The sequence below is a fragment of the Equus quagga genome, chromosome 5, assembly GCF_021613505.1.
Source record: "Equus quagga isolate Etosha38 chromosome 5, UCLA_HA_Equagga_1.0, whole genome shotgun sequence".
NCBI classification, from domain to species: domain Eukaryota; kingdom Metazoa; phylum Chordata; class Mammalia; order Perissodactyla; family Equidae; genus Equus; species Equus quagga.
In genome coordinates this window covers 52330446-52402534 of record NC_060271.1, presented here as the reverse complement: position 1 = coordinate 52402534, position 72089 = coordinate 52330446, and the positions used below count along the sequence as shown (strand labels likewise).

The following is a 72089-nucleotide window of genomic DNA, read 5'->3' as shown; positions in this document are numbered from 1 at the left end:
ATTCCTGCCTGATGTCATAAGAATGTGGGTAGACTGCTTTATTGCAGGCGGCCCACTCTGATCCTGAGTAGGGGATGATTAGCGGGTGAAAAAGGACAGCGCAGTCATAGAGTGTGATAAAAACATGGTAATTCTGGTCCATGCACTCCTGCGAATAGGGGAAGTGACGTTTTTCTGAGTTTGAGCAGCCTTCCATTCACCTTATTGACCCTCGAGAGCAAGGAAAAGTCATTAACTCACGGATGCTCCTCACAGAGCACGCAAACTTCAGATATAGTCTAAAAGTCAGAGGCCAAAAAAACACTGGAGCCTAAAACAAGTCATGACCCAAGCCTCACAGCCTCCTTTGGGGAAATCAAGGTGGACAGAGGTGACATGAACTCCCCAGAGCTAGGAAATGATTGTTTTGAGTGTGCTTGAGTTGAAATGGAAGGCCCATCAGGATGTAAGACTGGCAGATGGGGGCAATTGGGCCCAGAGAGAGGTGGTGGAGACAGCTGTTTCAGTCAGAAGCGTCTACGCAAAATAAGAAGCAATGAAATTCCATTTGCAGGTCATTAGTTTTTCGTTTTGTTGCCATGCGCTGTGTGTCCCAGGGAGGTGATGCCAGCAGGCTGCCGGCAGTAGGGCGGCCCTTGCTCTTCCCAAGGAGAGCTGGTCGGGGCCAGGCCTGCCCTTGTTCAACCGCCCTCGTGCCTGAAGGTACCCTCTAAGAGACTGAAGGCCAAGGTTGTGCACACTCTCAGTGTGGTGCTATGTGAGCCACCAATGGAAGGAGCAAGAAGCCACCCAGTGATGTCCTCTGAGCTCAGTCACATCTCCCCCAGCCCAGTGTCCTCTCTGCCCCATGACTCTGCACCCAAACTACCACATTCGACCTGCTTTCCTTTGGGTTAACCATTGCCCTCTCTGGGCAGCACATTTAATGTTCAAGTTCTCTGGACAGGAAAAATTAAAATCAACTATTCTATCTTAATCTGGAGGCCAGGCCGTACCTGGAGAAGGAGGTGGACACTTAGTCTTCGGGAATGGAGAAGAAGTGCTGGAACATTGTCAAAGAGGGTCCTGGAAACTCATTTACTGAAGGTCTTGCATCTCCCAGATGCTGTGCTCTGCACACTCATTCAGTCCTTTCAAAAGCCCTATGATCCCAGGGATTGTCACCCCCAGGTATGGTCACTCCCAGGTATTGTTACAGATGAGACAACTGAGGCTCACGAGGCCCCAGCACACACTCAGCTTATTTCCCAATTCTGCCCCAGCTTGGCTCTCAGCCTACGTAGGGATGAACCTGAGAGCTGGCTTTTCCCAGAGAATGTTCTGTAATTCACTGCATCCAAAATACTCCTCAGGTCTGGCTCCGAGGCTGAGGACTGGATGCGGCAGAGCAGAGGTTAGCAGACTCATGGAGTCCATCAGATCTCACAGGGCAGGTCAGCTTGCTTTGGAACACTGAAAAATCCCTTTTGTAGAAGATGCAAAATGAACCTGATTCCCATAACACACCGTGTGTGGTGTTTAAGCCCCTTTTGCTATCTGAATGTTATTCAAATAAAGGATTATAAGCCATCTTGGCAGCTTACGTTACCATCTCCAAATGCAAAAACAAAAAAACGATCCAGCATTTACAGCAAGGGATTTGTTACGTGATCACAAAGAAGAAAGGCGCTTTTCTTTTTTAATTCAAATAATGAAAACTCAGGTATGGAAAGCACTGAAGAGGACATTCTAGACTAATCCCTTCTTGCCCCACCTCCCGCATGCTCAGAGGGATGAATCCTTTCCAAGACATCACTGACAAGTGGCCTCGAGCTCCTTCAGCCGCGGAACAGGCCTCCCGCCGGAGGCAGCCGGCTCATTTAGTTTGGTGGTCGATTGAGTCTCTGCTCACTCTTTTGGCGGTGAAGGAAGATGCAAAGCTGATAGGTTTGACCCCCTCACCCCTCACTCTGCCCCTGCTCAGGAACGGCTCTGTATAGTCTCCTATGACCGCTGTAACAAATTACACAAAGTTAGTGACTTAACATGAATTTAACATCCTACAGTTCTGGAGGTCAGGAGTCTGGAACACGTTTCCCTGGCCTAGAATGAAGGTGTCAGTAGAGCCATGTTCCTTCTGGAAGCTCAGGGGAGGATCTGTTCCCTTGTCTTTGCCAACTTTTAGAGGCCACCTGCTGTCCTTGGCTCATGGCCCCTTCCTCCATCTTCAACCCAGCATCTTCAAATCTCTCTGACCCTCTCACCTCCCTCCTTCACTTATGAGGCCCTTTGTGATTATGTTGGCCCACCCAGATAATCCAGGATAATCTCCCCATCTCAAAATCCTTAATCACATCTGCCAAGTCCCTTTGCCCTATAAGCTTCCAGGAATTAGGACATGGACATCTTGGGGCTGTTGTTCTGCTTCCCACAGAATCTCAGCCCTGGTTTGAAAAGCAAGCTGAAGGAATGGCATGTAGAACTGCCCCGGGGCTTGAGGAGCTAGAGGATAGATTTGCAGGCATAGAGGAAGCTGATGCACCGCCTCAGTAGCCCAGAAAGAGGCAGGGCCTCAGGGTGGATGCTGGATGGTCCACCTCTCCAGGCGGAAAGGAACCCCAGGCCATGGCTCTCGACCGAATCCCAGAGAGTCCTAATCCCGAATTTGGCATGGGAGCGATATAAACTCCCTTCAAGGGATGTCAGATCTTAGACAATCAAGATATCACCAGGGGTCAACATGGACTGGAGAATATGGGACCTTTCCACAAGTTCCAGGCATGACTCCAAATGGTGCTGAGGTAGCCCCATTATGACTGAAATTGGAATTTCTCTGCATCCTGGCAAATAAGACTTGGGGAGGGTTTCAATAAGACTTAGAAAAATTGAATAATGTGGCATTTCTTCACCTGAGTACGGAATTCGTCAGTCTTAATTGTGCCTCGCTGATGGTTGCACACTATTGAACTGCCCCTGAATGGACAGTAAGAATCAACCTGAGAGTTTTCTTCTACCGACGGGGGTGGAGAGGCTATTCAAGACTCACCTTCAACCTCACCTTCTCTAAACACTGTTCCCAAAACCTCTAGCCAGAGGGACACCTTCCTCTTTCCATGGCATTTACCGACTCTACCTTTCGTTTGGCACTAGGTGTATATGCTCTCGTATTATAATCATCTTTTATGAGCACACACTCAATGTTCCGATCTTCCCAAGCTAACTGTAGACATCTGGAAGGGCAAATCCACAAGCTCTTCATCCTTGGGTCCCCTTCAGGGCCTGATACCACTGCTGGCATGGTAGGTTCTAGAAAGATAGTTATTGACCATGATGATTCCAGTGAAACCCAAGAGAATTGCATCTGGAAAGTGCAGTCACCTATAGTTCAATGGAGACAGGAAGGCACGTGGAGGACTTCTTGATGAAGAAGCTCAATGAAACTGAGATTAATGGACTTGGTCTTCGTGTCTTTGTCTAGTTTATAGCTTTCCTGTCACCCTGGATTTCCCTGTGACGGCTCATCCTAGTGTAGCTGACATTGTTGTCTTTCTGAAAAGCAAAGCTCTTCACTCCTAAAGGCCTCTTAGCTTGGCTTACACAGTATGACTCTTCTTAACCTTCAGCTCTAAATCACTCTCTTTTCCTTCGTTTCCTCCTGAGTTTCTAATAAGCTCTCGGGTGGTGTGATGCTGCTAGTTCAAGGCACACTCTGAGGAGCTAAGGTCAACAAAATAAACAAGAACGGAGTGTATTTTAAGGTCATTTGTTTATATGTAAACCTCTTCCACCCGGATGAGAGATCCCAGAGGCAGAAACTTGGGTTTCTTGAAACACTCAGCCATTGTTTGTGAATGACAGACTGAGTCTCTGGGTCCCTAGTGTTTAGCTCAGTGCCTGAAACACAGCAGGTGCTTGTTAGATGTTTATTAGGTGGATGAATAGATGGTTGTGGTAGGATTTTAGAAACAGCCGCCTTTAAAATAGTCGGGTTAATTTTGTCATCACTTTTCAAATAAAAATACTGGGAGTACCCTTCTTATGTTATAATATAAACCCAACTTCCCATTTAAACAACAATAATAATAAGGCCAATTATTTAACTAAAGAAACTTTGGATATGTTGAGCTTTGTCATTCATTTGAACGAGAAGTAATAATAGCGGCCTTACTTTATTCACTGGAGTTAGAGAATTAGGAAAGAAGAGGACTGTAGGTCTTGCTTTCCAGAACCTTCTGTCTTCCACCAGTGACTTTGTGCTATTGATAGAAACCTGAGGTTGGGCTCTCTGAGGTTGTCAAGGTTTAACTGTCAACAAATGAAGCTGTGGATGACCAGACTGATGTGTATATTTACGTGTCCTTTTCCATCAATGCATATATTACAGTTTTTTAAAAAACAAATGCCAAGCATATGCACTAAAAAATGTATGGAAATTACCCACAGTTTCATTTGACGGCCACATTCTCTTGCCCTAAAATATGCAGATAATCAGATCCTGCTTCTTTCAGTTAGCAATTCCCCCGTCCCTGAATAGAAATTGCTACTGTTGGGAAGAAGGAGCCAAAGTGGTATAGGTACCTCCCTCCTCACCTTTTAGGATGTGTATTAGTCAAGGTCCTTCAGTCAAAATCAATAGAAACTCGCTCTGGCTAACTGGAGCAGAAAAGGAATCTAATGGAAGGACGAGAAGAAGCTGATAATCTGGGAAAAAGCTAAAAGGACATGACCAAGAGCAGATGTGGGGCTCTAGAGTGTGGGAGGCAGGGAGGCATCTCCTGCAGGTGCCACTGGCTGCACGAATCAGCTTCACCCACTTTCCATCCTGCGTCACTCAGCTCAAGAGTCTCATTCCCAGCAAGGAGATCCCTATGGCTCTAGCTTGGGTGGTATGTCCATGCCTTGGTCATAAGAGAACAGGACTGTTGACTGAAACACCATCAAGAAGGCTCATTGTGGAGGAAATTTCTCCAGAGCAGTTTCTCCAGAAAAATGAAGCAATGTTATCAGAAAAAAAAGAAACAGAGGCTGAAACAACAAGTGTTTGCCACAATGGGCAAAACTTAACTTCACCCCTAGTTCCTAGAATAAAGGCAAGACTGAAGGAATACATTTAAAATACAGGCGATCCTCAGTATTTGTGAATTCTGTATTTATGAATTTGGTTACTCACTGAAATTTATTTGCAACCCCCAAATCAATGTTCTCGGTGTTTTTGTGGTCATTCGCGTACATGTGCAGGGGCAGAAGAGACTTGAACTGCCCGCCGCGCGTGTTCCCAGTTGAGGTGGAGCAAGGCAATGCTCTGCCTTCTTTCAGCCCTCATGCTGTATAACGGTGTCCCCTTCCCAGTCTGTCTAGTATCACTAAATTTTTGTATTTTTGTGCTTTTTGTTGTGATTTCACTTTTAAAACGGCCCCATGAGTAGTGCTGAAGCGCTGTCTAGTGTTCCTTAGCACAGGAAGGCTGTCATGTGCCTTACGGAGAAAATGTGTTTGTTAGATGAGCTTCGTTCAGGCCTGAGTTATACTGCTGTTGGCCATGAGTTCAATGTCAATGGATCAACAATAGGTATTAAACAAGGTTTCTTTAAACAGAAACACACATAAAACAAGGCTATGTATTGATCAGTTGACCAGAAGCTCGCAGGAACCTGTTTCCGTGTTTCTCTTAGGAGCAATGGCTCAGTTCTCACTAACTCAGTGTTCACGGTGAGTTTACAGACTATGACTACTGTGCATTAGGACATTAGACTGTATGTTTAGATTCTTGGTCTTTGGGCTTTTAATTTCTGCATTATTTTCCCCTCAGATTTATAGTTATTTCATTTCACTTCAAATCAGCTATTTCCCAACTATTCTTGCATATTCATGAATTGTGCCGTGTCAACATCTTGAGCCTTCTCACCCCAGTGTAGGGAGGGGAAGACAAGATTGGGGAGACAGGCAGAGGCTTCCTGAGAGAAATATCAAGGATCTCCTGTCAGGTTTAAAAGACGACAATCTTTTTCCCATTTAAGGAAAGCAATCAGCTCAGCTCACACAAGTGCTTCATTTCCCTTGCAAATGAGCTTCATTATCAGCTTGTTTTATGACTTCTCTCTTAGCTAGAGGCTCTGTGTCCTAGTAGAAAATTGTCTCAGCCCTGAATTATGTTCTCATCTGTAACCACATTTAGTGATGAAGTTTGACACGAGGTTGTGTGTGAGTGCACGGTTGTGTGTGAGTACATGTGGTCCCGTGAGATTTCTCTCAACTAAATACTTACCCTGGATTTACAGAACACATTCTTTTTACATATTTTATCTTCAATATAAAACCTATTAATGCCAGGCTTATAATCACTAAGAAACATTATCAAGTGACTTGGCTCCAACTAAAATCAAAAAACCAAAGAAGCCCAAAGCTCTGAGTCCCTGTAATTATCTCCTAACGGTATCACGTGACTTGATTATCAATACTCCCATCTGGTGTACACCTTTAGACAAAATCTCTCTTTTGCTTAGAGGAAATTTTCCTGCAATCGTATTGAGAGAAAATTTGCAATATTTTCAAAGTTCAAGCTATCTCATTCTGCACTCAATATAAAAACAGGTAATAAGAATGTGTTAATAATTTACAAAGTAAGAATTAGAAATAATCAATAAACATATGAAACAAAACTGAATTCACCAATAAGGAAGTAACATGCAAATTTAAACAAGTTAGAATTGTTCCCTATTAAATTGATAAACACTGTTTATGAAATAATATTAACCCACTGTTTATAGAAGGGCAAGCAAATAAGCAGACTCAGAAGTCACTGGGTGCTGAGCAACTTTGTGTAATGTACGTCTTCACACATTTCTCCTAAGGAATAGTCATCAGCCATTTGCTTAAAAAATGATGCACAAGGATAGTCAATGAAGCACCGTTTATACGGTGAAAAGCTAGGAGCACACTGTATGTCCAATAATAAGGGAAGAATGAAGAAATTGCAGTCTCTTCCTTAGGATGGAATATTATTATGCATCCATTAAATACTGTGTATTTGAATAATGAGCAACGCTAGTTAAAACCACAGTGACGTATCATTTTATACCCACCAGACTGCTAAAATTCTGAAAGTCTGACCATCTTGGGCATTGGAAAGGACACGAAGCAATATGAATTCTAGGCACTGCTTGTGGAATAAAGCTATTACGACCACTTTGAAGATGACTTTGGCAGTATCTGGCGAGGTGGAAGGTGCATGCACCCAGCAATTCCACTCCAGGTATATTCCCTAAGGAAATTCTCAACTATGTGAAAAAGAAGATGTGGCCAAGCATGGTAACGGTGACAATGTTTATAACAGAAGACACGCTGGACGCAAGGCACATGTCCATCAGCAGGATGTGCACACACGCAGCACCTTCGCACGATGCCGCACCAGGTACCAGTGGGGTGAATGGCCCAGAGTGACACAGTCCAGAGGATGACTCTCCCAAACAAAGTATTATCTCTAGAAAAGAATGGGGGGACAAAAGCAAAATGAAGAAAAATGTATAAAAATAAGACACCATTCATTTCATTTTAAAAACATGAAAAACAATATTATATCTTGCTTAAGAATATGAATATATGAGGGAGCGATACAAAGAAATGTGTGGGATAGTAATCACCAAAATCTGAAAGAAGGTTGCCTCTTAGTGGGGAAAATGAGTGAGAGCAGGAAGCAAGCACCCAGGATGGTTCAGCTGTGTTAGAGGTTGTCCTTCTTTGGCTGGGGAATGGCTAAAAGGATGTTCTTCCTATCTTTTGTAAATGTTAAATAATGTATAATATTTTTTAAAACATATGTGATAGTATAAGAAGATACAATATAATAATAGCATCTGAAAAAGATAAAATATGAAAATATATTCAACACAACTTTATATGTGTGTGTATACACGTATTATACACGCGTCACCCCCCCAAATATTCCTAAGTCACTACCTCTAGGTATTGAGATTATCAGTGATGTTCATTTACTTCTTACATTTATGCCTTTCTAAATTGAATATACTATTTCTATCACTAGAAAAAATATATTTTTGACATGTTTTAAATTTAAAACTCGTATTCTATTGGGCCTTTGATTGGCGTCTGCTTTACTCAGAGTTTCAGGTTAAACTGCAAGCTGTCTGGGACTCCTCAGCGACGGCTGTTGGAGTGGAGCTCAGATGCTGCAGAAGCAGCCTTGCAAGTCTCTCAGGTACAAGGAAATGTTCTCCGTGGAGAAAAAATACTTACAGCGGTCAGAATCGGTGAAGGACCCCTATTACCGGTTATCAGTCTTGGAAAAGCCATTCACTGAGAGAGAGAACAAGTCTGTCAGGGGGAGAGGAAAGAATCCTGACTTCATTTATTTTTAATCCCTGCACACATACCGGGAAAGGAGAGGGGCGACAGCTTCCAAAAATGTGCTCGGACTGGTGAATAGTTGGTACTCTACCAACAGAAGCGGACCTTCCTAATGCTTTTCGACCTGGTTTTCAGTTTTCCTTTAGCATCTCTTCTCCTAAAGGCTTTCACACGTGAGAGAATTTTAGAACAGAAAGGAGTTACTCAAGGTCACATGCTAGTCAGGGGTGAAAACAAGTCTGGCACCCCACCTCCTGAGCCTGGTTTGAGCTCGGGCTTGGGGAGTCTGGGGCAGTTTCACACACAGAGGCCGGGGCTCAGAAGGATTAAGTGATCTCTCGCGTCTGCCTCTTCAGCCCTGGAACCTTCCTTCAGGATTCTGCTTCAGAATATGTAGGCCATGCAAGCAAGCAGAATAAGAGGCAGTGAGCTCTGCTTATGAGCTGCAGAATATTTCCAGCAGACTGGAAACGTGCCATAAATAATTGAGAAGTGCTACCTCATTTTCAAACCCACTCTATTGATCGCTGAGACTCACATTCATGGAAGACTGACTATTTTCTTTTCATTTGTCTGGGTTTTCCCCTTTCTCTGCGACCTTAGGTATGCTCCCAGACGGGTATGCCCGGGTGGTGGCTGCTGGGAAGCAGGCAAGCTGCCTCCCTGGATTCACCCGGTGCAGTGGCAGGCCGACCTAAGAGCCTCCATCTGAACGTCACGGGTGGGTGAATGGCAGCCACTTTGTGCTGTCCTCGTTGACTCGAGAGCAAGGCAGGAAAAACCCAAGATTTTCATGAATGCTGGTGATGCCCTGAAGGTAAAAATGTGACACTATGTTTCTTTTCAGCATTTTATTAAAGTATAACAAATACACTCGATTGCACAAATCAGTAATACACAGCTCGACAAATTTTTGCCAGGTGGCATAAAATGAATCAGTAGCTCATCTTTCTTTTTTTCCTCAAGTAAAAACACACACCCCTCAAAATCGTACCCACGAGCATAAGCCAGAGCTGATGAGGAAGCGCTGCCGAGCCCCGTGCGTTCGGCCGGGGGAGGCTCAGAGCAGCCCCAAGGAGCCCCCAGAAATCTCTGCACGGTGCGCCCCCTGCCAGCGGCCCTGGTCGCCCGGCGCATCCCACAGCGCTTGCGGGCTTTCCGCGGCCAGCACGGCTCACCCCGCACGCCTCGGCCGCCCCCTGCGCGCAGCCAGCCTGACCACGACTGCGGGAGAGCGCGGCGCGGCCACATGTGAGCGTGGCCGCCGCCCCAGGTGGCGGTGTGGGGGGCTGGGGAGAACCCTCCTCTTCGCGCTCCTGGCAGGCGGCCCTGCGGGGCCTCTGGCTACCTCGGCGCCCCGCTGCCCTGGCTTCCCCCCTTCCCGGCGGGGCCTGGCCGTGGAGCCTCTGGGTCCATGACGTCTTGGGGAGCCCTTGAAGGTGGCAAGTGTTTCACTGTGTATCGTTCCCTATCTTGCGCTCTGGGGGAACAGGAGTGGTAGGAAGCAGGGAAGGTGGGAGCAAGGGACAGCCATGGGGAAGGAGGGACGGCAGGCAGCCCCGTCCTAAGCCAGCCGTCGGTCCTCTGAAGGTCATGGAGGGCACTGGGACCTGATTCTGCCTGCCTCAACACGTGGTCTATAGGAGCCGCTGCGAGTGCTCCCCCTCACCCCTCACTCCGGCTCCACAGAGGCCTCCCATGATCCTGCGGAGGGTATGAACACGGGGCTTTCTTGTCCTCTGGCCAGGCCAGCTCTGAGGGGGACCCTCGCTGTCCGGAGCTCCCTGTGGGACTCAGCGGACGTCCCCTCCACGGGTCTCGGATGGACATTGCAGCTTTGTGGTGGCCTTCTTCCCCGGGCCCCCAACTCCTCAACTACAGGTTTTCCTGGGAACCTTTTTTTTTTTTTTGAGGACGGTTAGCCCTGAGCTAACCTCTGTTGCCAATCTTCCTCTCTCTTTTTTTTCCTCCCCAAAACCCCTGTCCATAATTGTATATTCTAGTTGTAAGTCCTTCTAATTCTCCTATGTGAGCCACTGCCACAGCATGGCTACTGACAGATGAGTGATGTGGTTCTGCGCCCAGGAACTGAACCTGGGCCAGCAAAGCAGAATGCACTGAACTTTAACCACTAGGCAGGCTGGATCTTTGTCTTTTAAAATGCCCCTGGTTTACAAAACAAAATGTGTTTCCTTTACTACCTCCAAATTATTTTTTTTCTCCATTCCCTTCAACTCAACTTATTTTTCCAGTGTTTTTTCTCCCTTTAATTCTGTCCATGATCTGATATCTGGATCACCAAGTCATCTTCATTTCAAAAGTAAATGAACTTACTAACTTTTCAACCAAAAATATGGACAGCCATTTGCCTCTTTCAACCACCGAATGTCGTGGTGACAGGGCTACTGTTTCCGGCCCCTTTCTGGAGGACGTTTCCTCAGTCACACTCCACTGGCCATCAGGAGGTCTCTGAGAAATACGTTCATCCTCTAGGAGGGTAATTTTTCCCTTGTTATAGCCTGAACATCAGTCTCCAGGTAGAGACTGTTGTGATTTTGATGATTAACATACTTGGCAGCTCATCCATTTATTCATTTGCTTACTTATTCATGCAACAGAACTTCATGAGTTTGCTGCATATCGTTATTAGACTTTACTAATAATGACTGTCAAAAATTGCAGAGGTCTAGAAGTCTTGCTAGAGGATAGCGTCAAAGGGCTGGTAGGAAAATAAAAGAGAGTGTGAATTAATCACCTTCCTAAGGTTTAGGGATGAACCAGAGAGTTAAAGGAGAAAAGAAGAAACAAAGAGAAAGCTGGAGTCAAACTCCTCTTCAAATGTGAGAAACAGGAGCCGCCTGAGCCCATCTCCACTCGACAGCTGGATGAGGCAGCATGCACTCTCCGTTCCCCTGTCAGGTACACTGATGGGGCCCAGGCGGCCGGCCCGTGCTGACGGCTGGAAGGTCCCTTCTCTACCCCAGGATGTCTGGCTCTGCTAGTTGAGTCATATGTGCCCCATAAGCAACTTGTGTTTGGTCCCAAACTTGTTCTTAACATTGTGTAATTTGCTTGAGTATTATCTAAACCAACGAAATAGGAGCACAAAAGGAAAGAATGATTGCTTGAATAAAAGTAAGCCACGTGCTTGGGAACAATCACTAAACAGAACCCTCCACGACCCACAATTAACTCATATTTACAAGTACGATCGATCCATTACAGACACAGTCCAGTCGTCTTTGAAAAGGTCAACTGTTAAGATCTTTTAAAAGGGGGTAGAGGTTAATAAAATTTATAACATATGCAAATGACAAGAAGAACTAGTTCATAAAAGAAGCTGATATACATAATGCATAGAAAAGTTCATCATAAGTAGTTATCAAAGATAATGCAAATTAAAACTAGAATTTACTGCTTCACATAAAATTGGCAGATGAAAAATAAATTAAGACAGTGCCGTAAAGGGTGACACGGGCGGGTCACTCTCATGAAATGAGTCTGTACAGGAAAGTTTCCTTAAAAGCAACTGGTTCATATGTATCAAGAGCCCTAAGAGCTGTTAATTACTTTAGACGTGATGAGCCTGCTTCTAGTACTTTATTCTAAATAATAAGCGGATATATGGTCAAAGATGTGTGCACAAAGACATTCATCACAGCATTATCACAGCAAAAGATTTGAAGCCACTCAAGTGTGCTAAATTAGGAGAAATATATATTTTTTATGTATTTATGTACATATATATGGAAATTACATAGCCATTAAAGACTGGATACTTGAACAACATTAAGTAGTATGTGGAATTGTTCATTTTATAATTTTAAGAGAAAAAAGTTTACAAAATTATATGAAGGATTTTTTTGTTTAAAAATACTCTACATATTCATGGGCCCTACCCAGTGGCCAAGTGGTTAAAGTTCTATGCACTCCGCTTCAGTGGCCCTGGTTCACAGGTTAGGATCCCAGGTGTGGACCTACTCTGCTCACCAGCCACACTGTGGAGGCATCCCACATACTAAATAGAAGAAGATTGGCACAGATGTTAGCTCAGGGCTAATCTTCTTCAAGCAAAAAAAGAGGAGGATTGGCAATGGACGTTAGCTCAGGGCAATCTTCCTCAGCAAAAAGAAAAAAATATTATCCTACATATTCATATTTGTGAACTGAAAAAAAAGTAATAAGAAAATATACCAGAATTTTTGCTAGGATGTTGAGATTATTTTTCTTCCTTTATATTTTTGTTTACTTTTCTAATTTTCTGCAGTAACTCTCTCTCTCTCTCTCTATATATATATATATATACTTTTATAAGAAAAATATTTTATTTTTAAACAGGTGCTAATAAGCAAAGTGTCACACCCCCCCCCCCCCCCCCCCCCCCCCCCACACGGCATTCCAGGAATAGCTGGGTGATGTTTTCTAGACCAAAATACAGCCCTGGTAGTTAAAAGTCTCAGGTATCAGAGAAAAGGCTCTTTTCTGTGCTGAGAACACTGGGCGGCCCTAACCTGGGTGACCACGTGGTCTCGCAAACATATCCAAAGGCCTTTTTCCAGATTAATTTCCATGTCTGTATAGAAAAGTACATCTGACTGAGTTTATAGGCCCACCCACTTAAAGCCGGCCGTCAGGTAGTTGCATAGTGGGCTGCTCCGTCCTGTCTCTCTGGACTGGAGTCAAACTCCCCCAGATGTTCCTGGTTGTACCCTCCCGGCCTCTAGCCTCTTCCTCGTGAATGACACCACACCTGTGGTCCTAAAGACTTCAGCTGGCAACCTGGAATAAGAAGGCCTCAGTGTGCTTCTGAAACTTAAATCCAGCCTGGAGTTCATTGTCAAGGGCTAAAATTGTGTTTCTACTTGAATCCCAACACCCCCACAACAAGAAACTTACCAAAAAGTACAGATGGATTTGAGAATGTCTGCAAATTCAGTAACTCCGGAACGTCATCTGTGAGTCTCATAATTAATTTTGTTTCCAGTTAAGCAAACCAGACAGCAGCCTCGCGCTCACGGCCGTCAGCGTCGTTCAGTTGCTCGTAGCCCCTTTGCTCACATACCCCAGTTTCCCAAACACAACAGGCTGATGCATTTGAAATAATCCACACGCTAGACAATGAGCACTAGGTGACCAGAAGAGAGTCACCTTTAATTTAGATCATAAACACCATGTATCCACATAGAAGATACATTGTTTTTAGAAACAGAAGTACTACAGATTGTTCTTTTTTTTAAGTTAAAGTATTATTCAAGCAATGTAATATTCAAAAGTATAAAAAATTTCTGAACAAAATTTCCTATTGCAGAATCTTTTAACCTTTTAAATCAAATAATAAATAGTAGCTAGTAAATTTTATTCAATAAAAAATTAAATTAGAAAAATAATGCCTGTTAACACAGCTGGGGAAACAGCTTGGCTTTTTCTGTGAAGAGGGCTTGGAGGTTTTAGATAACCATATGTTTATTTGGAGCTAAACATGGGCCATGACTGCCAAAAAAAGCTAGTGCAATTTTCAGCTGTATTAATAAAAGTACGATGTCCATTACCAGGGTGATAATGGTCCCATTGTTCTGTGCACTTGCTGGAGCACCGTCTGGGTACTGCAGCCAGCTCTGACCAATGAGGCGTGCCCGGGCACAGGACTGGCAGGCAGGCCGGCCTGGAAAGCATGTCAAACAATGAGCAGATGCGAGGGCTGGAAAAGGCTAACCCGGGAAGTGGAGTGGCATGTGACATCCGCATGCCAGCATCTCTAGAGTTGTCGTGGGAGAGGCAGATTCCACTGAATATGTGGCTTCAAAGGCGGAACTGAAGACCAGAGGGTGGTGGGAGGCAGATTTCAGCTCCAGAGAACTTCTGAGGGAAGGGGAGCCCTGAGCCCTCCATCAGTGGCAGGGTGGGCAATGTGGGGCTTCGGTACTGCAACTTCAGGGTGCTTTAATTCCATAAAATCATCTTTTCTTACAAGCCAGGAAAGACAAGTGTTAATTAGCACAATTTTAGTATTGGAAGAGACCATTATAGGTCGTCTGAAACCATTTCCTCCCATTACAAATGAAAACAGTAAGGCCAGAGCAGTTATGACGGAACCACACACAGGTAATTCACGCAGTAGAGTGGAGACGGGTCCCCTTCCCTGATGCCTAGGCAGTGCTGTAACAACCACACAGCTTGACTGCTTCATTGTCACCGGAATCCTACACTATCTGTGCCTCCACCTCGAATGTTGACATGGGATATGGACTGAATGGGGAAGGAACAAATTCTCTTAAGTCCCTAATACTTGGAAAGCGTAATGGTGCAACCATAAAACGTGAACAAAAGGTAAATGATGTCCACCCCTGACACTGAAGAGTGTGTCATCTGGTTGAAAGAAGAAAAATTACATGCAAGTGAAAATAATTCCATTGCAAGGCTATTTGTAACAGTCAGATAGTTGGTCCAGATGCCAAATGCTCTAGGAGTTCTGAGGAAGAGAGGCTGGGCCGCCACAGGGAAGACGTAGACTTGAAGGTCAAGAAGACACGAGGAGTAGGAGTAAGAGAGAAGGGTCTACAGGAGAGAAGATGGAGGGGGCCGCCCACCGTCAGCACAACTGCTAGTACCCTCTTCGCCTCTAGTTGACAGTCCTGGGGTCATGAGTTAGAAGTGCTCATTAGTGAGCAGTTAATTCACAGTGTGGATAGCTGCGCAGGTGCACTCACAGCTTGTTTTTCGCACGGGCCCCCTGCGCAGGGGTGGCTCTGATGAGAACCCTGGCAGAGCTCGGGACATTTCTCACCAGGGTGGTTTGGTCAGCAGGTCATGACGCCCTGGGGCCCACATGCAGCAATGTCCATGTAGCCCGGGAGAGCCAATCGGAGAAAGGGGCTGACACGTGGAAAACCTATTCAGGTCACGCCAACTCAGTGCAGGCAGAGACGGGGGTGTGTGCTGGAAAGGGCTTTCTGCAGGATTGTTGTGGGGCGTCAGAATCTCGAATTTACAACTTTGGCTATTCCTAGCAAAAATGTGGAGGCTATCAGGACCTGGGGCCCAGCTAAAGGCAGGCAACTATGATGCCTTGATTGGCTAGAAAGGGATTTTCCTTACTGTCAAGGCACAGTAGAGAATAAATGACAATCTGAACGTCAAGGCAAATAGAAGGACTGCTCAGGAAGAATGAGGCTCTTTCTTTGCCAGGGTTTTCTCTTTCTCTGAGTGTTCAGAACAAGAGCAGAGAGCTCATTCGAGACGACACAAGCTGCCTCTCTCCTGTGTTACATTTTCTTTTTTCCCAAACTGAGGGGACAGTGGCCACCCTCGGCCCTTCGTCATGAGGCGATGGCAGGCAGCACAGCTCCGTGGGAGCGTCTCAGCTGACTCTCAGAGCAGATGATCCAGGGTGTCTACAAAGTAGCTGTGAGCCAGAAGGAATTCTTGCAAATGAATAACAAACAGCTCCAGGTGTTCAAAAGAGGAATGTACCAGCTTGGGTTTTTTCTAGGCAAAGCTGGCCATTTGAGTTCTGGGAACAAATTTTTAAAGATGGGCGTCTTGTTTATTCTCTCGCTTGGCTCTTTGTAGGACCCTGAAGGGGTGACTGTGGAAGCCGTACTTTCAATACTCCGGGCTTCTTGAGAAGGGCACTTTTCTCTCTGTTTCCACGCTCTTGTTTGTATTGATCCCCAGATGACACGATGGTGGTTTATTCAGTGGCAACCGAAATTGCAGTTTCTAAAGTGTGGCGATTCCAGGGAGGGAGGGAGAGCTCCGCTGTGGGCCCCTGTCCACATGCCTGCCTGCTGTGAGAGAGGATGAATGACTTTGGAGACCACCATTTTCTGCAACCCTCAAGAATGGGGAAATGCCTAGTTTTTGCTGATCAGAAAGCTCTGGTGTGAGAGTCCTCCACTGCAAAGGAAACCGCTCTGCCAGAGGGTCGCTCCTTCACCCAGCCCGGGGCCGGGGGCAACCCGAGACACGAAGGAGAGGAGCGCGGGTGGCCTCAGTGTTTGTCGTGTTCCATTTTCTCCTCACCACGAGCCCTCCTAGTTATGGGGAGCCCATGGATTCATAGGCAGATCCCACTTGCTCAGGCTCAGAAAGCTCCTGCAAACTCAGCATCTCGTTCTGTTCGGAATGCGTCACAGCAGGACCAACGGGAGGGGAGGATAAAGAGCGGGCAGTGGGTCACCGCAGCTGGGCCTGAATGAAAAACTCACTAGACGTGTCCTCGGAAAACCTGAGTGCAAACCAGTGCTGGCACACAGCAGATGTTTACTTCAGACAAGATACTGTCAACAAAGAAGGCAGAACAATTCACATTTTCAGAGAAAAACAACCAAAATACCAAACCGAATGTCTCTAAGATTCGGCTTCCTTCCTAAGAGATGTTTCCTTTTTGTTTAGTTTTTCCCAATTTTGAACTCACGGTGCTGGTCCCCTGCAGCCCTTTCACTTCTCGGCTGGTTGGCGGGCATGTGCTCCTGTAGCTTCTGTCTGGCCTCAGCTGGGGAGCACCAGGAACAAACCTGCATTCAAAGCTGACGCTGCCGCTTTCCAGCTGCGTGACTTGGGGCCGCCAGCTCCCCAGCCTCGGTTCCCTCCTTGAGGACTGTAGATGAGAAATAGGCGGGCCTGTGAGGGCCACAGAGGCCATGTGTGGATCGGTACTTTCTGAGCCCTGACGTGCTCTGCTATGAAATGGCGAGATGTGGGATGAGCCGGAGAAGAGTGGGCCTGCCCTTTCCAGGCCTGCCTGCATGCAGTGGCACCTTGAAGCAGCAGAAAAGCTGCACGCTTCACTCGTGTCTGTGGGCCTCTCCAGAGAAGAGGTGAGCCAAGGAGTCGGACCCCTTCTCAGCCCCCCTGCTCCTTTGTACCAAGGGCATCTATTTGCAGGGCCTAATCATTCAAACTGACCCTGCTTGCATGGGCTTGAGGAGGCGTGTTGTGTTGCCCAGGCAGTGACTGCCAAGAGAAGCCTCCAGGCCGCCTGGGCTCACATCCACGTCATCCCAGGGAAGCAGAGCCAGGGGCCCTGCTCCCGGCCCTCCGCTCAGGCGTCACCTGGAACATTTACAACTCCCTCTGTTTTCATCATCTGCTTTAGTAGACACCATGGCATCACTTCTGAGTCCCAACAGAGTCTATTTTGGAAGCAGAAAGCCTGCCCTGACCATTAGCACGTTGTCACCTCCATGCCTGTTGGCGTCTTCAAGGACCCACATCTTAGCAAGTGGCTCAGCAAGGCGGGGAAAGAAAATTTGCTCAGAAAGCAAAATTCTGTCATCACAGTCTGTAAAAGCTGGTGGAGAAATCTTATTTGGAGTTGTCTTTTAATCAGAGAGACTTCATTTTTCTCCTTGTCTTTAAAATCGGCATCACAGTCTTGATTGTCTCGCTCGCTCACAAGATACCATCAGCGTCGTGAGAGATGCGCGTGCGCTCTGGAAACTTCGAGGTGGTACACAGATGGCCCCGTTACTCTCCCTGCGACGCGGAGCCAGGGTTACCGGCCAGTCTCCCTCTCTATAGTATCAGCCCCTGGAAGGCAAGGTGCAGGGCAGGATTCTCACTCATCTTTGAGTTTCCATTTTCTAGTACATGCCTGGTGCAGAGGAATAAATAATGAATGAATTTATAATAGGGCACACGAATAAAGAGGACTGTTGTCATGAAATAAAGACAGAATGCAAAGAGTAGCAAGCTGACAGCCCCGCCGATCGGAGGCATTGTGAGAGACAGGAGGTATTGTGGCCGTCAATATACTTCTTAATTGTTCACCTGTTGTGTGCGGAGCATATGGCAAAAAATCCCCCAAAATGGCCTTCAGGTTTCCCTTGCATAGTGCAGACATAAGTTTCCCAAAAGTAGTTCTTCTGAGGTGTTTCTCTCACCCTGGTTTCTCACTGTGGCCTGGGAGAAGGTATTTCTCTGACATGCGCTAGAGATGGGAGCCAGGTGGTGAGGAGAGAAACACTGGAAAGTTACTCATCTGTTAAAGGATCTATTTTAAGACTCTGCGGCACTAAATGAGGCCGCCTTAGCACACCTGATTGGTTGGGGGAGATGAACGGTGCCTGCTTGTCCTCTCATCGTGAGGGTGTTAGCATTTGCTCCTTGTGGAGACACATCCACACACACTGGGACATCAGCAACAGGCATGTAAATGCATCAACAGCTCATCAAATGCCACAATAAATTGTCTATCTTCAGTCGGCCTCCGAAGGGCAGCAGAGAATTCTAACATCTTTCCACACCATGAGATTGTTGATCTCTAGTACCCAGGTGATGGGTAAAAAAACTGGAATGTTTGAGGTGGGCAGAAAGGACTCTGTGGCTTTGCTAAAATAAGTGCTGGCAGTGACCCGCTCTCAGTCTGCTGAGAAGATCGTGTTAGAGAAGAGAACATTATTGATCTGTTGGGAGAGAATGTGGCTTTCATTTATTTTAAGTCCTTAGCTATTTATCTTCAGGCCTGGCCCAGGGCCAGCAAGAGAGGAACTGATACCTAATGATTAGAAAAATTACTTGGAGCGAGGCTTCCACGGTCTGCACCACACTGGGCCTCTCCACCTTCTATTTGCATGTTGGAAAGTCTCTTGAATCTTCAGATTTGTGGTTGTAAAATGCACAGGTTTGTTAGACTGATGAATTGCAATGATTCTGGAGTGTCCAGCATCCCAGAGGGGCCACTGTGTCGTCTACTGCACTGGTTCCTGGGCTTTAGGGGGAACCCATCGGAATCACACAGAAGCTGTGAAAACACGGCGTGCCAGCCTTCACCCTCAGATTTCTGATTCAGCAGGTCTGGGTGAGGCCTGAGACTCTGCATTCCTAGCAAGTGCCCAGGTGATGTCAATGCAGCTGGTCCAGGGGCCCCACTTTGTGTACCCACGTCTGGTGGGCTGAGCGGCACGAGTTGGGTGATCCTGGTTGAAATCGGCTCTCCTACCTCCTGGTGGGGTGACCTTGGCCAACTTCCTTATCCTCTCCACTGCTCAGCATCCTCATCTCTTGAATGAGGATAAAAACCCACCAGCCTCCCAGGACGGTTGTAAGAATTAAATGAAGAATTGTGAGTACAGCCCGGAGCCCAGCACAGATTCAGAGCTCAGTATCCTCTGATGGTCTTATCTACCCTTCCAACCAGAAGTTAGAACCAGGGGCGTTGTAACAATGTCCATGCCCACAATGAGGTCACATTGCTCAGGCACTTTGTGCTTGAGGAGTGAGTGTGAAGGAATCAGTCTGGGTCTGTGACTGGCGAGGCTTCGGATAGGTGGAAGATAGATGCCAGGCGGGATGGCAAAAACAGGGAAGGTCTGATTCCCCGGGAGCCCAGCAAGGTGTATGGTGGGAGCCCTGGGGACCGAGCCACGTGTTGGCAAAGGACCATTGCCTCAGGGGTCAGGAAGCCTGGCGTCTGGTCCCAGCCTCACTGTGACCAGCCATGTGCCCTCAGCTCCCAGTAAAGTCTCTGCAAGATCATGTTCTCATTCACAAATCAGGAGGTTGCACTGGATGACCCCTTGGGCCTCTGAAGTTCTAAGAACCAAACCCCGAGAGTCCCAGCTTGAGTGGGGAGTGCGATGTGGGGAGGAAGTAATTCCTGAGAGATGGAAGGAGAAGCCGGGGCCCAGGGCCTGGGGGAGGAAAGAGGATGTGCCTGGGGGAGGGAGGGGCGGGAGGCACACGGAAGGGAGGGTGCGAAGAGAAACTTCCTTCCTAGTTTGCCCAGCTGCAGCCACCTGAAGGCAAATTCCAGGGGGCAAGAGAGCCTCACGTTGCCTCAAGCCTGAATTGGACAGAATTCTGCAAGGGGCTCCCAAGTTCGGTGAGTGCTTAAGCCTGGTGTAGCTAAAGCCGGGAAGAACTGAAGTCTGGGAAGTTACCGGAAAACGAGAGGGGCCGCAGGGAGCATACGTCCAGGCCACTGTCACAGAGAGGGCTATTTTTGTGCTGAAAAAGGCAAAGGACAATGTTCTTCTGGTCCCTGTGGTGTGTGGTCCCTGCAGAGCCCCAGCCCCGGCGTCCCTGAGGCTTGGTTAAACACGTGCTCAGAGACCGCTAAAGGTTGAATCATAACTAGTCTTTAAACAACAACAACAAAAAGGTGGGCTTCTTGAGAAATATTCCTATGATGGATTCAGTTGGCCTTTTCTTTCCCATGAAGAAGGGCAGACATGACGTGCTAATGAATGCACAGCCACTCTCCAACAGCCTGAGTCCAAAGGGCTCGAACATTGTTGTTAGCGACACTTTACCCTTAAATGTCACAGAGAAAGTCATGTGTAGATGCTACAAGGGATCTTTGGGGATGAAAAAGGGCAAAAGTAAGATTTCCTCCTAATCAAATGGAAACCAGTTTCAGGCTGGGCAGCGTGCCCCATCCTGGAGCTTCAATGGTGAAAGGCCCCCGGAAGGGGGTCCTGTCTGGGGGGTAGGGGTAGGATGAGGAAGGGGAGCCCCGGGCAGTGCTTCCAGCAGGCCACTGACGGGACACAGGGAACCCTAGGAGCGGAAACCAGACCCAAAGGTAAAGGGAATGAGGGGGGATCTTCCTGACCCTTGGTTACCGCAGCCTACCCTGGACTGACCCTAATTCCGGAGTAATAGCTCATCGTTTATGTTGTATTGTACACATATTGGTTCATCAGTCCCGCCAAAGAGTCCCATCTTTATTATCCGGACTTCTTGACAAGGAAGCGGAGACACGGAGAGGCTAGGGGCCCTGTCCATGTCTGCAGTGGCAGAAGCAGGCCTGGCTCCAGACCCTCTGCTTTTCCTACCATGCTAGACCCTGTCCTTCAAGGTAGCCAGGCTGGAGCAGGCCACCAGGGGCCTGGCAGCAGCCGGCGGAGGAAAGAGCCGCGCTTCTGGCTGCAGACTCTCTCCTTCCCTCTTGGCCCTCAGCAGTAAGGAAGCCCCCTGCAAGGGGTCTGTGGTGAACTGGAGTGTAGACAGTCAGGATTGTCCAGAGGAGAAGCCTCCACACCTATCTACTGAGTTCAAACTTTGTTGTCACGCATACCAAAGGGGGGGCCTATCAGGGTGGCAGCTGTGGACAGGGCTGCAGTAAACCTGGGCTGGGGGTGGGGAGGGGGCAGGCAGCATGTCAAAAAGCAAATAAATCTTCATCTTCGCTGAGCATCTGCCTGCACTGAGCACTTTCTCCAGCGAATTACAGAAAGGCTTTGTTGATGAGGCGCAAAGAAAGACAGAGAAGGAGGCCTCAGTCTGCCCTGCAGGGTGAACCTTCACAGGCAGGAAGGCTTTCTAGCCCACCAGGATGGGGAGTGACAGCAGGTGCGGCCAGGGACACTGCAGCACCAGGTGTGGGGCCCCGCCCCTGCCTAGGGCTCCTCGCTCACTGGGGGGATGGGAGGGTGGGGGATGGGGATGCGTGTATATTCTTTCATCTATCTACCTGTCATTTATCTATTTATCTATCTGTCATCTATCTATCTATCTATCTATCATCTATCTCTATCTGCAGTGGGCACCCCTCTCCAGCTTTTCCTCTGTCCCTATTCCCTCTAGAGCACCAAGTCCTATATTTATTAACACTTCAGACTAATATGTCACAAGCAATTCTACCTCAAAGTGTCTAAGACAAGATCCTATTATCACTTTTTATAACATGTCCATACAAGTCCCTCTGTCCATTCCCACTTTTAGCATTCAGGAACAGGCATTTTCTGCCTCCCACCTGACGTGGCCTCCAGCCTCTACCTCAGGCCTTGGGGGACTTCCCCCACCCCCTGCCCCCTGGAAGGCCAGATATGCCCTCCCTGATGGATGTTCAGTCCCTTCATGGTAGCATCACATTCCTAACTGTCCCCTTACTTGCTGTCACCCAGTCCTGGATGTTTGGATGAAACCGCCTGGGCTGTCTGTCCAGCGTGCAGGGCTCCCCTCTGACTCGGTCTCTGCAGTCTCCTGAGCTCCTGGCTCGTATGCCCTGCACTCGGGGCATTTCTCAGTCGGCTGCCTGCCTTGGTTTCACACCTCGTCTCCTCTGCCCGGCCACTCTCTAGCCATCTTGTCATCCAGGACCCGATCTCCCCCGGGAAGAAGCTTTTGTTGGTGCTACAGCCAGCGCCACTGCTCCCTCCCTTGGCACTTGTTCTCCAGAGCTCCATTAGCTCTTGGTACCTATGGTCCGATTCACCGTCTGCACTGCCAGTCGAGCACTGTCTGATCTAGCTAATCAGATGTATGGTTCCATCAGGCAGACGGATAGTTTACCGTATTTTTCTATGGCTATCTCACATGTGTGTATGTCTTACTTAACTAACTGGTCTATGAGTTCCTCCAGGCTATACTTTCTAAAGCTAGCACAAATGTGAAAAATAACAATAAAAATAATATAATAGCTAGGTAAACTGTGGTACATTCAATCAATGGACTATCATTCAGTGCCCAAAAGAAATGAGCTATGAAGCCGTGAAAAGACATGGAGGCACCTCAAATGCGTATTATTAAGTGAAAGAAGCCAGTCTGAAAAGACTACATAGTGTATGATGCCAATTATATGATATTCTGGAAAAGGCAAAACTATGGAGATGGTGAAACAATGAGTGCTTGCCAGCTGTGGGGGAAGGAAGGCATGACTAGGCAGAGTGTAGAGGATTTTTAGGGTAATGACACCGCTCTGTACGGCACTATACTGGTGGATTCATGTTATTACACACTTATCAAAACCCTTAGAATGTGCCAAGAGTGAACCATAATGTAAACTGCAGACTTTGGGTGGTAATGATGTGTCACTGTAGGATCATCAGTTGTAACAAAGGTACCACTCTGGTTGCTATGACAGTGGGGGAGGCTGTGCCTCTTGGGGGTAGAGGTGTATGGGAAAGTCTCTGTACCTTCTGTGCACTTTTGCTATGAACCTAAAACTGCTCTAAAAATAAAGTCTATTCTTTAAAATTATATAACAGCTGATACATAGTGAGCACTTTCCTATGTCCTCATATAAAGCACTCTGCATGTATTATCTCATTTGATCCCAACAATGACTCTGCAAGGTGAATACCATCATTAGTCTTATTTTACAAATACAGAAACTGGGACTCAGAGAGGTTTAGAAACTTGTTCAAGGTTGCACAGAAAGTACCATCTCCACAGGCTAGAAAAAGTGGCCTTCTTTTCAAAAAAAAGCATCTGGATCAGGGTTGAGATGGCAGAAGATTCTGGAAGCATTTGCTGCTGCTCTCTGTGGGTGACAAGTGGCCGACTGTGCTGTCTCGGTGAGACGCAGCTGAGGTTTATTACAGAAGTCTGAAAGTATCTGTTCCTCTCGTCGCTAAACAAACCGTGAGTCACTGACTGCAACCTGATGGAGAGAGATCACCAGGCACCTCTCCACAAACACGTGTTTCCTCGAGCCGTGGCTGTGGTTCACTTTGAGCAGGGAGCTGCAATTCTCTCCCCACCAGACCTAAACTGCACCTTCTTGTGCCGTCTGTCTGCTTCTCCGTGGTGGTTTAGGGTCAACAGCTGCTTAGGTGGTTGACCCAACTCCTGATTGTTCTTGAGAGGTGTTTCATCTGGTACGTTTGGCACTTGAATTTTCTCTCCAGTTGTTCTGGAAAGTTCTTTTCCAGTTTTTTTAGTTATTAAAAGGTAGTTAGTGAAGTTGACCATCTTTCCATTTTGCTGGAATGCGGGATCTAGCCAGCCCCAGGCCGAGAAGGGCGTGACCGGGAGTGTTGAGTGAGGCTTGTCTGGCCTGAGCTTCTCACTTCTCAGAGGAGACCCAGGCCCCAGCGAGGCTTTCCGACTTGCATGAGCCGCACAGTAGGGACCGAGACACCTTTAGAACCCAGGGATTCAAACTCGCAGACCACGCTCTGAATTCTCTGCATCTGCCACACTCTGTCCTCTACCGTGCGAGTTCAAACCCTCAGCCCTGTGGCTACACCTGCGCAGCCTGGCAGTGCGGCTGGCGCCTGCCCCTGCCGCCGCGTCTCGGGGTCCTGCTGCCCCGTTGCCCGGCCCCAGCGGCCGGGTCTGACCCCTCGGCCTGGCGCGCCCCCCGCCCCCCCGCCTGCAGGCCACGGCGCGGAGGAGCCACGCTCCCCGCGGACCGCCACTGTGGACACTGCGCGGCGCGCTGCCTGTCCGCACGCTGCTCCTCTCTGCCTCTCCACCACCAACCCAGGGGAGGGGTGGCTCTGCTTAGGGGAGAAAAGCGCTGCTGCAAAGGGTCAGCGCGAACCTAGCTGAGCCGGCCCGGAAAGCGGCCATCGCTTGATGGGAAACTTTCTTCTCGTGAGAAGCCAGGCAGCAGGAGGGAGCTGGCCCCGGAGCCCTGGAGGGGACTGCAGTGTCAGCTGAGCAGCGGGCCGGCCGGCACCCCTAGTCCCCAGGGGTGGTGTGGTCTCAGATGAATCTCAGGGAATTGTCCGCTGCCCTCAGGGAGCCTGGGCTCGCCCTTGGCCGCGCTGGAAGACGCTGCTCACCCGCTTCAGGAACTTGGTTTGGGTTGGCGTCCCGGTGCCGCTAGCTCCTCCTCCGGCCCTTTCCCCAGCATCTCAAGGGTGGGGGCCCCAGAAGCCCGGCTTCAGTTTGAGTCTCTCCATCTCTCCAAAAATACAAATTCTTGCAAGGCCCCTGCTGCCCATGTCCCTGTTTCTTTGTCACCAAGGTTTGCTACAGGACTGCTGCCGATGGCCGCTACCCTTCTGTCACTATGGGTGTTCCCCGGGGCTCCTGCCAGCCCAGCGACTCCTTCACTCTCCTTTTCTCCAGCTCTCACCTTCCCGGAGACGCCCGGCCTAGGACCAAACGCGGCGCAGCCTCACCACCTCTAGACCCACAAATTTGCCCTGAGTTGCCTTTAAATACTTCTTTAATTAAAAAGGCTGCGGGGTGTGTTATAGAGTGTGTGTATGTGTGTGTACAGTGTGTGTGTGTGTGACATTGTTCACAGAGTGTGTGCACGTGTGTGTGTGTGTGTGTTGGGGGGTGGGAGGTGAGTCTATAGGGGATGTGAGCCTGGTGTGGCAGCCTCCCAGGAAGTGGGTTTCTGTAACTGAGAGCCGCTTCCCTCTGGAACCTGAGACTTGTCTGCTGGAAAGGTGCAGTGGCCTGAGGCCTAGGAAGATACAGTGTCAAGTTGAATATGCTCTGGGGTAGCCAATCGCGTGGAAGCAGATGCGGTTTCCGTGAATGAATGAAACCAGATCCCGACAAGACGACCTCCATGAGACAGGCTGCAGAGGAGCAAAATGAGTTGGCTTTAAAAAAAAGGCAAAATTGTCCTGAGTTTGCGGCCCTCCTGCCAAGGCAATGGGGAAATGTCTGAACCTTAGTTTTTTTCAATTCAAGTTTTAGGTGGTACTTTCATCATCCAAAAACATAATGTCATCAGCAACCAGACCCCACTGTTAAATGGCAGGAATAACCATGCAGTGAGGGTCGGTCAGGTGATGGGCGAGAGGGTACTTTGCTTATGGCTATTTACCTTTTTTCTTTTTTGTGACGTCCATTTGTAGAGATTCCTCTTGATTTCCAAATGGAGGGTCTACAAATACCAAATCTATTCTTAGTGACTAACAGCAGAAAAATCTGGCTGCTGAAACTCACCTGTTTGGGGAGTGACAGGACCAGCCTTGAGGAAAGCTCAGGTAAAACCCAGCTTCTTCACGCAAATCTAGCCGGCTTAGGGCTTAGGAGACGGTCTCGTGACATTAGGACCAGGGCTGCAAATTGAAGTTTTAAGTTCTGTCCTTTGTGGAAATCTTAATATTTAGCGAAAGTCTCTGGGATTATATGATCAAAGAAGAGAATCTTTTTGCTTTTATTATGGCTACAGGAATTGTGACATGAAAATTTCTCTTGCCCTTTAGCATGGTCCTATGTGGGCAGAAAAACTCATCTTAGTCTGATCTCTATCTTCTCTAACTTAAAAAAACTTAGCCTTTGTTCTAAAGTTGTATTGCATTTTGACTAAGTATTTGATAAATAATGTTTTCTATAGCATATCCCATTTATTTTCTGAAAACTTTAGCATATACATTAAAAAATCAATTAAATATGTTTTTGTGTAAGTATATAATTAAATATTTGGAAATATGTATAAGTCATAAAAATAACCAATATAATTGTCTTCATAAATTTTCTGCCACATTTTCCTTGAAGGGCTCTTAAAAATGAATACCATGTTTTAATTCAATAAGGGAATAAATATAGAGTGCATTTTAATAAAATAAATCTCTGTGATCCATAATAATGTATTTTTTTAAAACAACTTCCCAAACCTACTTTACATGAATTTTATGCTTGTAAAAATATCGTAATGACATGGACAGTCTAGTCCTTTTTCCTTCTCATTAAAAAAAAAAAAAATCTACCTTACCATTGTAATTAAAACTCCTAGGAAGCAAAAATCAGGTAGTTACAGAAAATTATTGCCACAGAAAGAATGACTAACACTTTTAAGGACAAAAAAAAAATCGAACGACAATGAATTGTATGAAAATTGTATGTGCAATGGAACGAATATCTGTGTCCCCCTAAAAGTCATATGTTGAAATCTTAATCCACAACGGGATGGTGTTTGAAGTGGGGTCAGTGGGAGGTGATTAGGTCATAAAGGGGGAGGCTTCATGAACGAGGTTAGCGCCTTTATGAAAGAGACCCCAGAGAGCTCCTTGGTCCCTTCCACCACCAGAGGACACAGGGGAAGACAGCTGTCTATGAACCAGGAAGTGGGCTCTCACCAGACACCGCATCTGCTGGCACTTTGATCTTAGACTTGCAGCCTCCAGCATTATGAGAAAGAAATTTCTGTTGTTTATAAGCCACTCAGTCTATCATGCTTTGTTTTAGCAGCCTGAACGGACTAAGACAGCACTCTAATTTCACATCTTTCCATAACATCATACAAATAGAGGTGGGTGGTGAGCACTAGTGTATTTGTTGGGTTGTGAGAGGAGAGAAATCCAAGTCCACATTCTCTGGAATTACTTTTTGAGACAGCTTTGTCTTTTCAAAAAGGTTGGAAAATTATCTTATGTAAGGTGACATCAGATGGCATCATCCCCGATCTCTCCGTCCTCAGAAATGGACCTGGAAGTTTCCTCTAATGAGATAATGGAACACAACGATCAGCGCGGCCCTGCCTGTGTGCTATAGCGGTGGTGTGGGCTGTGGCAGAGGCCTGTAGGCCCTGTGGGGTTTGCTGCCGCCAGCCCCGGCCTGTGCAGGGCAGGGAGGAGCTTCTGGTGGAGCTGGTTTCACCAGAGTCCCAGATCTCTGCAAATCTGCTGAAGTCTTGGTCAGCTGCCTCTTTTACTGCAGAAAGTGACACTGCATATGGAAAGAGGCCAGCTGGAAGCAGTAGTCCGGTAGGAGTCAGAAGACCCGGTTTCTAGTCCCTTTTCCAGCATTTAATTATTCATGTGACTTCGGCCAAGAACTTAACTTCTTGGGAATCGTGGTTTTTTAATCTGTAAAATGAGGTGATAAGTGTAGGTGGTCCCTGAGGGTCTTTCCAGTGGTAAAATCCTATTCTAATTTTAAAAAACCAAAATCTGAAATTATGTGACAAACAGAATGCATCCAGTTGCGGGGCAATCTCTAACTGGACAGTAAGTTCTAAGCCATTAATTTACATTTATGTTAAACTTGTTAGGTGTTAACTTCCCTATCCTGAGGCGAAAGTTGGAAGTCAAGGAATTAATGCAAGGATGCAAAAGTTGTACAAAATAGGTAAAAGAGTCAGGAATGCAGCCCAGATGTTAGGATCAGGGGCACTGCCCTCCATGTTTTTGGGATAAATATGTGTTTTCATTGTACAATTCGTTGTAACCTTATAGTTAGAAAGGAAGTAGATTGTTTTCTTATTATTTCACAAGTCTGTTTTCTCAGAACCACTGTCTTCACCAAAGAATTTCTCTCTTTAAAAAAAACGCAGCTTTAAAAGAATTATACACTATGACCAAGTGGGACTTATTCCTGGAATGCAAATGTTATTCAATATATGAAAATCAATCAATAGAATATGCCCTATTAACAGAACGAAGGAAAAAACCTATTTGATCCTTTCAACTGATGCAGAAAAAGCATCTGACAAAATTTAACATACTTTCATCGTAAAAAACACTCAACAAACTAGGAATAGAAATACACTACTTCAACATAATAAAGGCCACAAATGAAAAGCCCACAGCCGATAAAGGGTTAATATCCAGAATATATAAAGAACTCCTATAATTCGACCAAACAGCCCCCAAAAAACTCAGTTAAAACATGAGCAAAGTTCTTGAATAGACATATCTCCAAAAGAGATAAACAAATGACCAGTAGGCACATGATAAGATGCTCAGCGTCATTAATCATTGAGGAAATACAAATCAAAATCACAATTAGATACTACTTCACACCAATCAGGATCACTGCTATTAAAAAAAAAGACAGGAGCCAGTCCTGATGGCCTGGTGGTCAAAGTTTAGTGCACTCCACTTTGGCGGCCTGGGTTCGGTTCCCAGGCGTAGAACCACACCATTCATCTGTCAGTAGCCATGCTGTGGCAGCAGCTCACATAAAAAGTCCAGAAGGGGGGCCAGTGCAGTGGCATAGTGGTTAAGTTTGTGCACTCTGCTTAGGCGGCCCAGGATTTCGAGGGTTTGGATCCTGGGGACAGACCTACACACAACTCATCAAACCATGCTGTGGAGGCATCCCACATACAGAACAGAGGAAGATTGGCACAGATGTTAGCTCAGGGACAATCTTCCTCAAGCAAAAAAAAAAAAAAAAAAAGAGGAAGATTGGCAACAGATGCTAGCTCAGAGTGAATCTTAAAAAAAAACCCAGAAAATGACAAGTGTTGGGGACAATATGGAGAAATTGGAACCCTTGTGCATTGTCAGTGGGAACGTGAAATGGTGCAACCACTACGGAAAATATGGTGCAGTATGATGATTCCTCAAAAAATTAAAAATAGAATTAAAATATGATCCAGCAATTTCATTTCTGGATATATACACAAAAGAATTGAAAGCAGGATCTCAAAGAGATACCTGTATATTCACGTTCATAACAGCACTGTTCATGATAGTGAAAAGGTGGAAATAACCCACACATCCATAGCCAGATGAACGGATAAACAAAAGGTGGTGTATACGCACAATGGGGTATTATTCAGTCTTAAAAAGGAAGGAAACTCTGACACATGCTACAACATGGGTGAACCTTGAGGACGTTATACTAAATGACATAAGCCAGACACAAAAGCCCAAATACTGTGTGAGTGTACCTATCTGAGGTACCAGAGTAGTCAAATTCATAGAGACAGAAAGTAGAGAGGTGGTTCCCAGGGGCTGGGGGAGGGGCTGAGTTAGTGTTTATTGGGGACAGAGTTTCAGTTTTGCAAGATGAAAAGAGTTCCTGAAGACCGGTTGCACAACAACTCAAATGTACTTAACGCTACTGAGCTGTACGCTCAAAAAAGGGTTAGGATGGTAAATTTTCTATTATGTATATTTTAACCCAATTTTTAAAAATGTGACTTTAAACGTGTATGGAATATACTAGATTTTTAAACATGAAGAATCAGTCACCCAGATTTTATTTTTTGTATATTTCCTCCCAGTCTCTTTCCCTGTCTGCATATAACTTTAGAGTTATAATCATAAGATATCTACAATGTAAATGTCACTTTTTTCACTCAACAGTTCGCCAGAATTTATTTCTGTGCGTGTTTTTAGTGGTTGAGTGCCAGGATGGGGTTCTGTCTGGTGGAGCTTGGGACGGGAGATCGTGGAGACGCAGCTGGGAGAAGACAGGAGCCAGAGCGCCAGGTACCCAGAAGGAAGAGGAGGAGAAAATGCCTGAGGGAACAGTCTGAACACTCAGTCGAGAGGAGCTGGAAGTGGACATCAAGGTGGATGCCCAGATCCGAGGCTCAGAAGGAGCGCTGGGTGGGACTGGACGGGAAACAGGCTGACTGAGCAGGGACGCTTTCCCAGGCTCAGGAGACAGTCTGTGCTGGGGTGGAGAACGCTACAGTCCAGGTCTATTCGGAGAGAGTGCAGCTTTCATTTACTCCAGGTCCTTAGCTATTTATCTTCAGCTCTAGCCCAGGGCCAGTAAGAGAGGAAATGGAACCTTATGATCAGAAAGAATTACGTAGAGTGAGGGCTTCCGGGATCTGCCCCAGATTGGGCCTCACTGCCTTCTAGTAGCGTGTTGGAAGGCCTTTCAAACCTCTAGGTTCATAGCTATAAAATGAGAAGAGTAAAGTGCATCGAACACAGTACAGACTCGCTAAACTGATGGATGACCCTGGAGTGTCCAGCACCCCAGAGGGGCAGCCGTATAGTCTAGTGCGGTGGTTCTCAGGCTTTGGCTTGCATTGGAATCACAAGCGGGCTGTGGAAATGCAGAGTGCCATCCGGCCCTGCCCTCCCTGCCTTGGTTTCTGATTCAGCAGGTCTGGGGTAGGCTGGGAATCTGCATTTCCAGCGAGTTCCCAGGTGACGTCAGCGCTGTTGGTCCAGGACTTTGAAGGCCTTGTGTGAAGGCGCTATGTGTTCTTTATCTTTGTGTGCAACACAGCAGCCTGGACAGAGTAGGCGCTCAATAAATATTTGCTAAATCCCAGTAATTAGATGAGAGTGAGGTACTGCGGGAAGTGGAGGCAGGATGGAACAGTGGTGAGCAGGGGCAGGGGAAAAGCCAGATGCCCACCACTGTCTTGGCACCGGCACTTCAAACTTTAATATCCTGCCCCCTTATAAAATGGAGGACGATAACTTCTCCCCCACAGAGTTGTTTGGGGAAAAACTGAAAAGTGGTGTACATGGTACTTAGCACATAGCTTAGCTCAGAGTAACCCTTCCATGAACGTTACCCTGAAAGGCAAGGAAGGAGCCTGACGAACAGCGAGGTAGGCTCACCAAGACACGGCCACTTTGCAGTTCTGCCTAGGCCAGGTTACTCCCCAAGTCGCTGAACAAATGGGTGTGGTGGAGAAAGCGTGGAGTCCACCTTCCTCCCAAAGAAACTGAATGCTGGCTATGGTGAAAAATCCTTACGCAACAGTGTGCTAAAACAGTGGTCCTCTGGGGCCCCGAGTGATGTTTATCTCAAAGACCAGCATTTCATTATGAACTGGGGTGACTGTTTCAGGCAAGGGGCTCCCACCCACGGCCCCTGTCACATGGGCTCTCAAGGTTGCAGCAGCAGCACTAAGATGACGGGCATCCAAAACCAGTGAGGGGAGAATGAGCATGCGGGCCCCCCGGCCGCCGGCTGCTGCCCAGAAAATGTCACGTCTCACTAGCAAATCTAGATCGGCGTCTTGAGAGGGATTGTGCCTGATTTTAGACCTCCTACTTAACAAAAATTCAGCTCCTGTATAAGACCCTGGTCCTCCTCCTAACCCACTTCCACCAGCAGACTCCCTAGGCTGCCAAAGAAGTTTTTGAGAAAGAAAGTTGTGTCTGTGTGTGTCTTGAGTTTTTAGGGACTCTTTGGAATTCAAAGTGAGGGAAACGGAAATGGCCTCGGGGAACTTATGCGTGCTCTAGAGTCTAGGAGCCGGTGATAAGAGAAATCTGTGCAGGGCACCGGAGCTGTCACGGGAAGGGAGCCTGAAGCGCAGGAGGCCGTGGCTGTGGGAGGAAGACGGAAAGGTGGCCTCTGAAGTGTGGTTCGGTGCCCAAGACGTGAAGGCACTGGAAGGCCAGCACAGCACAAGTGTGGGGAGTAGCTGAGGAATCCTGTGACTAGGATTGGTCACAAAACCCAGATGGTAGACTGCAGTCCAAAGGCTGAGCGGAATGAGCAGGAATGTTGTTTGGATGCTATTATCTGATCTCTTGAAGTCCAAACTTCAAGAATATATCCCTTTTAAAGAATTAGACTTGTCCTACAGCTAGAAAGTAGAAGAGAGCGACTGGGAGTTGCCGGAAAGGAGGAAGGAAGGGGGCATATTTCAGAGACCTCAAATGTAGAGAGTTAAGTCATACAGGATCAGCTAGCTGGGGAAGTGCTGGCTTGCAGCCGTTCACACATTAACATGATTTCACTCAATCAGACATTTTTCCTCCATACCCCAAGCTAAGTGTAGTCAGCTCCCTAGGAGTGTGGTCCTCACTATGGGTGGAAGGCAAAACAATTTTAGAAGGTATATTTTAATTTTAATATTTCACAACATTGGAAAAATATGATGAACCTATCAGTCACATAATTCCACTGATATTTAGGTTCGACAAATACCACAAATGTGCAGAAATTATTTGCATCATGGGAAACACTGACCAGAAATGGCAGAACCAAGGGAACTTTGAGGCGTGAGGTAGTTTAGGGTCTGTGTTTGGCTTGGGTTGCAGACAGTGGAGGGTTCAGAGCATCGTGGAGGACTGAGAGGGAGAGGAAAGCCGGAGCGAGGAGGAATGTTTCCTAAAGACAGTTCTCAACATGCCTTTCCTTCTTTCCTCCTTCTGGGGGTTGCACTTCCCAATATCTAAACTACTAGCTAAGTCATTCTGTAATTCAGTGAAATTATATGTTCAGCAGAATTTTTGTAACTTACTATATTCCCTTCCTGTAAATCCTAAACTATGATGACAGAAAGCAGATGAGTGGTTGCCAATTCATAAATTAGTTTTGCCTCTTCTTGAACTTCATGTAAATGGAAATACACAGTATATATACTTTCATGTTTAGTTTCTTTTCCTCAACACAGTTCTTTTGAGATTCATTCTTGCTGTTGCATGAATCAGTAATTCATTCTTTTTTTTTTTTTTTGGAAGATTGGCCCTGAACTAACACATGTTGCCAATCTTCCTCTTTTTTCCTCCCTTAAGCCCCAGTACAGTACCTGTGGCACAATGTTGGCTTGTTCCCAAGCACTCAGTATTTCCCCAGTGAGTATGATAGCTACAGGATTTTTGTAGATGTCCTTTGTGAGTTAAGGAAGTTCCCATGTACTCTTGGTTTGCTAAGAATTTTTATGCCGAGTGGTGTTAGATTTTGTTCAGTGTCTTTTCTGCTCGTAATGGATGATCATCTTGTTCTCCTCTAGCCTGGTTAAGATGACACATTACCTAGATTGATTTGCTGATACTAAACCCTGAGAACAAACCCCACTTGATCACAATCAATTTCCTTTTCATATATTGCTGAATTTGGTTCACTGGTACTTTTGAAATGAGTTTTGCATCTGAATTCACATGGACATCGGTCTATAACTTTCTTTTCACATAACCTCTGCATCAGGTTTTGGTATCAGGGTTACACTGGCCCGTACAGAGTTGGGAAATGTTTCTTTCTCTTCTGTGTTCTGAAACTTTCTGTAAGATTGACAAGATTTTTAATTAACTGTTCAACAGAATTCATCAGTGAAATTATCTGAGCCTGGAAGTTTTCTGTGGGCAAGATTTTTGTTATGAATTCCAACTGCTGAATTCTTAAGTAATAGTAATAGCACTATTCAGATTTTTCTATTTCTTCATATGTCAGTTATTTTAAGTTGTATTTTCAAGGAATTTGACTATTTCATCCATGTTATCAAATTTATTGGCATAGAGCTGTTTATAATATTCCTTTATTATCCTTCAAACGCCTGCAGGATCTGTAATGACAGCATTTCTGAAGTTCATGATTTGTGTTCTGTATGACTTCATCATGATCATTCTTGGTAGGGGCTTATCAAACTGACTAAGATTTTTAAAAACTGTGGCTGTGTGTATTTTCATTAGTGTTTTTATGTTATCAATTTCATTGACGTACTCTTTTATCTTTAGCATTTCCTTCCTTCTACTGACTTTGGCTTATTTGCTTTTCCTTTTATGGCGCCCTAAAGTCAAAGCCTGGATCCTGGACTCAAGGCCTTTCTTCTTTTCTTATATAAACGCTTAACACTATACATTTCCCTCTAAGCACTGCGTTAGCTGCCTCCCCAAAATTAGATATGTTATATTTTAGTCATTATTCGGTTCAAAGTATTTTCTAATTTCCCTGTGATTTCTTCCTTGACACGCGGGTTATATAGAAGTGTGTCATTAAGTTTCCAAGTATTGGGGATTTTTCTAGGTATCTCATTTTTGTTGATTTCTAATTTAATTCTGTTATGGTTAGAGAAAATAATTTTAATCTTTTGAAAGTTTCTGAGACTTATTGTATAACCTTAGCTTCATGAACATTCTGCACGCGCTTTAAAAGATTGTGTATTCTGCAGTTGTTGTCAGTTTCAGTCAAGTTCATTGATATTCTTGTTCATATCTGTTGTAGCTTAGCTGTTCTATTAGTTTCCGAGACAGTGGTGTTAAAATTTCCAAATGTGATCATGCATTTTCTATTTCTCTGCTTAGTTCTATCACATATTTTGGTGCTATTTTATTAGATGCATACACATTTATGAAACGTACCCCTGATAATCCTATGTTAAAGTCTATTTTGTCTGCTGTTCATACAGCGGCACAGCTTCTGTAAGCTTGGCGTGGAACATCTTCTTCCATCCTTTTACTTTCAGCCTGTTAGTGTCTTCAGCGCATTTCTAGTAGATGCCATATAGTTGCATCTTGCTTTATTACGTCTGACAATCTCTGCCTTTTCGTTGAATTGCATTTCTAGTGGATAGCATACAGTTATATCTTGCTTTTTTAGCATTCTGACATTCTCTTCTTTTTAATTAGACTGCTTAGTTCAACTATATTAAGGGCAGTTAGTTACATGGTAGGACTTAAGTTTACCATTTGGCTATTTATTTTCTATTTGTTCCATCTGGTTTTTGTTTCTGTGTTTCTTCTTTTCTGCCTTCTTTTGGGTTAATTGAATATTTTTTCATCTTCAATTTTAATTCCTCTATTGGCTTTTTAATTATCTCTTGGTAGTCACTCTAGAGAACACAGTATACATCCTTAGCTTATCGTGATCTATATAAAGCTAATATTGTCATAAATTATGAGAAATTTTGAATATAATTCCGCTTGCCCCCCTTCCTTTGTGCTTTTGTTGTCATATATTCTACAGCTACAGAAAATAAAAACCTCACAATGCCGTGTTATAATTTTTGTTTTAAACAGGTTTTGTTTTTTTTAAAAGAAATTAAGAGGGAGATGGCCAGCCTGGTGGCACAGTGATTAAGTTTATGCACTCTGCTTTGGCGGCCCAGGGCTCACAGGTTCAGATCCCAGATGCCGACCTAGCACCGCTTGTCAAGCCACACTCTGGTGGCATCCCACGTAAAATAGAGGAAGACTGGCACAGACGTTAGCTCAGTGACAATCTCCCTCAAACAAAAAGAGGAAGATTGGCAACAGATGTTAACTCAGGGCCGATCTTCCTCACCAAAAAAAAAGAAAAGAAAAGAAAAGACATTAAGAGAGGTAAAGGTAGCCTTTTTCTCTAATTTACCCACATATATACCATTTCCAGTGTTCTTCTTTCTTTCCTATGGATCTGATTCCATCTAGTATCATTTCCATTAGCCTAAAGGACTTCTTTTGGCATTTCTTGTAGTACAAGTCTACTGGCAACAAATTCTCTCAGATTACATTCATGTGGAAATGGTTTTTATCTCAGTCTAATTTGTAAAATAAACCTTTTGCTAGATATAGAATGTTGAGTTCACAGTTATCTTTTTTTCTTTCAGCATTTATAAAGCGCTGTTTCATTCTCATGTGGTCTTTGCTGTTTCTGATGAAAAGTCATCAACATGTAATAAATCCTTTTAGGTAGCTGCTTTTAACATTTTCTCTTTATCTTCAGTTTTCAGCAGTTTGACTATGATATGCCTACATGTGGTTTTTTTTTTTGTTTTTTGGGGGGTTTTTTTTGGTGTGTGTGTTTATTCTGCTTCGGTTTCAGTAAGATTCTTGGAACTCTAAGTTGATGTTTTTCATCAAATTTGAGATATTTTCAGCCATTATGTCTTCAGATGTTTTTCCTGCCCCATTTCCTCTCTCCTCTCCTTTTGAGGCTCCAGTTAAATTCATGTTAGATTGCTTGATTATATCCCAGAGATCACCAAGATTTGGTCCATTTTTCCCCATCTTTTATATTCCTGTTGTTTAGATTGGATAAGTATTATTTATCAGTCTATAATCTGCCGCTAATAGCATCCACTGAATTTTTCATCTTAGATGCTGTAGTTTTTGGTTCTAGAATTTTCGTTTTATCTTTTTTAGCTTGCATTTTCCTGCTGAGATTCTCTGTCAGTTCCCTAGTCCATATCATCTTCTCTGAGGTCCCCGGACATCTTTAGATGAACCGCTTTGAAGCCGTAACTCCAATGTCTGCGTCGTCTCAGCTTCTCTTCCTGTTGACTGCTTTTGCTCTTGACTGTGGTTCACATCTTTCTGTTTCTTCATATGTGAGTAATTTTAAAAAATTTTATACTGGACATTGTAGAGGATGCATTGTAAAGATTCTGCATTCTTTGCTCTTGCTCTAAAGAGCGTTGGTTTTGTTCTAACAGGTAATTGAGCTAGTGGCTGATCCCCTTGAATTTGTTGAGACTTGGTTTTATGCTCTGTTCGAGTAGATCTATTACGGCTTCTCCCTTAGTACTAGGGTGCCTCATTCAGTCCTGGGACACAGAGTTCACTCCTAAGGCATGGCCTTCCTGGGGCTTCAGGGGAAAGCTCAAGGTGCTTACCAAACCTAACTTGCCAGGACTCAGACCCTGAATTCTGCCTCTTCTAAGCTACAGCTTCTGGTCCGTTCTTTCAACCACCCAGCTTTCTACTGGACTCTCGGGAGATGCCCACAGACATGGACAGTTCTGCGGTCAGCCAAGCATTTGAGAGGAGTTTATGTGCAGAATTTAGGGCTGACCTGTCTGTGGCTCCTTCCTTTCCAGGGTTCCTCCTTCAATTCTAGCTACTCTGGAAGCCCTGATGTGTCAGGTTAACATGTAACCAAGACTGTGACTTCCTCCCACTCGTGGCTTATGGACTGGGAGTGCCCCTGCAAAGAATCTTTACAAACACGGCTCTCACCAAGTGTGGCTCACTTCTTTCAAAACTCAAATCCCCTCCAGTTTTCTTTAATATTTTGTTCAGAGTTTATCATTGTTAACTGCAGGAGCCTTAGTCCAATATGAGCTACTCTACCATTAACCGGATTGCTGACTTTTTACAGCATGCCATCATGCAAATGTACACTCCAAAAATCCTCACCGAACAAAATAGCATGCAATTTACAGAAAATCACTTTACATGTACTTTTCAAAAACAATTGTATTCCCAAAATTTAGGTGTACATCTTGTCATTTAAAAAGCGATTCGGGTTTTCCTATAAAACTATCTGAGAATGCAGTCAAAGATATATAGATAAAAATACACAAAGATGTTTGTATTATATTTCCATTACTGCATGACAAGTTACCACAAATTTAGTCAACTATACAACACTCATTTGTTGCCTCCCAATTTCTGTATGTCACAAGTCTGGGTGTACTGTCCCAGGTCCTCTGCCCAGGGTCTCACATGGCTTCAGTCAGAGCGTTGGCCGGGCTTCAGTTCTCATCGGAGCCTCATGGTCTCCTTTGAAGCCGATTCAGGTCAGTCCTGTGGAATAGAACTGATGGCAGCTTTTATCTGCTTCAAGGCCAACAGGAAAGTATCTTTCTGACACTTCACCTTGTTTAGAAGGGTCACCTGATTGGGTCAGGCTCACCCAGGACGACATCCCTCTTAGTTAACTCAGAGTCAACTGATGGGTGCCCTAACTGGTAGGTCCTGTCCACGTTCAAGGGAGAAGATTATACATGCTGTGTCCACATGGGGGTGGGGATCTTGGAGGCCGTCTGGAATCCCGCCTACCACAATGTTCATTGCAGCATTGTTTGTAGTAGCAAAGAACTGGAAACAACCTAAATGTTCATTCACTGGGAGCTGGTTAAATAAGTTAAAAATTTTAATAATTTTATACTAAACTTACTAAGGCAAAAAGGATTTTTAAGAAATAAGTGAAAAATTGCTCTCAAAGATTATTAGGGTTAGTATAATTCTAATCATGTAAAAAATACATATATATATATCTATACACACACTAGTTATGATATACATCTTATGCTAGTATTTAATATGCAGAGGCCCGAAGTCTATCATTCTGTACTTCTCCATGGCTGGGCCCAGTTTAGCTCACATATCCTCATTTCTGCTAATGGCAGAAGACAAACCCGTCTATTTTAAATGTGTGAAATTCAAGGTTTGAATTCTCTCTCTCCTTGTTTTCTCCCTGCTTCTCCCGGGGTTGACGAAGTTCCCGGCACGTGGTGTGTGACCTGGGCGTCCAAGGAGGGCTCAAGGTGCTGGTGGGCCCTGGCCACCTCGGCTGGTCCGGCTCGGCACTCCTGGGCTCGGCCTCATCCTGCACTGGCACCCACAGCCTCCCACTCAGGCCCCTCCGGGCTGCAGGAGCCGCCCCCTCAGCTTGTCCATCGCTCTCTCTGAGGAAAGAGTCTGCGAGGCTGAAAGCCCTGTTCAGGCGAAACCTTAGCAAGTGCGATGTCGGATACTGGACGTTCCTCTGAAGCTGGCAACCCCCGGGTCCCGCCCTCCCACCCCCACCCCAGGAACCACACCTTAGTCCCCTGACGCGTGTCTGAGTTTGCATCCCGCCATCAGGGGAGCACAGCTTGCTTGGAGGCATGCCACCCGGCCCTGCTCGTCCTGTGGCGCTGCAGAACTGGCTTTCTTTTCGGAGAGAAAACACTGTTGTCCCATGCGTGTTCTTCCCTGTTCCGTGGATTTGGCCATAAACAGCATGGTTTCAGCCATGGAAAGAAAGAAGACCCCCTAAATGAGAGCGAGCACTGTTGACTCCGAGCTGGCGGCAGCGAGGGGGCGACCTGCAGACTCGAAGGCCGGCAGCGGACTGGGGAGCTTTACGGTGGGAAAGGGGGAGGCCCAGGTGGGCCTGCGTGGAGGCTGGGCCGGGGGCTCACTGTGCGACTGGCGAGGGTGCAGGTCTGGCTTTCTCTGGCTGGTCCCGAGTTGGAAGCAGAGGCAAAAATTAGGGAAGCTGTCAGTTATTATCAAGTCCTGGCCACTCGGGGCGGGTTGTTAGAGCGTGTGTTTGGCTTCGCAGACTGGTTACTAGAGATGGTGGGCTGGCTGGTGGGCTGGCTGGCGCAGGCTGTGGGCAGAGTTCTAGTTTTATGCACAGGCTGGCCACGGTCTGATCGTACATTCAGTCTTCCACAGCCTTACTCTTTTACCCAAAGGCTTACTTCTCAGAACAAAGCCTGGCTCATGCAAAATCAAACCATCTTACTTGTTTTGACTTCACAAAATCTGCTTGTCAGCATCAGTCAAGACCACTCAGGGAAACGGAAACGACACCAGCTATTTCAGACCCAGGGGATGCAAACGTAACACGGGGAATTGGTTATGTGGGTGTTGGAAGGCTGAGAAAGCAAAAGGAGACGCTGAGTCCAAACCCTCAAGAGCAGCTGCCACCGCTGAGACTGAGGGGTCCATGAGAGGTGGGGGCCACGGAAGCTGCCGCCCAGGCTCTGGCGGGGCAGGTCTAGGCGGCTGATATTCAGGGCACGAGGAAGGATGTGACCTGAGAGTGAGGGAACGTGGCACAGCTGTCTTGGCAGCTCTGAGCAGACCCAGCAGGGCTGGTGCGGGCGGAGCTGAGAGCAGCCCGAGGCTGGAGCCCTGTCCTCTGCTACTGGGCAAGGCTGATGTCACCAACAGAACAGAAGTCCCTTCTCCCTCCTCCCACCAGCCAGCTCCCTCCGGAAACTTCCGTTGGCAGGAACCATCTGGAAACCCATGCAGAGGGAGTTTGGAGAATGCAGTTTGCCAAGTCCCAGCTGCAGCATCAGAGAGGGAAAGCTGCGCTTGGCACTGAGGGGCTCTTGGTAAAGGAACCCTCATGGTAGCCAAGAGGGCAGCTTAGACTGCAATGACCGCGAAGGCCTCCAGAAGAACATGTGCAAGGAGGCAGGGGAAGCATCCTCTTACGGCACCAAAACCCTCCTGTCACATTAGCATATGTGTGAGCTGTCTGTGCATACTGAGATGTCTATACACATGGAAAGCCATGGAAGGATATACACATCGTGCTGAGGGTGTCTCCTTATGGACAGCAGAGAAGAAAAAACCGAAGTAATGTAGCCAATATCACTCTGTATTGGTTTTTTTTCACAAGCATACTACTCTTACAACTTTTTAGAAACTTAGTAGTGCATGTGGAGCTGCCCTGTGCCACGTGCTGGCAGTGGGCCCCAGGCTGCCAGGGCGAGAGCAGCTGGAAACCTTTGTGCGTCATTCGAACCAGCGCTCCCAGTGTGCCTGCCTCCTGGCTCAGCCGTGCGCGCATCTCAGTGTGAGAAGGAACGACCGGGGCCAGGAGCAAACCTCAGGCCAGTGTTCTGCAGAAGCCCAACTGTGCAGTGGTCAGAACATCCCAGAACATCCCCAGGAGCTGTGCGTCTGCTGACGGCCGGGGAAAACGGTGCATGTTCCGAGGGTCTGTTTCATGCAAAAGATATTCCGTTTGAAAGGGAAGGCTGCGGGAAACTTGGTTTTTCTTCTTTCAGGTCTCCTCATCTGTGAGCTGTTCCCATCCCGCCCCCGTTCTGTCCATCAGAGCCTCCTGCAGGGCTCTCTATTTCATCTCCCTGAATGAACTAAAGTCATGAGGTACGTAGGACTTGCCGGGGAAGTTCTTCTCCAACTGGAATTGGAGTGTTGTGAGCCTCCCCAGGAGTTTGATTATAAATGTACATGCTGGGGCTGCACCCACAGAGACCCCATATAGGAGGGCTGGGTGGACCCAGGAGCCAGCACTTCAAACACCCTATTATAAGGCAAATGTCCAGCACTCACAATTCTTCAAAACTTCAGAGAGAAAATGAAAATCTAATTCAGGGATCACATATTCCGACAGAGGGCCAACATGGTTATAACAGCCGTCTCAACTGCACTGCTCGTTTTTCATTTTGAAAATAGAGATTATTTAATGTATTTTCCCCCTGAAACTTAAGACTTGTCAATATATTTGAGCTAACTGAAGAAACTGCCACCTTGGTTTATGGTGGCTCGTGTCACTGTGGTCACACCCACCTTCCCAGGCAGGGCTGCGTCGGCTCCGCATGTCACGTGGGGGGCTGTTCTAGATGTGGGTGGCTGTGAGAGGAAGCGTTGTGCAAGGAAGCCTTTCCAATTATGTCATCCTGAAAAGTGAATGTGCTCACCTTTTATCTGCATTTCACGTTTTTTCCCTCCTGCTGACACTCATGGAAGTTTGTCTGTTGAATTACAGCCTTTTATCCTGCGGTTAATTTTCGCCTTTCACCCACATTGAAGTCGTTCCCTTGAGTTGCCCTGAATTATTGCCTCTTTCATCTCGGCTGCCAACGATGGTGGATGCACGAGCCTGTAGTGTTCATGGCCGGCTACGTGGGGGTGTGATGAAGTCCTGCCCGTGGAGCACTATTGTTTTGCACAGTTTGAGGGTCTGCAACATCCTAGGAGACCTGAGAAGCCACGTGTGCTCTCGAGGAAGGGATGCTGGTAGAAAGAGGCAAGGATTCAGGAAACAGGGGGTGTTGCTTAAGACAATACAACCTGGCTTTGGTTTCAGTTCTGGTCAACTTGCTGATCTGCACTATGAGGAAGCCCCAAACCTAGACTGCTGTGGCAAATTGTTAATTGAGAAGATGCTACAGAATCAGCAGAGAATATCACCGAGTACCAGCTCCGTGCTGTCTCGGGTGAGCTTTGACCTCAGGGATACAGAAGTTCTTGACATCGTCTTTGTCCTACAAATATGGAATGTATACTTAAAACCAAGCTGTCCATATATGAAAATAATAATATGAAGTATTACATAATTAAGTGTAGACAAGATGATTTGAAGTGCCATGGAACATAGAGTGGAAAAGCTCATTGTGGGCTAGGGAGGGACGACCTCCTGGAGATGGAGGGAATTCATGATGGGAAGGGAGCATGTGAAACCGTGGACTGACCACAGACAAAACAGGGAACAGGCAGAAAACAGGGAGTTGGTGATAAAGATGGTGAATTCACCTTGAGTCACACTGAGTCTGGGATGCTGGACAAACAGCCCCTGTGGGGCAAAATTGCTCCCCCCTCCCTGCATTTAGAGTAACTGAGTTAAACACAAAAGAAACTTGCAAATGGCAGCTTAAACAAGTGAGGGGTTTATCTTTTCACAAAACAAAGAATCCAAATGTCAGAAGTCCAGGACTGCTGTTCAAGAACATCTCTTGCTCCACTGTTCTGCTCTCATGGTCACAAGATGGCTGCTCAAACGCCAGCGTCACATCCACAGAGCAGGTGGAACAAGAGGGAAGGCAAAGACAAAAGGCACATGCCAGCAGAATCCATTCATTTTTATCAGGAAAAACTATGGCTTTCCCTGAAGCCCGCCACCACCAGGGTCTTCTATGTCATCGGAACTTGGTGCCCTTGTCAACCTCACTGCAGCAATGCTGGGGAAGGGAGTGTTTTCACAGCTCTAAACAGACATGAAGCTCTGTTGGCAAAGAAGGAGAAACCCATATCAGATGACCAACTGGCAGAGTCCCACTGAACAGCCACCCACTTGCCACTTCACTTTACCAAGTGAATACTTCGTGTCGGGCACTGGGCCAGGGACTGAGAGTGGAAAGATAAGAATACCCATGACTGTCTGTTGTGCATCCAATGTGGCCTGAGCGCTGTACTCAAAACCCCCCTCGCCTTAAATCGTGCACCATCTACCTTTATTTACACAATAACATTTTATCCTTACAACAAAAAAGCAAAATGAGAGTCCAGGTTCACTTGTCACATTCCTCCGGTAGGTGGTAGGGATAGAGGGGAGAATAAACAGTTACTGTAATTTGTGATAAATACCGTCTAGGCTCAGGAAGTAGTTGGGAAAGGAAGGATTCGGCGCCTCCTTTGCCCAGGATGTTGTGGGATGACCTTCAGTCTTCCAGGGTGAGCGGAGGGACCCGTGGGGGCCAGGCGAAGAAGACATCCCGATTCTGTGCCGAGGGAGCAGGGGCGCCAAGGCATCACGGCATAGGAAGTGCTCTTTATCCCACAGCTGCATGTGTTCGTTGTGACTGCATGAACACAGACAGGAGGAGGGCCCAGGAAATCACTTCCAGAGACCAGGGGACCATCCAGTTTGCTCTTTCCAGGCAGGAACCAACGAGGCCGTGATCCACAGCAGTGTGAGTGATGACGGAGACGAGGAAAGAGGGTCTCAGTGAGGACTGTGTGTGCGTTCGGGGAGGAGTTAGGGGGCAAGGACATGAACTCCTTTCCCAGGTCTCTAACGCCAGTGACTGGAAGAATAGTAACATCTCTAAGTAACCAGAGGGGAAGCAGAGTTTGTGTTGGAAAGAAGATAATGAAATCCATTTTTTGACGCTTTGAGTTTGGACGACCTGTGTAACTAGGGTGTGAAGGGCCTGGGCAAATTTTGTGTGTGTGTAGAGTCCTTCTCCTCAATTTCTTTGTTGTCGCATGTACCACTCCTGTCTAATTTCATGAATCCCTCAGTGCCACGGTGTCCCAGGGCCTGTAGGTATTGAGCGACATGCACCTTCTTGCCCCTGCAGCTCCCTCACACCGTTTATTTCACGCTGATTCCCTGGTGACCAGGACACTGCATCGTGACCCTGCCGACGGCCCATGATGCTGGCTCCTGGGACCTCTCACAAGATCTACCGCATTTTGTCAATGATGGCCACCCGGGTTTGCAGGAAAGGGTGAGTGATCGTTCCTTTTCTTGTCATGTTGAACTCACCGCTGGGTATTTTATAACATAAATGTGGAGCAACACATCTCCCAACCGAGTCTTGTCTTGGACTCTCCAGGCCATCACTGCTGTGTTTCTAGAACAGGGTCTCCTTGGGTGTTGACCACACCCCTGCCTTCCATGCCAGCTTCCAGTGGGGACTGTGGGATGCTCTCTGACATCGTCCAGACACTACTTTAACCACAGACGCATTTGGAGCTGAATGATTCTTGTTCCTGCGTGTAAAAAGAGAGATGTTTTTAAATCATTTATTCTAGAATAGGAATAAATGTTAATAGTCTAAGTCCCAGGATTTTTGCCTTGTTCCTCTGAGGCATTTTAAAAAACACATTTGCATTTAACTTGAGCTCACTCCTGAATATTCAACTAATCATTTTCTAAATGCCAGAGAGAGGAGTGTAAATACAGTCATATTCCTTGTCACCAACATCAGTGAATTCAGAACCCCAGTGAACTGTTTCTATTCTGCTCACCTTTCCTCTCAGAGGCTGTTAGGAGACAGTGGACTCTGAGCGCTGCCGGAGGGGCCTCCCGGGGAGCGTGGGGGGACCTCATGGCTCTCAGATTATCTGCCATCCTGTGCTTTCGTTTTCCGTCTCTCACCTGCAGGGTCACATCCACGTTGGCCGATCCCGGCTGAAACCCCAGCCTGTGCCCACTGCTGACTTCTGGTCCCGCTGGAGTGAATAAAGGCTTTGTTTGTATGCACGTATGTTGGCTTCCCCCTCTCTCTTCTTTTTATTAAGAACTCTGTCTTTTAGAGATTTTACTTCAACGATCTAGACAGGACACTCTTCCAGTCTGTCTCCAATAAACGAAGGGTAAATACGCAGTCATGCCATGCTTTGGCACGGTTGCTGCTTTTCTTTTGTATAAACCGAAATACAGCGTGCCAGTCTTCCAGCCAGTGGGAAAATGTCTGTCTGGATAGAAATAGTCTTTGGTTTCCGATGAAGGAAATTTGAGTGAGGACAAGGGACATATTCTCTAGATGTCGTTTCCGCTTTGTTGGGATCACTTTGAACAGGGCAGTGCCTGGAAGCTCGGAAAACAAGATCCTGTGGTCTTTGGCTTCAAAAATCAGGAAAACTGACTCAGGATCCTGAACGCCAACACCAGAAGCATTTCCTGAGCCCGTGAGTGGCCCCCGAGCTGGCAGTGGGGGCGTGTGGCTGCTGTGGATGGAAGGAACCCTCTGCGCCTTGTGGCTGCCAGCTTTGCCTCACGGCTTTGCAGGCCAGTGCCCCCAGACCCACGTGCAGCCCTCTCCTTGAACACATAATTCAAACGTCTCCTAAGCACTTTGCTTTGAAAATGTTCTCCATTAACTATCCTGCAAACTTGATAGATTCATGGGCAATGGGCCTTACACCGTTCATTTTTATGCAATCTCGCTCTGTCACTATTGAAAAGAAAGGCAGCTAACTAAAATGTGACCGTTTATGTTCGAACGTTTTTCTAGGATCCTGAATGGAACCCTGGAAGTCATCCTTGCTACCCTGCCTTTTTGGGGTTTCCCCAGAGTGGAGTCTCAGAGGAGTCTAGGGCAAGTAGTTTCTTTTCAAGGCAGTTCCAGGAAAGGACCAGGGGAATGGGGCAGGGAAGAGAAGGAAGCCAACAAAGGATACACACCATGGACTGAAGGTTTGGTCCCCCCAAATTCATATGTGGAAGCTTTAACCCCAGTGTGGTGGTACCTGGAGGTGGGCCTTTGAGAGGTGCTTAGGTCATGAGGGTGGACCCTTGAATGGGACTAATGCCCTTAGAAGGAGAGACTTCAGAGAGCTGTGTGGAGACACAGCAAGAAGGTAGCCTTCTACAAGCCAGGAGAAAGCTCTCACTAGGACCACCCAAATTGGCGGGCGCCTTGATCTTGAACTTCCCAGCCTCAGGAACTGTGAGGAATCAAGGCCTGTTGTTTAAGCCACCCAGCCTATGGTATTTGTGTTGTCGCAAGCTGGGGCAGACTAAGACAGCATGCTGTTATTAGGCAAGTTACTGGTGAGGGCAACTGGCGCTCAATCCATCTGGGCACCTCTGAGAGACTTTCTGAAACATATGCCTCACATGGGAGTGAGGGAGCTGGGGTATTTATCAACCAACTCAGGTCAGCGGTTGGAGGTTGCTGGGTGGTGGGGTGCCTTTCCACTTGCTGGGGCTCTGGAGTTCAGAAAAAATCCTTAGGCTGAGAGATGCAGGAGTTGAAGTTGGCTGTCAAAGGCTCCCACTACAAGGCCCGAGGGGACGGACAGGCCAACCATGGTGTCTGCTGCACTTGCCCTCGTAAGTGCTAGTGCGAGCCTGGGAAGTTCTGGGAAAGCAAGGCCATCAGTGCAGGTGGGGTCTGGTGAGCAAGGATGAGAGTCGTCGGAAATGAAGTCAAGTGGAACTGGGAGACCAGATGAGTAGAGTCTTGTAGGGCACAGAAAGGTCTCTGGCTTGGTACTCCCAGTAAAGAGGAGTCATTGCAGGACTCTGTGCAGAGCAGGGACATGCTCTGATGCACAATTCAGAGAACGACTGCCCTGAAAATCTACCTTACGGAGCAAGGAGACCACTTAGGGAGCTATGGTACTAAGCCCCTGCAAGGCAATGAGGACGGCTTGTGCCAGGGTGGAAAGGTCATAATATGTGGTCCTACTGTGGTTATGTTTTGAAGGACAGCTGCATGAGAAAATGCATCACACTATGCACTATACGCTTACCAGCTAAACAAGCATTTTTCTTACTAGAGGGAGTGAAAGGATGGGACTGGGGTTTATTACAGTTGGCCTTTAGGAGACTCGGCATCCTGCCCCAGGTCAGCTCTTACAAAGATTTTTGGTTACACGATTTGGGCCAAATCAATTTATTACTTTGAACTTCAGTTTTCTCATCTGCCAAGATGAGCATGGTCACTTCCACTTCAAAAACCACGTGCTTCTTTCTCTTTAGTAGCTTCACTCTTAAGTAAAACACACCTCCTGGATTTGTCACTGCCACTGGGATTACCCATGGTGGCAGTTTCTCAGTTCTTCCTCACCTCACACACATACTGGTGTCTTGGCCTCATTCTGACACAGGTAGTTAAAATTAAACAGATATGGCTTTGTTGAGAGATAAAGCATCAGCTAGTCATACACAGCCCACATTTAGCTTTAAAGATCCCACCTTTGAGGGAGGTAAAAACTGGAGAAGAGGGGCCAGCTCCATGGCCGAGTGGTTAAGTTTGCACGCTCCGCTGCGGTGGCCCAGGGTTCGGATCCTGGGTGTGGACATGGCACCGCTCGTCAGGCCACGTTGAGGCAGTGTCCCACATCCCACAACTAGAAGGACCTGCAACTAAGATATACAACTGTGTACGGTGGGGGGGGGGGGGGGGGCACGGTGGGGGGAGTTGGGGAGATAAAGTAGAGGAAAAAAAAAAAGATTGGCAACAGTTGTTAGCCCAGGTGCCAATCCTTAAAAGAAAAAAAAAAAACTGGAGAAGAGCTGAAGGGGAAATAGCACCAATTTCACATCTTGCAAAGTGGGAGACAGGAGATAGCATCTGTGGTGGACGGAACAAGAAAATATAGCAACAGAGGAAAAGTAGAGACAGAATCCTCCTGGGGGAGAAGGGCAAGGAGACAGGTGTGGTGTAAGAAGGAGAAATGCTCATCGATTATAGCTAGTCATCAACAGCTAAGTCTAAAGTTGGTAAATAAAGAAATCTTGGTCAAAGCCCGGGGTTTAGTGGTGTGTTGGCGGCCACATGAATAACCAAAACCAGAAGAGCTGAAGTGGGGAGTGGGGCTGGGAGAGAAGGAGAGCGGGGCTTTTAGGAACCTAAACGAACTCTGAGACCTGGAGGGGGCGCTAACAGACACAGCCGTGTGGACCACCTGCAAGCGCCTGTCGTGTGCCAGGCACGGCATGAGGCACGGTCTGAGCGCTCTCCCAGTGCTCAGTGACTCTGTCCTTCACCAACCCTGCGAGGGAGTTACAGGCCTCCCACCCTCACCGGAGACTCTTGAGGGCGAGCTATGTTTCAGAATTCAGAATTTTCCTGATTTTAGAACAGAAATAGGGTGCATAGATGATATATTACCCCAAACCCTTGGCAAAGTCTGGGGCAGCACCTCAATCAAACGTCACATATGGGGACAAAACAAGTGACCTTCACATCCCCAGGATAAACGCGGAGAGGAAACGGCCTCACGCTCAGTTGCGGCAGGTTTTGCCTGAAAACTCTATTGTGAAACTCTTTGGATTTCAAAATCTCAGATGAGGGATTAAGGGACCCCCACTTTACAAATTACGAAATGGAGGTGTGGAGAGGGTGTGTGAAGGGCCCAAAGTCGCGACCACAGAGAGCAGGAATGGGGATTTGAGTCCGGCGCCTGACTCCACCATCGGGCCCTAAGCTATGCTCTCACCCGAAGGGAAACAGAGACCAAGAAGAAAGCAGCCAAATTAATGTTCATACATAATTCATTAAGTGTCTACAGAACATATTGTGTCAACTTCATTCATTATTAAATTCAATATGCATGAGAATTTTAATACACTTGAAAACACTTTGTAGATTTCTCACTTTGCAAAAAAACCCCTAGCAGGTACCGTGATTGCTGAATCGCTGGAAGACAATTTCAAAAGTAGAATGAGAAAAATTATTTTAATTTTTTAAGTCAAAAAATTACATTTAATAGGGATATGGGTGCATTTTAATATTTAAAAAATTTTTATTGAGACAATTGACATATAACGTCACATTAGTTTCAGTTGTACAACATTAGCAATTCGATATTTGTATATATTGCAAAATGATCACCACAGTAAGCCTAGTTAACATTGATCACCACACATAGTTACAAAGTGTTTTTTTCTTGTGGTGAGAACTTTGAAGATCTAATCTCTTAGCAACTTTCGAATATATAATACGATATTATTAACTATAGTCACCATGCTGCATATTACAACCCCAGTATGTATTTGTTTTATTAATATTTTTTACATACATTAGGAATTGAAAAATAATTGTACCAAAAATCTGTAAAGGTCTTAAAACTTCTTTTGGAAAGAGTAGGGCAGGAAAATATTACCTTGTGTCGAAAGCTCTTTCTTCTATTTTGAAACCACGTACTATACTGAGTTTTTATTTAATGAGAAAACCCTCACCTTCATATATTCCATGATGACCTCAAAAACATAACTGTGTAATTGGGGTAAATATTTCATGACGTATTTTGATAAAATGTATTTTAACTGCCTTACCGAATGACTTACACGGAATCTGGATGAAGTCACATAACACTTAATCTGTTTTCGTCTGTGGAAAAAGGTTTGATTTTTTCTGCAGAAACGCTGGGCACAGCAGTAACAGTAGGCTTTGGACCTGTGTGGTCACTCACATCTCTTTCTAATCAGCCTTAACTCGAGGCCAGCACCAGATGCAGTGCGGTGGAGTTTTAGAAGATAAATGAGTGTGTTACTGCTAAATTAACTCTATAAAAACTGGAAAAATTAAACACGTATTGCCTGATAGAATGTATTTGCTGGATTCCATTAAAGTAGAACTTGACTATTACTATCATGGTATGACTGGAACAACATTAATATTTCCAGCTCATTTTAAGTCATTCGAAGGCCACACACATAAACAATTTGATCTGTGACCCAAGTATTTAATCATGCTGGAAGCTGGGCATCCTCCTGACCTCTCCTCTCCTCATTCTCACCTCTAACCCACCTGATGACCCACCCTTGCCTCCCGGCCTCTGGTCACGTCGCTCTCCTGCCTCTGATCTCCAGACTTCCCACTGTGCAAGGAGCAAAGCTAAACCCCTTGCTGGGGCCCACCGAAGCCCAGCACACCGCCGGCCCTGGCCTGGGCTTCCTCTGCAGCCTCAGACACTGCAGCCACGTGCCTTTCCCCACGTCCTGGGGATGCAAACACCTCACTTAGACGCATATCTAATAAAATATTACTGCTTCCACTTAAAATAAAATGTTCATGAAATATATAATATATTTTTACTGATGGAGACATCTGTGTACTAACAAACACCGTGACAACAAAATCCAGAAGGAACTTCTCAACACTGAGATGAAATCAAACAAATTCAATTTACATACATTGTTTTTGCAGAGAAGCACGATAGAGACACCAGTAAAAGACTTTCAAGCATAAAATATATGACACGATGATAAAATTCCGTGAGGAAAGTGGAAACGAATCTTGAGGATAAAAGAGAGGCATTAAATTTCTGCATGTTAATTAAGAGCCTGTCCATGTGCTTTTGTAATGAATTAAAGCAGATATAAAATCACAGTGCATTTAAATTCCATCAGATACGTTTAAGAGAGGCATGTAACAGTTTATTGTAAAAGCCAGTGTTTACAAATTCTGGAAATTGCATCCTTTGCAACTTCCAGAGGAACACAGACGAACAAAGTGGACGTCAGAGACCACTGGCGCAGGAGGTTTCCCTCGGGAGCGGTTCGCAGCTTCTTTGGTGCTGTCCACCAGTGGGAACCCCTCACAGGGCAGCTTGGCCAGGGGTCCCCCACCTAAACGCTGCTCTGGGTGGGCCGCCCCCTCTCTTGGCTCAGCTGGCAGCCCCAGCACTCCTATCCATCTGTAACCTCCATGTTCCTTCACATGGAGCTGTGGAAACTTCTAGGTCCTCTTCCACCTCCTCCAACCCTAGCGCAGGTTGGCCATGGGACCACATGGTTAGTGCTACCTCGAGTTGTGTGATGTGGTTGCCCACATTGTCTTCCCAGTCACATGACAACTCCAGAGGACACACACGAAGCTGTCCTGAGACGCGCTCCCTGTGCTGGGCTCCCACAGCAGCTGCTGGGCCCTCAGGCTCCGTAGGCCTGTAGATACCCGGCGTGGACAGCAAGGTACCAGGCTACGCTGCAAGGGCACATGCCCAGCTGTACCTGAGAGTCTCTGGAAGCCCATCTCCACAGGGAGACGAGGGTCACGTGTCTCACGACAAGCTCAGCACTTCCAAAAGGTCCTGGTGTGTGAGTGTGTGTACATGTGTGTGTGTGCTTGATTGTATATTGTGTGAGTGTGTGTGTGTGTTGTGAGTGTGTGTGTGTGTGTGTGTGTGTAGGGGAATTGGGGGCGTTTTGCCTCCTCTTCGGCTTTCAGCTCCAAGCCCTAGGTTCTAACTCTCACACCGGGCAGCTCACATTCCCTGGAAACCCCGTCGCTCTCTTGCTCACAGTGGGTAATTGTGTTTGTTTATATGTCAATTGGTTGAATGTAATCCCCCCATTTGCTCCAAGAGGACAAGAATGGGATCCATTTTATCCTCCGCCACATGCTCCCTGCTCCACGTGCAGTGCCCAACACTTAACCCCCAATGAATGAATGCACGGATGAATAAGAGAATTCTCTATGTGCCTTGGTAAGTAGACACTATTTGCTCTTATTCCTGCCTAATAAATTTATTTTTTAAATCAATCCTTATTGAGGAAATAAATGTTAATATCATTCTCACTACTTAGGTACTAAGCACTGCTCATTCAAGACTATTTTTTAGAACTTTGAAACTGATGCAAACAAAAAAAGCCAGTTATTCTCATTTTTAAGAATTTTTAAATAATATACCAAAATTAATGCATTGCTGTGCAGTAAATGAGACCTGTGCGTGTTTTCTATGAGCCTTCCTCTGCTCTGCACGTGTCTCTCATCGCGTGACTTCAGGTCCATTCTTCTCAGATCCGTATTTCTCAGCCCTGGGCCTAACAACACATGCCTGTCTAGATGGTGCCAAATTATCACTTTGGTAGCTGTGAACTGTAGGCATAGACTCAACTGCTTCTCTGTGTCCCTGGAGCTTGAAGCCTGGGGCGCGCCCCCTCGACCCTCATGACTCGGGCCATCAGCAGTGGCGCTATTGTGAAGAGTCCTCATGTCTGCACTTAAGAGAAAAATGAGCATGGATTTCCTTAGAGATGTCTTTTCTTCATTTTAATACAAGACTAACATAATGGGATAAGACCTGCCAGGGTAAGTTGGCCCATTCAAGGGGAATTTATACATACCTAGTCTATAAAATCATTGATTACATATGGAACTTGTCTCATGTCTCCCAAAACTATCTAACATAAAGGACAGATATCAAGTAAGCAACTTTCTTAGTGGATATTGTACACATGTTGTATAATACCTTATAGAGATTTACATGCTAAGACATTTATGAGTTCAATGATAAAATGGGGGAATGACTAATCCTTAAGTCACACTCTGGATTCAATTTTGCCTGTAGCAAAATAGATTTAGAATGATGTGATTGGCATATATGGCCTTTATTATGTTGGGGTACGTTCCGTCTATACCCACTTTGTTGAAAGTTTTTATCATAAATGGATGTCGAATTTTGTCAAATGCTTTTTCTGCATCTATTGAGAGATGATCGTATAATTGTTATCTACCATTTTGTTAATGTGGTGTATCACATTGACTGATTTGCTGATGTTGAACCATCCTTGCATCCCTGGAACAGATCCCTGTTGATCATGGTATATGATCCTTTTAATGTATTGTTGAATTTGGTTTGCTAATATTTTGTTGAGGACTTTTGCATCTATGTTCATGAGGGATATTGGCCTATAATTTTTTTTTTTCTGTGCCATCCTTGTCTGGTTTTGGTATTAAGGTAATGCTGACCTTATAAATTGAATTTGAGTGTGTTCCCTCCTCTTCTTTTTTTAAAAGAGTTTGAGAAGGATTGGTATGAATTCATATTTGGATGTTTGGTAGAATTTACCGGTGAAGCTGTCTGGTCCTGGACTTTTGTTTTTTTGGAAATTTTTGATTATTGATTCAATCTCCTTCCTAGTAATAGGTTTGTTCAGATATTCTATTTCATCATGATTCAGTCTTGGTAGGTTGTATGCTTCTAGAAATTTATCCGCTTCTTCTAGGTTGTCCAATTTGTTAGTGTATAATCGTTCATAGCAGTTTCTCGTGATCCTTTGTATTTCTGTGGTATCAATTGTAACATCTCCTCTTTTGTTTCTGATTTTGTTTATCTGAGTCCTCTCTGTTTCTCCTAGTGAGTGTAGTTCAAGGTTATCAATTTTGTTTGTCTTTTCAAAGAACCACCTCTTAGTTTCATTGATGTTTTCTAGTGTCTTTTTAGTCTCTTTCACTTATTTCTGCTCTAGTCTTTGTTATTTCCTTCCTTCTACTAACTTTGGGCTTCACTTGGTCTTTTTTGTTATAATTCCTTGAGATGTAAAGTTAGGCTATTTTAGACTTTTCTTGTTTCTTGGTAAGCATTTATTACTATGAACTTCCCTTTTAAAACTGCCTTTGCTGCATCCCATAAATTTTGGTATGTTTCATTTCCATTTCATTTGTCTCAAGGTATTTTTTTATTTCTCTTTTGACTTCTTCTTTGACCCATTGGTTGTTCAGTAGCATGTTGTTTAATCTCAACATATTTGTGAATTTTCCAGTATTTTTCATGTAACTAATTTCTAGTTTCACACTATGGTGGTCGGAAAACATACTCGATATGATTTCAATCCTTTTAAATTTATTAAGACTTGTTTTGTGGCCTAACATATGATTTATCTTGGAAAATGTTCTGTGTGTACTTGAGAAGAGTGTGTATTCTGTTGCTTTTAGATGGAATGTTCTTTAGATATCTGTTACGTCCATTTGGTCTAATGTGTTGTTTCAGGCTGTTTCCTTATTGATTTTCCAACTGGATGATCTGTCCTTTGATGTAAGTGAGGTATTAAAGTCCCCTACTATTATTGTATTGCTATTTCTCCCTTTAAGTGTGTTCATAGTTGCTTTATGTATTTAGGTGCTCCAAATATACATGCAAATGTTATATCTTCTTGTTAGATTGAGTCCTTTATCAATATGTAACATAATTCTTCATCTCTTATTGCAGTCTTTTTTTAAAGTCTATTTTGTCTAATGTAAGTATAGCTACTCCAGCTTTCCTTTGGTTTCCATTTTCATGGAATATTTTTTCCATCTCTTCACTTTCATTCTCCGTGTATCCTTATGTCTGAAGTGAGTCTCTTATAGGCAGCAAATAGATGGGTCTTATTCTTTTATCCATTCAGCCACTCTATGTCTTTTGATTGGAGAATTTAGTCCATTTAAAGTAATTATTGATAGGTATGTGCTTATTATCATTTTGTTAATTGTTTTCTAGTTGTTTTTGCAGTTCCTCCCTGTTTCTTGATTCTTCTCTTACTCTCTTCCTTTGTGGTTTGATGACTTTCTTTAGTGGCATGCTTATGTTCTTTTCTCTTTATCTTTTGTGTATTTACTATGGGTTTTTGCTTTGTGGTTACCCTGAGGCTTACACATAACAATTTATATCTATAGCAGTTTATTTTAATTCGATAGCAGCTTAAATTTGATCCCATTGTAAAGTTCAACATTATTATACTCCCCCTCCACGTTTCATGTTTTTGGTGTCACATTTTACATCTTTTTATCATCTATATCTCTTACTAATTATTCTAATCATAGTTATTTTTACAACTTTTGTCTTTTAACCTTCATTATAGCTTCATAAGTGATTAATCCACTACCTCTACTACGTATTTACCTTTCCAGTGAGATTTATTCTTTCATATGGTTTCTTGTTACTTATTAATGCCCTTTCTTTTCACCTTAAAGAAATCCCTTTAACATCCATTATAAAGCCAGTTTAAAAGTGATGAACTCCCTTAACTTTTGCTTGTCTGGAAAACTCTTTATCTCTCCTTTACTTCTGAAAAATAACTTTATGGGTGGAGTATTCTTGGTTTAAAGCTTTTTTTCTTTCAGTACTTTGAATATATTGTGCCACTCCCTTCTGGCCTGCAAAGTTTCTGCTGAAAATTTTTCGGATAGTCTTATGGGGGTTCCCTTATGCATAACAAGTTACTTTTCTCTTGCTGCTTTTAATATTCTCTTCTTGTCTTTAACTTTTGACATTATAATTGTAACGTGTCTTGGTGTGGGTCTCTTTGGGTTCCTTTTGTTTGGAACTCTCTGAGCTTCCTAGATCTGGATGTCTGTTTCCTTCCCCAGGTTAGGGAGGTCTTTAGCCATTATTTCTTCAACTAAGATTTCTTCCCCTTTCTCTATTCATCTTCTGAGAGCCCAATGATGCAAATTTTAGTCCAATAGCTGTTGTCCCATAAGTCACTGAAGCTATCTTCACTTCTTTTTTTCCTGCTCTGATTGGGTGGGTTCCACTGCCCTATCTTCATGTTGACTGATCCTTTCTTCTGCTTCATCTAAGCTGCTGTTGGGGCCCCTCTAGCACATTTTTCAGTTCAGTTGGTATTTTCTTATATTTTCCATCTCTTTGTTGACTCTAACATCATACTCAAGGTGAAAAGCTGAAAGCTCTTCCTCTGAGACCAGGAACAAGACAAGAATGCCCACTCTTGTCATTTTTATTCAGCATAGTATTGGAAGTCCTAGCCAGAGCAATTAGGCAAGAAGAGGAAATAAAAGGCTTACAAATAAGGAAGGAACAAGTAAAACTGTCACTATTTGCAGATAACATGATACTATATACAGAGAACCCTAAAGGCTACACCAAAAAAAATTGTTAGAACTAATAAATGTAGTAAAGTTGCAGGATACAAAATCAATAAACAGAAACCTCTTGCATTTCTATACACTAATACACTAATAACAAGCTATCAGAAAGAGAAATTAAGAAAATAATCCCATTAATAATTCCATCAAAAAGAATAAAATACCTAGGAATAAATTTAACCAAAGAAGTGAAAGACTTGTATGTTAACAGCTATAAGACATTAATGAAAGAAATTGAACAAGACACAAATAAAGATATTCCATGCTCATGGATTGGAAGAATTAATATTGTTAACATGTCCACACTACCCAAAGCAATCTACAGAGTCATTGCAATTCCTACCAAAATACCAATGGAATTTTTCATGGAAATAGAACAAACAATTCTAAAATTTGTGTGGAACCATAAAATATCCCAAACAGCCAAAGCAATGTTGAGAAAGAAGACAAAACCTGGAGGCATCATGCTTCTTCATTTAAAACTATATTATAAAGCTGTAGTAATTAAAACAGTATGATATTGGCATCAAAACAGACACAGAGATCAATGGAATAGAATAGAGAGTCCAGAAGTAAACCCACACGTATATGGTCAATTAATTTATGACAAAGGAGCCAAGAATATACAATGTGGAAAGGACAGTTTCTTCAATAAGTGATGTTGGAGAAATTGGACAATCACATAAAAAAGAATAAAACTTATACCATACACAAAAATTAACTTGAAATGGATTAAAGACTTTAACATAAGACCTGAAACCATAAAACTCCTAGAAGAAAAGATAGGCAGTAAGCTTCTTGACATATGTTTGGTAGTGAGTTTTTGAGTCTGACACTGAAAGAAAAATAAACAAGTGGGATTACATCAAACCAAAAAGCTTCTACACAACAAAGGAAACCATCAAAAAATGAAAAGGCAACCTACAAAATGGGAGAAAATATTTGCAAATCATATATCTGATAAGGGGTTAATATCAAAAACTCATACAACTCAATAGCAAAAAAATAAACAATCCAATTAAAAAATGGGCAGATCTGAATAGATATTTTTCCAAAGAAGACATACAGATGGCCAACAGGTACATGAAAAGATGCTGTATATCATTAATCATCAGGGAAATGCAAATGAAAATCACCATGAGGAGCCAGCCCTGTGGCAGAGTGGTTAAGTTTGCACGCTCTGCTTCGGTAGCCCAGGGCTTCACCAGTTTGGATCCTGAGTGCGGACATGGCACCACTCATCAAGCCATGCTGAGGCGGCATCCCACACAGCACAACCAGAAAGACCTACAGCTAGAATATACAACTATGTACTGGGGGGCTTTGGGGAGAAGAAGAAAAGGGGAAAAAAAAAGGAAGATTGGCAACAGTTGTTAGCTCACGTGCCAATCTTTAAAAAAAAAAACCACCATGAGATAGCACCTCACACGTGTTAGAATGGCTATTATTGAAAAGGCTAGAAATAAGTGTTGGTAAAGATGTGGAGAAAAGGGAACGCTTGTGCACTGTTGGTGGGAATGTAAATTGGTGCAGTCACTATGGAAAACAGAATGGAATTTCCTCAAAAAAAATAAAAATAGAACTACATAGGATCCAGCAATCCCACTTCTGGATGTTTATCCAAAGAAAACAAAAACACTAATTTGAAAAGATATCTGAACTCCCATGTTCAGTGTAGCATTATTTACAACAGCCAAGATATGGAAATAACCTGTGTCCATCGATGAATGAATGGATAAAGAAATTGTGGTATATATACACAGTGGAATATTATTCAGCCATAAAAAGAATGAAATCCTGACATTTGCAACAACATGGATGGCCCTCGAAGGCATTATGCTCAGTGAAACAGATCAGACAGAGAGAGACAAATACTGTATGATCTCACTTGCCCAAGGAATCTAAAAAAGAAACAAACAAACAAAAAAACCAAGCTCATAGATACAGAGAACAGACTGGTGGCTGCCAGAGGCAGGGGGTCGGGTGTGGGAGAAATGGGTGAACTCTTTTTGTTTTTGTGTTTTCTTAGTTTAAATAAATTGAATTTTTAAAAATAATGTGATTGGCATTCTGTAATCAGGAAGTCGAATATTCTCACTTCTTTAAGAAGTGAATAAATTCACCCTGGTTCTCCAGACCAGATTTTGTATAGAGCCAGGAGTCCTTCTATTCTGAAAGAGGAGCTGCAGACTTAGGGTATCTCTACAGGCTCCCACCCTCAGTCATTTCAACAGGCACTGGCTGAGGGGCTGGGACTGTCCTCAGTGTTTGGGATATGGCAGAGCAGACACAAATTCCCTGTCACTCACGGAGCTTGTCTTTTGGCTGGGAGGGAGGACGACGATCGTAAACATAACAAATAAAAAATACGTTTGAGGCGTTATTTCAGAAGGTGGTAAGTGTTAGGAGAACATTTTTAAAAAGTGAGTTAGAGAGGAGGTTAGGAATGGGAGGCAGATGTGTGCTGTAATTGTTTAAAAAGGGTTAGGGTAAGGGTCAAGGTGAGCTGAGCCATGTGGATGTCCAAGGGAAGAATGACCGGGACAGGAGGAACAGCCAGTGAAAAGGCCCTACACCTGGAGGTGAGGACATCGTGGGTCAAGGGACAGTGAGGAGGTGTTGGAATCAGTGCATCACAGGTCCTGGTGGGGTCGGAGAGTTTCTGGGATTTTTGAGGGCCTAGAGGAGACAATTGGAAAGACAGGCGGTGGTGGTCAGAGTGTGGAGAGATGACCCTGACTTCCCTGGGGGACGAGATGTCAGCCTCTGGTGGGGGACTGGCTGCGCTCTGTCCACACCTCTGCTGTGAGGGAAGTCAGGATTCAGGGTGGTGGTTAGTGTGCAGTTGATACACTGCTGGCTGCTTAGACAGGAGCCCATAGGGACGACCTTCTGTGTCACTTCTGCTCTTTAGGGAGAGAACAGAAGCACTTACATCCCCAGGTACAGGACCTCGTCTGTGGCTGAGCAGCTCGGGGCATGCCCAGCTGCTCTGAGGACCAGCTCACCTCAGCGAAGACACGGAGCTTCTCCCACAAGAAGAGGTGCGTGTGTTAAAACAGAATCTGTCGCCAGAGCCTCGAAGTCTTAGGATTGCCCTCAGCCCCTTCTTTACTTGCTGACCAAAACAACATATGCCTCAGTGTGAGCAACAGACGGGTGAAACGAACACGTGCTTTATTTATTGGGTAAACTCCTGAATAAATGCACGACTTCCTGCAGCACATCTCACTTGTCCTTCCAGGCGCTAGACGTGGATGCAGTGCTTTTCAGTCACTACTTGTTTTTATGCAAGTTATCTCCCTGAAAATGCTGTAGAAGCTGGTGCTGCTCCGTGTGAAAGAGTTACTTGCAATGATCTCATTACAATAAACCATCCTTTAAAGACAGTTTAATCATCCTTTAATGACTTGACGTAGCCTTAGTCTTGGCTGTTCCTTTGAAATAATGAAACGAGGCCGTCCTGTTGGACTTGGGAAGCCCTCACACTCAGTTTATGTCATTATTGTCACATGGGTCGGCGCGTCCCAGGTTGTGGGTTTTGCAAGCTTCTGATATCCTTGAAATTGCTCTGCTAGGCTGAGAAAACGTCACTGCTGCCTGTGGGACATTAGTCTTCACGTGATCAGCAGCAGGGCCTGGGAAAATCTAAATTTCAAGAAATTTGTTTTTAACCAAATGCTGCAGACATGGGGGGACATTTTTATTCTTATTTTAAATTATCTGAGCTATGGACTTTCTACCACTTAAGAATCTGTTTCGTATTTTAACAGCTGTTTTAGGAGAAATTTCTGAATTCCTGACTTGGCCTCTAATTTAGGTACTGAAATTCTAATGTCAAGAGTTTTGTGCCTCTTTACCACGTTAAATTGTCTCTCTCACCTGCTGACTTGTGATCCTAGAAAACAGAAAATGTCCGTTTATGGGTCAGCATAAAAAGGTTGACACTTGGTCAGACTAACCTGGAAAGAGTCTGTGAGAAAGGAGGTGAAATGGTCTTTATCTTTCTGACAATCCCACCTGGTGTTTTGGGTTTTTTTAACCTTCAAAGAGAATGTCCAGGCTTAGGGAATCTGTGAATTTTGACCTTCAACGTTTTAGATCAAATTAGCCCAGCATGGAATTGGGACTCTTCCACTGTCTGTGGAACAGCTAAAGCATAGACGGTAATCCTTCTAGTTTATCTGGGCTAAAATAGGATCCATTAAAAAACTGCTTTCTACATAAAAAAGCAACTGAAAGCCACCCATTAAGTTTGGTTAGGAAAAAAGCTTTCAAACTGAGAGTAGATGTATATGAAAATCAGTCACTTATATGTCTCAATTTTCTATTTTTTTAAATGAAAGAAAAGGAAAGATGACTTAGTGTGTTAAGAGCTCTATTAATTCTTTCTGGGCGTTTAGTTCAGAGAGAAGACTTGGTGCTTCATGGACGAGTAGATATAAGCCCCAGAGCACTAGGCGTGGGAGAGATGACACACTCGCTTGGCCTGAGCCCTGCTCTCCAGCGCCGGGCCTGAAGCCCAGTGAGGCACATCTGGTCCTCCCATCCCACGGGGCATCCTCTGTGAACCATCCATCCTTCCACTAAAAATCCAGCCTGCAACCCATCCAAAGCAGATAGGACTTGTGAAGAGGCCTCACCCTGCCTCCAGGCTCAAATTTGCCTACAAACTAAGCTCCCTGCAGATCAGACCTCCCCACAGCCCACTGTCTTCCCCTCGCATGGGCCCTGCCAGAGCGATGGTGCCATTATCATCTCGCTCCTGCTTTGTGGGGCCTGGTGGGACTTTCACCCAGCTCTTCTGAGATCTGTATCAATGATCTTCCTAAACCACCATTCTGTAGGGAAAAAATAGTGAACAGACACGGAAGCCTGGAAGGGGCAGACCAACGATTGAAGGCCTTCTTTCTAAGGAGCCCCTCTGGGCTCCCCACCCTGGGAACTGCCCGAGCTCAAGAGGGTGGTTTGTCTGCTGCTGCCTGGTGGCGTGCTCCCTCCTTCAACCCGCACGCTTCACCAGTCTTCCGCCTTGGAAAGCAGAAACATGTCTTTTTTCTAGAAATCAGAAATGTCATTTTGAATCCAACAGTTCCAAATACTCTACACTCTTGACACTGTCCTGAGATGGCTGCTATCGGAGCACCTTCGTTTCAGCCCTGCTCTCGACGTCTGCCTTTCCATTTAGTTTTCACTTCTGTTCTGGCCTCTTTATGGAGGTTGGGCGCTCACACGACAGTGCTGTCTAACATCCTTGACAGAGTACCCGCCTTGGGAGGAAGACATCATCTAGTCCAGACAACTTGGTCCCTCGTAGACTTCTAGAGTGCGTTACTTACCAAAGTGTCTATTCTTGAGGATGCACAGCTTGTCTTGATGCCCACACTGAGAAGCCGTCTTACAAACAAGGGTTTGCTGCCCGGCTCCGGCGGGCTTGGCAGGCACGTCCAAGCAGACCGTCTGGCAGCAGATCTCTGAAGTTGCAGGGGGAGCTGCCCTCCGCCACCCTCCCCTCCCAGAGTTGTAGTCCCACCTTGGCTCTAAGTAATACAAAATGAAGTGCAGATTTGGCAAGTATCCAACTGATTTGATTAATATAAACAGGTTACCTGAATAATTTAGATTGCAAAGTGGATTTTTTTAGACACTAAGCCACTCCACCTTGCTAGTAGTGTACATTTATCAAATTAAATGGAAAAATGCCAAGACTCCATTTGATGTTGTCCTGCAAAGTTACAGCCCAAGAAATAGGCTAGATCCTGGGTTTCTTAAGGTCTGCGGGAGGATTGGATGAGAACTTCATTTCTTGGTCCATGCTTAAAATTAGGGCACCACTTTCTTTTCCCCAAAGGTTTTCAGACTGAGCCTCCATTGTGAAACCCTTTGCACAAATGAAATTTTAGGGGGAAGCCCAAGAGGTACACGGAGCTGCTCTGGTTGGCCACACACAAAACACTTCCCCCACCCTTAAAGCACATTTGGAAACACAGTGATTTACAGGAAATTTATCACTGACCAAATCCAGTTATGCAATTTGTGTGGGTCAGGGAATAGAAGAAAGAAAATAGATGTACACTCAAATTAGGGTAATTCGAGGAGGTTTTATTCACAAAGCTGTGAAACAGTGCAGGGGAACCATTAGGGAGAATGCAGGAATTCAGGCCAACAGCAGGGAATGGCCGCCATTCCTAGGCCTGGAGGGAGGACGGAAGGGAGAGGTCATCAGAACCTGGAGGGAGAGACATTCGTGTGGAGCAGCCACTTTGGGAGGACCAGGGACTTTCTGCTGAGGTGGAAGGAGGAACCAGGGAATAAACACTCTGATCCCTTTCCTCCTCCCTTCCCCCCTTCAGTCTCCTGCTGGGCTCTCCATTGGTTAAAACCAACCAGACTCCAGAGGGCAAGGAGGTCCGCTGATGAAGTCCAAGCAGACCAGCCCAGTGCGGGAGAGAGAGGGTGACCGTGGAGATGGAACCGGAGGAGCAACCAGAAATTTTCCACCACTGTTGCCTTCACTGCACCCAGCTCTTCCTTCCCACTCCCCTGACACACCCTCACAAACAGCCTCTCAGCACTGAATGGTTTCAGTGGCTTCGGAACAGGCTTCCCCACTTCAGTCTTTCTGCCAGAGCATCATGAAATTAATCGTCATGAGACATGGTGGAAGGTCATAAAGCTCCTCACGATGTTCTAGTTTCTCTCACTTATGATGCTTGAACCCTGCTAGAACATCGCTGCAAGGGATTGGAAAGCCAATGCTTATACACCTCTTTACTCTGAACCCATTTCAGCGTCGTGGGACTTGAGGGTTTGATAGGTTTCCCAAGAAAAATCTATTTCGCAGAAACTGCCACCCTTTGCTTTTAGCTGTAGGAATGCAGAGAAAGTCAAGTCTCTCCCCGACACGAGAACCACTTGCTCCTACCTTCGAATACCCAGATACCCGGTGTCCACCTGCCTGGACGCCTGCCACCAGCCCAGCTGCGGGGTAAGCCCCGCGGCCTCTCTGCGGTAGCCCTGCGCTCTGCAGCGGGCCAGCTGAGTGCTTACGGCCCTGACTGGACGTTCTTGGCACACAGAAAGCCCTCGACAGACGTTCGCTAATGAACAAGTACATCCTGCGTGCGAGCTCCCCTCCGTGATGCCCTCCTTTTCCAATTATTTAAGCTAAATAATGTACAACTGTAGCTCGAGGCCCCTGCTGTTTTACTAAACGCGAAGACTTGTTATCCCGAGTATTATTCTGAACTCCAGTGAGTAATTTTTTTTTTTACTTTTCAAATCAAAGAGTACAATCTTAGAAAGATTAAGGCTGCATTATAGTTTGCTAGGGCTGTTGTAATGAAGTTCTGCTAACTGGGCAGCTTAAACAACAGAAATTTATTTTCTCACAGTCCTGGAGGCTGGAAGTTTAAAATCAACATGTTGGCAGGTCTGGGTTCTCGGGAGGCCTCTCTCCTTGGCTTGTAGACGACCAGCCATATCCTCCCTGTGTCCTCGCATGGTCCTCCCTCTGTGTGTGTCTGTGTCCTCTCTTCTCCCCTTCTTATAAAGACTCAGTTTTATTCGATTAGGTCCCACCCTAAAGACCTCATTTTAACTTCATTACCTCTGTAAAGATCCTATCTCCAGATACAGTCACATTCTGAGATCCTGGGGGTTAGGACTGCGGCATACGAATTTTGAGGGAGGATACAATTCACCCCACAACAGAGGGTCACCTCATCCAACCTCTGTTCTGGTCCCTTTGAGGATGTCTTCCAACATATCAGTTGTAAGTGCACCCCCAGGCACCCGCGCGGGAGCATGTGAGCATGGGGTTTCACCACTTCACAAGGCCGCCCTTTCCTTTGTTGGTTGACTTGGAGCCTTAGAATTTCTGCACATGCTGAACTAAAACGATCATCCCTTAGTGTTCTCATCTGCCCTTCTTGCTCCAGGCAAGGGGAAGGTGGTCCGCTCCCTTTGCCACGCGTTAGCTCTCCATCTGCAGACGCACTCAACGTCACTGCTGATCCAGAGCTGGCGAAAGGAGACGAGGCGACTGATCGGACGCCAGCTGAGAGCGCTCAGTTCTGACAACCTGGTTCCCCGTTCAGGAGCCTGCCAGTGCAAAGCCTGGAGACGTCCTCTTCGCCCGCAAAAGTGGAGAGCGGAGCGACGGGGCCAGGATTCTAGTTTCCCAGGGCAGCTGCAGTTGGCCATTGCGCCCCTCTCTCCCACACGTCCGCCAAGGGACTGTCCATTCCTGAGTCCCACGCAGGCATTCAGAGTCTACATGCTCCTATGTGCTCGCCAACATGTTCATAGTTCTTTAATGTTGACACGGGATGAATCAATCCCATAAATCTGGTTTATGAACAGACAGGCCTTTGTTCTTCAGAATGGACTATTTGCAGCAAGTGAAACTGTACAGGCAGGCCGAGGTCAGGGCAGCGGCTGGCAGATCACAGCTGCTTTTGGCGATCATCCCCAGCCCCGAGAAGAGCCTCTGACCCAGCAGGGCAGGGCCAGGGCCGCGTGCATGTGGGAAATCTCCTGTTCCTTCTGGCCTAATCAACCTGCATATCAATATTTTCCCCGCTCACATTCACTTTTAATGTCACAGAAGTTTAAAGATTTTGCAGGTATGCTTCTAATCATGACTTTCTTGATCAAAACCCTCTAGTGGCTCAGCACTGCCTACCAAATTCAGGCAAAACTTCTGAAAATTCCTGTAATGCTGTGCTAATTATATTCCACCTGCCATTTCCCTCCTCACCCACCACCCCATGCCCCGCTCTGTGCTCTGGGAAGCTGAGCCCTTCAGACAGCATCTCCTGAGCTTCCTGGCCAGTGGCTTCTGGTTGAATTCGGACAATGGGAAGAAGCAGCAAGAGACTGAAAGATGGGAGGAGAGAGACATTGCGTTTGTGGTCCCCACTTCCTGCTTAGGGCCACGTTTCCGTGCAGGCACTGTGTCCCTCCAGGACTCCAGCTCAGTGCTGACTTGCTGACTGGTCCCTCTTTCAGGGTCCAACTTTCGCTGGGCGCCTCCTTCTCCAGATCTAGGGGAGATGGGCTTCCCTCCGTTGACACTATCTGGATGCTTTCATATCTCTTGTTGAGTCCCTCACCACTGCCACAGCCTCTGGACCTGGCTGACTTGGAATCTGTGTCCTGCCAGGTCTATAACTGATACAAACGCCCTCTGGAAAAGATGCCCATCTACGTCTCCATTCTTCTCCCCGCTCTTCTGACTCATACTCTGAACCTCAGGGAACCTCTTCTATTTCCTGTACCAAAAATCAGAGGTCTTCAACTCTGACTGCCCATCAGAATTACTTGAAAAGAATGTTTTCAAGTATCACTGGCTGGGTACCCCCATCAGAGACTCTGATTCTATTGACCTGGGTGGGGAAGAAATGAGTGGCCACGCACAGGCAGAGTGAATGCAGATGGGAGGCATCTGGCTGGACAGGGGCAGCGCTGGGCCCAGGCGTTGCTTGCTTAAGGCTTTCCAGGTGATTCTGATATGCAACCAGGACTGAGAGCCATTGTCCTAAACATTGCACTTCCTACCACTTCGCGTGAGCAAATGCTTTCTCTTCTCTATGGAATATGCCCCATCTGTCTCCTTCCCATCAAATCATGAACCCCCACCTTTAAAGCCCATCTCTAATGGGCTCTTCCATGACCTTTCCCCACCTCCATTCCAACCAAGGCTGACATCTCAGTCCTTTGAAGCCTCATGGTATTGATTCCTCACATGCAGCATTCCTCTTCTTGGGCCTTAAATGACAGGTGTTAGGCCAGGTGGCCTCATTCCACAATGACCACATGAGTTTGGAAAGGACCTCACAGTTATCTTGCCTGACTTCCCACTCAATGTGGGCACACAGGCTCAGGCAATATTGCGTCTGTGGTCTCCGGTGTCACAGCTTGCTGTCCTGTCATCACTTTCCCAAACTAAAAGGGCTGGAATTGGTTCCAGTTCCAATTCTAAAGCTCTCTCCTTACACCTTTCTAACTGTGTAATGCCACGTCACTTAAAATGTTTTGTAGAAAATCAATCCTGAAATCATGTTGCAGAACAGAAGTGCTTTGTTTAGACGTTATAGCTGAGTATTAATTAATTGTTACAAAGCACGATCAATAGATACAAACACTGTGGTCAAAACAATCCAATATTTTCTATAAAAACTCTGATTTACTAGGATTTCAGGCTCTAACGCTAATACGTGGATGCACGCTTTAAGCATAAACTGCCGCTTTGCTTCTGGGAGATGCTGTGGCCGTTTCCCACACTGGGCCCCGGCTGCAGTCTTTTTCAGTTGAATGGTGAGCAGACAGTCCCATCATCCTTTCTCACTCTCCTTCTTTTCCCCAAACACTTCATATCCCTTTAACCCTGCTTTGAGATCTTGTGTGCTAGCCCCTGATATTGTAATTACAGTTAACCAATAACTGTGGGTGTGAATGACAGCCAGCTACTCCTCCGTAATATTCTCCTTGTCCTGCTCATTGGTATGTAAGTGTTCCTACTGCATCAAATCTAGGACACTAGTGGTTGGAGGACACAACATTATTTTCTGTGCCACTAAGGAAGAAAACATCTGTGATAAATAAACTGTGGCGAGCCGTCGATTGTAAGATGCTATTGATGGTACCATATCCCAATGTCAGAGGTGTTGATATATGAAAGGATGTGTGCCCTGGAATCTATGAGATAATGTTGTTCCTGGCCGTCATTTCTTCCTCCCTGTGAGCTGCATGTTGATCCCATCTCCACCTCCCATGATTGTCCAGAGTGAGCTCTCAATACCAGATCAATGATCTGGTTGTGGCTTTCACTTCTTCCTCCTCTTATATCTATCAGATCTTATTAGGTGCTTTGCATCAAAAGACGCATTTCCATTCTTTAAGAGGTGAGATTTTTATTGGCACAAGAAGCTTTTATGATGTACACTTATAGCATAGTCAAGCAACCAGAAGACATCGTCTTTGAAATAGTGGAGTGCATTGGTATCCTCTATAAGTCCTTCTGGGAGCCTCCTTTGAAATACTCAGTCACTTCAACGACAGCAGCTGAAGTTATTTTCTGTGACAGAAAAGTTCATTACATTATACCATTTCGAAATGCCACGTTGTTTCTCAGTTGAAAGAGAGTAATAAATAATATTGCATATAATCTCATGTTACCCACAAGCTGAAGTCATTTTTTACTTTCAAATGTTTTCATCTAAAATTTTTTACTGTGTGGAATATAATAGAATAGAAAATCTGTTTTTTTCAGTGCCTGAAATTTCTTTCTTATAAGATTTCCCACCAGCTCTAAAATACTCAGAGACATCAGAAAAAAATACTGAGGCCATTGGAATGTGTTTTCTGTGATTTGACATGGAGGGGCCACCCCCTGTAAAAATAGAACTGATGCCTATTCTAAGCAACATGATGCATTAGATGCTGGAGCAGGCTTCAGCAGAGTGCAACACTTGGCAGCAAATTTAGATTTCCCTCTCCTCGCTGAGGTCATGTTCTCTTTTGATGTTTAAAATAAACTGTTTAATTTGGTCTCTACAATCCTAATTTCTGGTAGAGGAAAAGTTTGAGAACTTGAAAATGAATTTTTTTTCCTTCTAGAAAATACCAGAGACAGTATACACAGTGGCTAAGAGTCAGAGGTGTGGCTTCCATTCTGAGCTCTTCCGATGACTAGCTGTACACCGGTGAGCAAGTGGCCTTCAGAGCCTCTCTTTCCTGATTTTTGCAGTGGCGACAATACTGGTGATCTCAGAGGGTTGTCATGAGCCTTAAATGAGAGAGGTAACAGCTCTCAACATTTTAAATGCACTACTCTCTAATCCACTGATTCCATTTGTAGGAATTTATGTTACAGATATACTGGCATGATTGCACAAATATATGAGTGTACACACACCTACTAATATAGAAATGGTTGATGTACCTGCGTGTGTGAAAAAACACCAGAAAGCAAATTAAAAGCCCAACTATAATGGGTGAAAGGGATTAATATTTTAATATACGAGCTCTTAAAATTTAATGAAGAAAATAACACCATATTATAAAAATGGGCAAAGAATATAAGCATTCGATTAAAGAAGAAATTTAGATAACTGCTCTGCATGTTAATATATGTTAACATTCACTAGAAATAAAATGCACAATATAAAATAAGCATGTATCATGCATCGGCTATAAAACTGGCAAGACTTTTGGAGGTGATGAGAGTTAGCGCTGGGCACGTGGAAATAGATTCCCCACGCCCTGCTGATGGGGACGTGAAGTGGACAAACTTTCTGGAGCATGTTTTAACAATATGTAGCAGACGTCTTAACCTTTCATTGCCTCTGAGCAAAGAGTTCCTCTTCTAGAAACTTATCCAGAGGTAATAAATACATTTGTACTCAGCCATGTGCATGCTTTCAAACAGTAAGGGGAAAGAAAGGATTTAAGTATGCAACAACAAGAAATTGATTCAATAAATTACATAGAAACACTATTCAGCCACTTAAAATCACACTATAGAAAGCCACAGAAAATGACGCTACATTTGTTGACAGGAAAAATGTCATAATTTATTCATCAAAAAAAAGGCAGTTGGTATGCCCCTCTGCCTCAGGATCTTGACACAGGTGTGGAGAGAAGGGAACCCTTGTTCACTGCTGGTGGCAGTGCAAACTGGTGCAGCCACTATGGAAAGCAGTTTGGAGTATCCTCAGAAAATTAAGAATAGATCTACCATATGATCCAGCTATTTCACTGCTGGGTATTTATCCAAAGAACTTGAAAACACAAAGGCATAAAGGTACTTGCACCCCTATGTTCATTGCAGCATTATCCACAATAGCCAAGACGTGGAAGCAACCTAGGTGCCCATCAAGGGACGAACGGATAAAGAAGATGTGGTATTTATACACGATGGACTACTACTCAGCCATAAGAAATGACGAAATCTGGCCATTTGTGACAACATGGATGGACCTTGAGGATATTATGCTGAGTGAAATAAGTCAGAGGGAGAAAGTCAAATACCATGTGATCTCACTCATAAGTAGAAGGTAAAAACGACAAGAAAAAAAACACATAGCATTGGAGATTGGACTGGTAGTTATCATTGGGGAAGGGGGAGGCAGGAGGGCAAAAGGGGTGATTAGGGTCACATGTGAGGGGATGCACTATAATTAGTGTTCGGGTGGTGAACATGATGTAATGTATACAGAATTCGAAATATGATGCACATCCGAAAAAAATAAAAATTAAAAAATAAATCAATAAAAATTAAAAAAAACAAAAGAAAAGAAAAAAAGGCAGTTGGTATGCCCCTCTGCCTCAGGATCGTGACACAGGCTGTTTGTGCCAAATGATATGCTTTTTCCTTCTCCTCATCTCCCATCCTAACTCCTACTCTTCTGTGAGATCTGAGCTCATTCCCTGAAAATCCAGAAACAAAATCCGGAAAATCCAGGAAAGCCCCCTTTTTCACATGCTTGCCGCATTTCCTAAGTCTTCTTTGAGGCATGTTTCATAATTGTCATTAAATAATTGTCTCATTAATCGGTTTTTGGTATGTGCCTCCCACTGGAACATCAGCTCCAGGAGGACAGGCAGAAGCTGGGTCTGTTTTTTCCCCAGTGCAGCCCTGTACCTAGAGCAAGGTAGGCACGGGGGAGGCGAACTTTCACACGATTCATTTTGGGGGAGAAAAAATATCTTGCTAGTGTGTAGTAAGATAACACTTTGAAATGTTAATCTTTGTGTTTTTCTTCCTCAAAGTTCATTATATGTATGAACACCTCTCCGAGTCATTTAGAAGTATCCAAATTGCCAAGAGAGAAATTAAAATCTAAGATGATTGGAGCAAGAATGGAAAGAGCAAGAAACAGCCACTGTAAGTTTTTTTATTGAGGTTATGATAGTTTACAACATTGTGAAATTTCAGTTGTACGTTATTATTTGTCAGTCACCATATAAGTGTGCCCCTTTGCCCCTTCTTCCCACCCCCCACCCCCTTCCCCTGGTAACCACTAAACTCTTCTCTTTGTCCATGTGTTCGTTTATCTTCCACATGTGAGTGAAATCATACTGTGTTTGTCTTTCTCTTTCTGTTTTATTTCGCTTAACATAATACCCTCAAGGTCTATCCATGTTGTTGTGAATGGGATGATTTTGTCTTTTTATGGCTGAGTAGTATTCCATTGTGTGTATGTACACATTGTATATATATATATATATATATATATATATACACATTGTATATTTCTCTCTATATATTACATTGTATATATATATATATATATATATACACACACACACACACACACACATTACAATACATTGTGTATATATATATACCACATCTTCTTTATCCATTCATCAGTTGATGGGCACTTGGATAGCTTCCACGTTTTGGCTATTGTGAAAAATGCTGCAATGATCATAGGGGTGAATAAATCTCTTTGAAGGTTGATTTCAAGTTCTCTGGATAAATACCTAGTAGTGGGAGAGCTGAGTCATATGGTAGTTCTATTTTTAACTTTTTGAGAAACCTCCATACTGTTTTCCATAGTGGCTGCACCAGTTTGCCTTCTCACCAGCAGGGTATGAGTGCTCTGTTCTCTCCACCACCTCTCCAACATTTGTAATTTTTCATCTTGGTAATTATAGCCATTCTATGGGGTGAAAGGTGATATCTTAGTGTAGTTTTGATTTGCATTTCCCTAATTATTAGTGATGTTGAGCATCTTTTCATGTGCCTATTGGCCATGTGTGTATCTTCTTTGGGAAAAACATCTGTTCATATCCTCTGCCCATTTTTGATCCGGTTGTTTGTTTCTTGGTGTTGAGTTGTGTGAGTTCTTTATATATTTTGGAGATTAACACCTTAGATATATGATTTGCAAATATTTCATCCCAGTTAGTGGGCTGTCTTTTCATTTTGATCCTTGTTTCCTTTGCCTTGCAGAAGCTCTTTAGTCTGAAGTAGTCCCACTTGTTTAGTTTTCCTTTTGTTTCCTTCGTCCAAGTAGACATGGTATTTGAAAAGATCCTTTTAAGACAAATGTCAGAGAGTGCACTGCCTATATTTTCTTCTAGAAGTTTTATGGTTTCACGTCTTACCTTCAAGCCTTTGCTCCATGTTGTTTATTTTTGTGTGTGGCATAAGATAACGATTTACTTTCATCATTTTGCATGTGGCTCTCCAGTTTTCCCAACAGTTTATTGAAAAGACTTTTCTCTCTCCATTGTATGTTGTTAGCACCTTTGTTGAAGATTAGCTGTCCGTAGATGTGTGGTTTTATTTCTGGGCTTTCAATTCTGTTCCATTGAGCCGTGTGCCTCTTTTTGTACTAGTACCATGATGTTGTGATTATTGTAGCTTTGTAGTATATTTTGAAGTCAGGGATTATGATCCCTTCAGCTTTGTTTTTTTCCCAGGATTGCTTTAGCTATTTGGGGTCTTTTGTTGCCCCATATGAATTTTAGGATTCTTTGTTCTATTTCTGTGAAGAATATCATTGACATTCTGATTGGGATTGCATTGAATCTGTAGATTGCTTTAGGTAATATGGATATTTTAACTATGTTTATTCTTCCAATCCATGTGCATGGAATACCTTTCCATTTCATTATGCCACTACCAATTTCTTTCACTAATCTCTTATAGTTTTCATTATATATGTCTTGCACCTCCTTGGTTAAATTTATTCCAAGATCTTTTATTCTTTCTGTTACGTTTTTAAATGGGATTGTGTTCTTGAGTTCTCTTTCCGTTAGTTCACTATTAAAGTATAGAAATGCCACTGATTTTTGTAAGTTGATTTTTTACCCTGCAACTTTGCTGTAATTGTTGATTATGTCTAACAGTTTTCCAATGGATTCTTTAGGGTTTTCTATATAGAAGATCATGTCGTCTGCAAACAGTGATAGTTTCACTTCTTCATTGCCGATTTGCATTCCTTTTATTTCTTTTTCTTACTTAATTGCTCTGGCCAAAGCCTCAGGTACTATACTGAATAAGAGTGGTGAGAATGGGCACCCTTGTCTTGTTCCTGTTCTCAGACACATGGCTTCCAGTTTTTCCCCATTGAGTATGATGTTGGCTGTGGGTTTGTCAATGTATGGCCTTTATTATGTTGAGGTACTTTCCTTCTATAACCATTTTATTGAGAGTTTTTACCATAAATGGATGTTGGAACTTGTCAAATGGGTTCTTTGTGTCTATGGAGATGATCATGTGATTTTTGTTCCTCATTTTGTTAATATGGTATATCACATTGATTGATTTGTGGATGTTGAAGCATCCTTGCATTCCTGGCATAAATCCCACTTGATCATGGTGTACAATCTTTTTAACGTATTGCTGTATTTGGTTTGGCAATATTTTGTTGAGGATTTTTGCATCTATGTTTATCAGTAATATTGGCCTGTAATTTTCATTCTT

At 44.9% G+C, this 72089-nt stretch overlaps 1 long non-coding RNA gene across 1 annotated transcript; it reads left to right on the top strand.

Annotated features, from left to right (window-relative positions):
- Positions 1–20087: 20087 nt before the first annotated feature.
- Positions 20088–44791, top strand: LOC124239141 (uncharacterized). Its single transcript, XR_006888555.1, has 3 exons — positions 20088–20167; positions 43895–44044; positions 44704–44791. It is a non-coding gene; the product is annotated as an uncharacterized LOC124239141 (long non-coding RNA).
- Positions 44792–72089: the final 27298 nt, after the last annotated feature.